At 32.0% G+C, this 72089-nt stretch overlaps 3 protein-coding genes across 6 annotated transcripts; 1 reads left to right on the plus strand and 2 right to left on the minus strand.

The window, feature by feature from the left end:
- The first annotated feature begins 2107 nt into the window (after positions 1–2107).
- Positions 2108–9533, plus strand: LOC120075022 (short-chain dehydrogenase TIC 32, chloroplastic-like). The gene is made up of 8 exons (XM_039028163.1): positions 2108–2557; positions 6485–6716; positions 7153–7232; positions 7380–7533; positions 7628–7706; positions 8281–8365; positions 8967–9013; positions 9113–9533. Exons 1-8 carry the CDS (start codon positions 2452–2454, stop codon positions 9275–9277), a joined length of 948 nt encoding a protein of 315 aa, XP_038884091.1. The 5' UTR covers positions 2108–2451; the 3' UTR covers positions 9278–9533.
- An 868-nt stretch (positions 9534–10401) lies between these two features.
- Positions 10402–13055, minus strand: LOC120075005. Of its 2 annotated transcripts, none has more exons than XM_039028144.1 (2): positions 12749–13055; positions 10402–12028 (listed from the first exon to the last, which is right to left on the minus strand). In XM_039028144.1, the coding sequence occupies exons 1-2, from the start codon at positions 12847–12849 to the stop codon at positions 10720–10722; spliced, it is 1410 nt and encodes a 469-aa protein (XP_038884072.1). In that variant the 5' UTR covers positions 12850–13055; the 3' UTR covers positions 10402–10719. The 2 variants fall into 2 exon arrangements, with proteins under 2 accessions (XP_038884072.1, XP_038884079.1); XM_039028151.1 differs by having other exon boundaries at positions 10402–11994; positions 12749–13054.
- Positions 13056–60412: 47357 nt separating this feature from the next.
- LOC120090999 (B3 domain-containing transcription factor NGA1-like) lies at positions 60413–65442 on the minus strand. 3 transcript variants are annotated; one of them, XM_039048787.1, is made up of 5 exons: positions 64392–65442; positions 63828–64259; positions 63581–63624; positions 63341–63434; positions 60413–60677 (listed from the first exon to the last, which is right to left on the minus strand). In XM_039048787.1, the coding sequence occupies exons 1-2, from the start codon at positions 65109–65111 to the stop codon at positions 63900–63902; spliced, it is 1080 nt and encodes a 359-aa protein (XP_038904715.1). In that variant the 5' UTR covers positions 65112–65442; the 3' UTR covers positions 60413–60677; positions 63341–63434; positions 63581–63624; positions 63828–63899. The 3 variants fall into 3 exon arrangements, with proteins under 3 accessions (XP_038904715.1, XP_038904696.1, XP_038904706.1); XM_039048768.1 differs by having other exon boundaries at positions 63828–65440; XM_039048778.1 differs by lacking the exon at positions 63581–63624 and having other exon boundaries at positions 63828–65440.
- Positions 65443–72089: the final 6647 nt, after the last annotated feature.

Raw genomic sequence — 72089 nt, forward strand, 5'->3', positions numbered from 1 at the left:
CAAAGGCCAAATCTTGAAGCTACTTTTTACCATAATCTTTAAATTCTAAGAGGTTGTTTGGAGGCTCAATATGAGATAGTATATCCCCATATTCTATATCATCTCAATGTTTGGAGACTCATTATCCTATTTCATCGATTTTAATTGTTTGTGGACCTATTTTCGGAACGTGTTTCATATCTCACCTCACCGTTATTTTCCTTCCATGTAACATATATCATCTCAGTGCTTGAACATACTCGATCATACTCGATCAGAACTCTCCAAATATCAAAACTTCCCACATCCTCTAAAACTTATGTTTTGCATTTTAAAGCAACGATATAATTATTGTTCTCCTAATTATACGTATATGTTTCTTAGAAACAATAATTTAATACTAATACATGTCCCCATGAACATGATTTATGTTTTTTCTCCTAATTATACGTATATGTTTCTTAGAAACAATAATTTAATACTAATACATGTCCACATGAACATGATTTATGTTTTTTTTCTTTCATTTGTTTCGCGAGAGGTGTATTGTTCTTATTTTCAATAGATTCTTTTACGATCGAGGAAAATATTTTAGTATTATAGTATTATGGTAGTATCTACTATTAATAATTTGACACACTATTAAATGATATATTAATTTATTTTGTGGATCTTATATTATTTTTAAATGATGTTGTCATAGCAAATAATGAATAAAAGCAATATAAAGAATTCTCAATGCTATTATCATGGACACGTAGAGAGAGATCTCTTTTATGTATTTAACGAAATTGTCCAAAAACTCTATTTGCTTTTGTCATTCTAGGAGTCTTTCATTTAACATTTAAGCCATGTTTACAAAATCGTAATGAAAATTGGTGTATCAGAATGAGATTTCTTTAGATGGATGAATCATAATAGGACTTAATCGCAAACACAATTAGATTGCTTTTGATCGCATTTACCTTCAATTACGAATTTGTCACATTTTACTATTATCGTTACTGCTTGACTCTAACGGTAGTAGTAACGGTAATAGTGATAATAAATATAACGATAAATGTAACAATAAACGTGACGAATTCATAATTTTCATACTCGGCAATAATATTTGTAACGACAATGATGACAGTAATAGTAATAATAATGGTAACAATAAATGTAATGGACCCTACATAACTTTTAACCGTAATCAGATTGAACTAAAGATATCCACGGTGTAGGACGAGGCTGATGATGTCATTCTGCGTCTCCATCCCTATTCCCTATTTCATTCCTCCCATGAAATTCCCCACAGGATTGGGACGAGGATTCTCCGTTTAGTTTTTTTTAAAAAAAAATCAATTAATTTAAATCATTAATTTGGACAAATTTTAAATAAATAATTAACTCTATCACTAAGTTGTTTATTATGGTTAGTTTTACCTAACAATTTGAATTTAAACTCAAATTTTAGCCTAAAAAACTAATCAACTTTTTTAAGTAGAAGAAAATAAATATAAATCAAATTATTCACATATATAATCCAAATTTAAATATCTAATTTAAATATATTCATTATCTTGACCAATAAACTATCAAACTTGAAATTTAAATGTAATATTTATATAATAATAATAATAGCACAACATTAACTTATTATACTAAATAAATGAATAGAGGCTAACCGGGGAGTCGAAAATTGGCAGGACTGGGGGCGGGACGAGGAATGGTCCCCGTTTATCTCACGAATTTTTTTTTGCCCTACTCCTCTCTCTTTCCCTACTTTAATCAGAAAATTCTCGCTCCGATTGGGGCAGGACTCCGTGGGAAAATTGGACATCTCTAAATTGAATACTTTTTATTCTTCAATCAGATTATACGATTTGATTATAAATTTCAAAATAGACATGCATCTCATTACGAGGAAAGTAGGTAAATAATAATAAAATAATCAATTAGACCTACTTTTTACGCAATTACTTTTCAAATAATGTAAACGTGGCTTTGGTATCGCCACTCTATTAGGCCTAATTTCAAACTAAATTTGAAAGCTAGATTTCAATAGAGACAACTCTACTAGTTAATGCTTTGCTTTGAATAGACATGACTTGAACCGGATGAATTTGAAATCATGATAACAGGGACAGAAATAAACCTAGTGCTGGTCGCTTTCTTCTTTTTATTATTCTCAATTTCTCCACTCTCCCATGGACCTCCAGCAGTTGAATTCTATAAAGAAACTAGATGATCGAGGTCAATTGCATCATCTCTCCATATACAAAAAAGATGATGGAAGTCATTTCTTTCTAAAAGGAAGTATTTTCATTTTATATATGCATTTTCATTTATTGATGGAGTTCTTAAAATAATATTTTCCCTACACGTTCGTAAACATTCGTTTGAATCAAGCCAAAAAAAACCCCAAATGATCTGAAAGATCATCCCTAACCGACCCAATTCACATTACTGAAAGCCAAAGAAATCTCGAATATGTGGATTTTTGGATGGAAAGGACCATCTGGGTTCTCAGCCCGTTCTACAGCAGAAGAAGTCACTGAAGGAATTGATGGCAATGGGCTCACTGCTATTGTTACAGGTTTCATTTCATCTTTTTCCCTTTTTCTGTTCCTTCCCCTCTATTTTGATCCTTTTTTTATATGGGTTTTGTTATTTGTTACATTTTCTTGTCTCGTGACTCTCAATAGTCGATGGTGAAATAGTGAATATAGCAAACTTGATACCTTGTCGTTTGAATGGATTTTGGTTGTTTAGTTGTTGATTCACAACTCGGTTGCTATTTGTTCTTGATCTAATGCGAATTTCTATGCCATGTTTAGTTGTAACATTAGACATCTTCAGATTTTCTTGGCTATGATATTAATACTATGTTTATTGAGGCTGTTCTGTACCTGTTCTTTGATTGTTCAGTCTCAATCGGGTGTCGCGGTTTTTATCCTTTTTTATTTTTTTTTATAATCTAGTCTTCTTTTATATTTACTACGCAGAAATCTATGGAGTAATGGAAATTTCTTTGTGAAGATTTATATATATATTGAGCTTTAACTGTTAGGTTACTATACATAGCACAATAATAGTGAGTTTAGAAACTGAAGCCGAGGGAATTTGAATGATCATTTGCAAGAATGTTGGAAGGTTTGATGTTTTGTGCAAGTATCATTCAAAACATTGCCCAGTTTGGATGGATTTCTAAAATGACATGGAATTTGAAGCTTGTTTTCTTTTACATTTTGCTTCAAAAGAGACCACATGGATGATGTATTTGTTACCATTCATACTGAATTTCTGTACATCACAAAGAAATCTAACAAATGAGAGAGAGAATTAATGTTTTCAGGTAAAACTTCTAAACAAGCCAATGATAGTCAAGTTATTGTAGAATCCCTTCTGAAGTTAGTGCTTCCATTGAAAAAATGAGCTTCATTTGGGAATGGGCTAATAAGGAAGGAGCAGCCATTGACAATCGAGGCTTACTTCGATTTGGTTGGAAAAAAGTTATGCTGCCCAAACTTACGGAGGTTTTGGCATGGGAGATCTGAGAATAAGAAACTCAGATTTGCTTTCAAAATGGCTCTGGAGATTTTCTCAAAACGATTTGACCTTTTGGAAAAAGATTATAAAAAGAAAATTTGGGCAATCAGTAGCAGCTGGCATTCAAAATTTCATAAAGAAGAAATCTAATCTCAGTCCTTGGTATCACATCATTGAAGGAAACATCAATTTCAAATTAGTAAAAGCGGAAAAAAAATCAGATTTTGGGAATACAGTTGGGACACGGTGAGGCTTTCAATCTGTAATTGTGGCCTGTGGGTCTGCCTTAAGATGAGTTTTGAACTTAAATCTCAGAAGAGGTTCTTGACAGAGAAATGGATGAATGGGACAACCTCATCATAATTCTAGAAGGATAAGGCCAAATGGAGAGGAAGATCAAGTGTATTGGCTTCCAGAGACTTCACTTCAGGGGTATTTTCCAGCCAATCAGCCTCTAAATGAATTTGTGGAAATCAAACTCTTTCCAAGCTGATTTGAGAAGGAAACTGTCCAAAGAAAGTGAAATTCTTCATTGGGTCCCAAGCGCATGGCAGTCCAAACGTTATGGTCAAAATCCAAAGAAGACATCCAAATTTGGATCTCTCTCCCAACTATTGCTAACTTTGCAAAAGAAACTCAGAAAGTAGCTACCACCTTTTCCTTCACTGTCAATTTGCATATAAGGATTGGATGTTCCTTATTAACCTTTTTGATATGGCTTGGTACCTTCCTAAAAGAACTGAAGATGGCCTTTTCAAACTGCAGTCTGGCTGGTGGTTTAAAAAGAAAGAAAATATTTTCTGCAGCAACCCTGTAGAGCTTTCCTTTGGTTGATTTGCCCATTTGTCATTCCAGGGTTTCTCTGAATTTGAAAATTATCACTTAGTAAGCAGATTATTCTCAAATAATGATTTGGGTTAATGTATCGTTTACAGTTGACTTGGAGTGTAACGACCCAACTTTCAAATATGTTTCTAGGACGCTACTTTATGCATGCATAGGCTTGGCAATACATTTTTTTTGCAAAGAATAATAAAATAAAATAGATAAAATTTTTATTTAATTTAAATAATGCTCAAATAAGTAAAGGTGAGAAAACATAATAAAAAAAAAATACCGTTCGGGTACCCCTAACCCAACTTTAAAATGAATAACAATTAAATAATCAAATAATAAAATCAATGTATTTCATAAGAGTCTAAAATGCCTAACTCCTAAACCAGACTCCAATACATGATACCTAAGTGCGAAGTAGTAAATCGTCCAAATGGCCAGGTCACAGATCTCTTTTGTCATGCGCCGGTCTATCGTTACCCTTACCTGGAAAACATGAAATGAAAAGGGTGAGTATAAAGATATACTCAGTAAGTGGCCCACTACTAGGCCCACTCAGTGATCTGTTAGTCTTTCCATTGGACCAAAGTGTACAAGGGCATCATAGGCGTAGACGTAGGCATAGGCATAAGGGGCGAACCCGAAGGCACGCTTTCGTAAGTAGTGACCCTAAAAGTCACAAGCACAAACATAAGTGGTGGTCCCAAAAAGGACACCGTACATAAGCATAGGGTGTGGGCCCGAAGGCTCACAACATGCGATGTGCATAGCCCAATGGCAACACTAACAGTCGCTAAAATCTCAAACAGACATAAGCATGCAAACAAGGTCATAAATCACGTCAAGATCATCCAACAGTTCACAATTTATCCATCCATCAAACTTTGCAACGACATACAACATTGACATACGGTGACATAAGCGTAAGCTTTCAAAATTTTCATCTGACCAGCAGGCTTATCAAAATATTTTATTCCAACCTAGGAATCAATATGTAACACATGCTTGGGATTGAGGGCAAACCGGTAGTAAACCACTTTTAAGTCTTTCTTAACCGTACTTTCATGTCCTCAGGATTCTTCTCATTCGGATGTGATATCGGTTCATTCATGTACCCTTCCTAAACTCGGGTCGTTACATACCCACCAGCTTCGGCGTGGTTCGTCCCCGGACTACATCTTACTAGGAGAGGTTCCGCTCTGATACCATCTGCAATGCTCCAGGCCCAGGATTCAGAATCCGAATTTGGCCCTTGATGGCCTCGATGTTCCCCTGCGACCTAGCTACGTCATCCTCACTTGCCTTGAATGCTTCTAAAAGTGAAAGTTGTCCCTACAAACCAACATGGGTCCTTTCAACATGCTTTACCCTCACTCACATACATCCTAGGAAAATTTCCAGGAGTTCACCCAACATAGGATTGCTCCAAGCTAAGCACGCTTAACTTTGGAGTTTTTATGATTGAGCCACCAAAAAGGAAGGTGCACCTTGTTAGTATAGGTAGTAACTTTCACTTCTTTTAAGCCTTTCCTAACCATACTTTCATGTCCTCAGGATCCCTCTCATTCGATGTGATATCGGTTCATTCTTGTACCCCTCCTAAACTCGGGTTGTTACATGGAGTGCTTTACACAATTCCTTTTGCAATACGCAACGTCATTTAGATTGATGGTTTTTCTTGTCAACTCTCTGAATTAGGCTTAGGGACCCTTCAATCCTAAGTCCTATGGGCTGTGTTCTTTTCTTTCGACGAATATATTTTGTCATGTTTTCCATTGAAAAAAAAAAGAAAAAAAAGAAAAAAGAAAAAAGAAAAGAAGCGTCAAGCTATTGTGAAGCCTCTGGTTTATAATCAGGAAGCTTTCATTCACAATTGTAGTTGGTTAGCCAAAGTTCAACGTTGCCAGTGGAAATTTTAGATATATTGGTTCTTCTGATAGTCCTTTACCATGTTTTTTTACTTAAAAGAATGTTCACCTTTCCTGGTCTCATATTGAATTTCTAGATTTAGTTCTCATATGTTTGGGCATGAAGTTTCTGGTATCATTCTGATCTTTAGAAGATCTTGATCCAATGAATTGTTGAAGTTTTTCAATTTCAGGTTATGAGTTCATTTTCCTTTTCTTCCTCATGATTTCAGGAGCTTCAAGTGGTCTTGGCGAAGAGACTACACGTGTTCTTGCATTACGTGGAGTCTATGTCATTATGGCTGTAAGGAATGTTGAAGCAGGAAGAAAAGTAAAAGAAGCAGTACTGAAGGAATCCCCCTCTGCTAAAATTGATATCATGGAGTTAGATCTTTCTTCAATGGAATCTGTAAGGAAATTTGCTGCAGATTATATTGCATCAGGCCGTGCACTGAATATTCTCATGTAAGAACTGATTTGGAGCTGGTAGAGTAGAATTCTTTGTCTAGGATTCTCTCAGTTGAACCTGTCTGATGCTATGCACAAGTTTTATGACTTATTAGAATGAAAGTTCTTGTGCTTCTATTTCATTAGTCGTCTTGACAATGACACTTTATTGGATAACTGGCTGAAAAGTTAACAATTGCCCCAAAAAGAGGGAATTTAGATCCAACTCAGCTAAAATAGCCATTGATGAATTACATATCTGTTGGAGTATATTCAAACAGATTATTTTGTTATTATTTTATTATTTTCGGGGGGTAGGCTTTGTTAAGTTGCCCTTCAGTCTTATTGGACCTGGAACCTTGTTGTTAACCTGTTATGTGGGCTTATTTGAAGGGCTTGTTGTGTGTATATTTCATGACTTTGGATAATAATACTTCTCTTCTTTTGATTGAAGGAACAATGCTGGCGTTATGGCTACTCCTTTTATGCTTTCCCATGATGGCATAGAATTGCAGTTTGCAACAAATCATTTAGGTATGTTTCAATAAAAACTTTGTAACGAGAGTACAATTCTTTTTATTGAGCTTCGCTTGATGCTTAAATATATTCATTTAATGCTTTACAATTCTTATAATGCCTGCCCATGATCAAGTTGTAACACAAATTCATATTCTTTTGTAGGACATTTTCTTCTGACAAACCTTCTAATGGAAACCATGAAAAAAACTGTGCTTGAAAGCAAAAAGGAGGGAAGGATTGTCAACCTGTCATCAGAGGGTCACCGATTGACATACAGTGAAGGAATTCGTTTTGATAAAATCAACGATGAATCAGAGTAACAATCTAAGTTGCTTATTTGTTGATGATGACTTCTTCAAAAGTTTCCTTGAATGTGATTTAGTAATCCTCTGTATCATGTAAAATTTCAGGTACAGAACTATCTTAGCTTATGGACAATCAAAGCTGTCCAACATATTGCATGCAAAAGAGCTTGCCAGGCGGTTAAAGGTGCTTATTGGTTTATTTATGAAATTTACAACTGGAGCTTTAGAACTTGAATCTTAAAACGACGCATGGATTTTTTTTGTACAATAATTGGGCTAGGAGGAGGTTGAATAATCAAGTGAACCTAGAAACTTCCATCCTTTCATAGATTAGGCATTTCATTGCTTTCAGAATACTTAGTAGTGAACTAGGTGAAATTCCCACATCCCTTTACCCAAGACTTTTATCCAAATATGTGTTCAAAATCCATATTTTTTTAGCACAATAACGTTCCTTGTGCGCTTAACAGCCATTTTTGAATGATTCAGCATCTTCTTTTTTTATTTATTTATTTAATTTTTTTAATGAATTTATCAAATGACTTGGTCACGTGAGTAAATTTTTTACTAACAAATGGCATGTTAACTGATAAACTTTTTCCACAGTTTTATAGAAAGATATCATATATTTGGTAGTCTCTGATGGAGTTTCGCTAACTGGTTTTTGTGCAGTTTCTTTTGTTCGTTATTATTGTTCCAAGTTATCTTGTCAAGTCAAATTTGATGAACGATTATCGTTTCTCTACTTGTTTCAATAGGCAGAAGGGGTAGAAATAACAGCCAACGCCCTTCATCCGGGAGCAATTGCTACCAATCTACTACGCTTCCATGGTTTCATTAATGGTAACTTTCTTGCCTATTACATTTATAAGGCAAATGTGCTTTAGTAAATGAAAAATATAAGGCTTGCCTTTTAACTTCAACTGGGCATGAATCTGTCAATCAGATGTTCTTTTTACATCAATCAGATGCTTGTATAGATTGTAGTATGTAGGGCACTTTAATTTGCATTTGGACTGAAGGCGATGGTTTATGCTTGGTCTGAGTATGTTCCTTTCCAAAGAAGGGTGCTAGGCACTGGACCTAGATATCTTTTTCTCAACTCAAAATAGTAAAAGTTGCTGAAAACAATTCAAAAGGTTCCTGTATTTTATTCTGAACTATGGTGTAGGCCTATTTAGGGAGGACTGGAACCTCTGACCTCTTAGTCGAAGGCATATGTTTTGATTTTTTTTCTTTTGCCTTAACCAGTTGAGCTGTGTTTAGGTTGGCTTAGACATATTTAGTTTGACAAAATGCTTTCCGAACAAATATAAACATCTGCCATGTTACTAATTATGCTTTCACACGTTTGTTTACCTTTTTCTTATTTCCTGCTTATTTTTTGTCCTTGAGTTTCTGTCATGTGTTGGTGTCTGTTTATAACTTGTTTCTTTTGTTACAGCTGTTACTAATTCGGTTGCTAAGTTTGTGCTTAAAAATGTCCAGCAGGTATGTTAATGATTTGATTTCACCAGATTTTCTTGAACACTATTTATTTTGTTTCTCTTAGGTGGTGTTTTTATGTGATTAAGTTTTCATTTGATGTAGGGAGCGGCAACTCAGTGTTATGTAGCACTGAATCCCCAAGTTAAAGGGGTTAGTGGAGAGTATTTTGTTGATAGTAATATAGCCAACCCAACCAATCATGCTAAAGATATGGAATTGGCCAAGAAACTGTGGGATTTCAGTGTGGATCTAACCAGCCCAAAATAATTGAATCTTAAGAGAAACCTTTCTTACTCTTAACTTCTTATCTCAGGCTTCATGTAATACATGGACACTTTAAATGGTGAAGTTAGACAAATCAGTATTTGTAGTTTTTAATGCCCCTTTGCCTTGAAACATAAACAGAATGTGGCCTGTGGGAACAAATATGAGTGCACGATTGTAATACTTTTGTTTGAAAACGAGTACAATTGTGTTTCCTATTGATTTCATAATTCGATGTTTTAGGGTTTGTAGTGCTCAACATCGCCTTTTAAGCACTTACAATTAGAAAGGGAAATTTATTTGTTTTATAGACAAGTTTTGGTTACTGGATGCCTATTCTATTTCTTTCTCAGATAAGATATCCAAATGGACCATTTTCTTCTTTTTGGCTTTGAAATGAAAGAGAATGTTCAAATATTAAAAAAGTATAAACAACTATGGACATGAGCTTAGCTGAATTGATATCTGAATGTGGTAAAACTAAAAACATTGAATCTGGAGTGTATCTCTTACTACTAGGAAAAAGTAGTTTAAAATAGAAAAAGAAAGTGGTAAAATTAATAACAAAATTAAAAAAAAGGTAAAATCAAGAACAGAAATTTAAGGAAAAAAGAGAGGTAAAACTAAAAACAGAAATTTTAAAAAAAGGGTGACGAAAGCTAACAGGAAATATAATAATAATAAAAATTGGTGAGAGAAGCACTCTGTAAAGATGAAAAAATTAACATGCCTTTTCTAATTTTTCAAGGAACAACCAATATCTTCCGATTTATTTTTAGAAGTGCATTTTTTATCTCATTAATTCGAGAAACAAGTGACTCAAACCTCTCAAGGTAAGGAGAATAAGAGAAGAAGTTTGCTCTCCCAAACGTCTTAAATATCAAAGAATGAATAAAAAATTATTCAAATGTTAAAAGAAACATCATTCAACTCATGCTTATGAGAGACTTGAATGAAAAAAGACTTCAGAACCATTGCAAATCGTATCTCTTGTTCTATTTGCAACTCATTCATTTCATAGAATGAAACATTTCTAATTACAAAAAGATTCTGCAATTTTTGGGTATACCAAATCAATATGTTCTCAACTTTTTATGTTTTCTACTAATTCAAATCAATAAACGAAATATTATGAAGATAAAAAAAAAACACTTTTTTATTACCATATTTATACACTTCCAATTTCTATCAGACCACTAATATCTATTACAATTCAAGTGACGAGCCACAATCGTTTGTCAATAAGGCCCTATCGAATCTACAAATTTCTCTATCATTCTAATAATATCTGGCTTTGTTTGTCTTAGGTCATATTGTTGAAAAAAACAGGCTTCCAGTTTGGCTCTTTCAAGATTTGACGTCTTGTATTTGTCTTGCCTATCAATTTGCAACTGCAAAAGATGATGGCATGAGGAGATTCTAGAAGATAAGTAAGCACCAGTCAGTTATCTTTGCTGCGTCATTGGAAAGAATGACCAGGCCCCGTTGGTCGTGCCTTCTGTGTCAACATCCTTTGCATTAGTCCACCATTCTGAATTTAGATTTGCCTTATGTGTATCACTTCCATTGCCATTATCAAAATTGAATTCCTTCACAGACCCAAGAGTAATGGAATGATGTTCTTGATGCTGATGTGCTTCTTCAACCTCTGCTTTTGTCTTTCCTTCTGTAACATTTGAAGTATGGTCATCATCAACAGGAGAATTTTCTTTAGCCGTTTCAAATGGTTCATGTATTGGAGACGATGCAACTGCAACTTCATTTGAATCCAGTGGCTTACTTCCTACGCTTTGTAATAAAGCATCTCCATCAGATAACTCGAATGAGAATCTATGGTTAGTAGCACCTGGCACCTCCTCCTCCTTTTGGTTTCCATCAATGAGAATTTGGATATTTTGAGATTCATTCGTTGCGTGGTGATCCGACATAGATTCTGAAGTTTGGGGATTCAAAACAAAGTCATTACTCGATTTTAATTCTATAGAATCTTGAGTGCAAGAATCGGTACTTTGTCGTTGTCGCCAGTTATGAATGGACTGTTTGTCAAGGTTCAACAAGGTAGGTGGAACTTCTAATGGGAAATTCAAAAATTGAGAACCAAAGGAGGCAAAATCATAGTCAGGCAAAGGCGACGAAGCCCCAGAACGAGAAATAACTGATCGTGGTGATATGAGATGACTGACCGGACTACCTGGATAGAATTGGTAAGATTGGAAGTCATCATTAGGAAATGGATATTGATGATCAGATTCAGATTTCTGGAGTGTAGGTTGAAGAAACTGAGCAAAAGGAACTTCAGGGGAAGAAGGTGTAGTCAAGTGGATAGACTCGGGAGGAGTGAAGGGAGCAGTTGATGGTTCAGTAGTGAGAGTAGAGAAATTCAGAGGTGGAGACACTAGTTGGGTTTCATGAGCAAATGGGCCAATGGCAAAAATGGAGGAAGGCCCATCAGGAGAATACATGTTAGCAGTAAGAGAGGTGAAAGAGATTAAAGCAGTAGGTGATTGTGTAGCAGAAGGTGGCTCAGATTGAAGGAAGGACACAGGGGAAGAGGGAGGTGCAGCAAAAGGAAGCACAATATCTGGTGATTGCAATGAATTTTCATGAGACTCGGAAGAAGGACTTGATTCCGGTACCAAAACAGCATGCCCAATTCTTTTCCTCTGTTTGAGAGATCCAAAGCACCAATAAATACTCCAACAACTACCCCATCTTCTTTTCTGTGAGTAACCAAACAAAGAGAAAAAGAGGAAACTGATAATGACATCAGTACAAAACAGTGGGAAGAGTTTGGACAAATGAGAGCCCTATTTGTTGGAATCTTTATATAAAAAGCAATACTTTTCTATATAGAATGCATTTTAAAAGCTAACCTCTCTCTCTCTCTCTCTCTCTCTCTCTCTCTCTTGAAAAAGATAAAGAATGGAGAGATGCCTTTCTGGTTATAAAGGACAGTGTTATTACATAAAGACAAATAACATTGGGCTCAGAACAACAGCACATTGCTTCCTGACACAGTCATCCAACCCAATAAACACCAATCTTGGTACTTTCTAATCCTTAAAAATCTAATAATCATGCGAGAAGAAAAGCCAAAAGCAGAAAAAGCAGAAAAAGCAGAAACGAAGCTCAGCTCGTGATTCCCTTTTTTTCATGTTTCCATGTGACGATTCACAGTTTCTAAGCAAACAAACAGAAGGAGCGAGCAGGAAAAAGAAAAGGGGAAATTAAAAGCCTTATATAGAATTCGACAATCGACAATCCACAATCCAACAACACAGATTCCATTCCGGTATAATATAATCCCATCCTTCGAAAAAAAACTACATCTTAATACCTAACGGAATTAAGAATGAACACAGTAATTTCCATATAAACAAGGTCAGTATTCACGATCCATAAGTAACCAACACTAAAATCTAAAAATTCCAAATGATTGAATTAGAAGGTGAACTGATGTGAAGAATACAATACCTGGACGGCAGTAGCCCGAGGAAAACGATGATCGACGGTGGCGATCGCATCAGCGGCGGCAGTAATGGTTTGGAAAGTATTGTTAACAGGCCTCGAATCATCAGTATCCGTACGTCGTCTCATCGCTATCGCTGTTCGTAATCAGAGAATCGCCGATCAGTTTCATAGAAAGAATCGTAGTTGCTCATACACAAGAAAGGGATCGTGAAATTCTTAGGCAAAATCAAAATAGGAGATTTTGCAGTAAGAAAGTAAAGAGAAGGTTCGTTAGCGAGAGAGAAGGAAGAAGACGGAAATGAAATTAAATAATAATAATACTAATAATACTAATAATACTAACATAATAAATAAAATTATTTAAAATGACAAATCTATTTAAAATATGTATGAATAATAACTTCAATAATCTGTGATAGACTACGATAGATTATTATTTGTGCCTGTTATGATATATATTGATATAGATACTATAATAGACACTAAAATTTTATTATATTTATAAATATTTTGGTTAATCTTTTTTTATTAAAAAATAATCCTAATAAAAAGATTATTATGTAAGTATAAATAAATAAACGGAATTAATAACTAATAAGTGAAAGTGAAAGTAGTTACTACATTTTTTTTTTGAATTATTATAATAATAATTATTATAATTATTGGCTTTTACTTTTTGGTTAAGGTTTATTTTTCAAGTCAAACACGACAATGGATTTGCCATTTTTCTCTTTTAGTTTGTCCACCAACCCAAATATTAGGTCAAGTTTTCCTAACAATGCCTATCTTTAAAATCTCTATTTTCATTTATAGATTTATCAATTTTGCCCTTAGTTCACACTTACTTTACCAAGTTTTGTATTAGATCGAATATAGTTCAACTGACATACAAATGTGTTAGTAATCACGAGATTTGTGGTTTCAATATCCCATCCTTAATTGTACTTAGAAAAATAAAAATAAGAAGAAAAAAAAAACTTACCAAATTCTGTGTGACTATTTAGTCTATTTGAAGAAGTCTATACACGTTTAAAAATTAATGCATGAATGATTTTCAAAAGTAATCATAATGAAAGATCTAAATTGATTGACTTATGAAAATTTAGGAGTCTAATGTCAATTATAAGTTTCACACAATATTAGTCAAATGACATATAGAGGATGTTGTAAATAAGGTTTAAACTGATATAAATTCCAAAATTTAGGGTATAAATTGACATTTGCCCAAAATTTTAAGGCTTGATTGATCTAATTGATAAAAAAAATTTAAATTTTAGGTATAAATACACCTTAAACTTTTAATTTTGTGACTAATATGTCCGTGAATTTAAAAAAACAAATGTTGAATATATTTGTCTTATTTATTACAAAATTAAAAATTAAGGGCATATTTAAAAGTTTAAGGACCCATAAAATAAAAATAAAAAATTAGGAACTTATTAAATACTTGTTAAAATTTGATGATAAAATATAAACAAAGTTAGAAAGTTTAGGGATAAAAATGGTAAGTTAGGTAGTTATGAATTGCAATTATATGTTATTTAATGCATAAAATCAAAGATATAAATAGAAAAGGAAATGGAATAGAAGATTATTGGCGCACGTGTGCACAATTAGTAGTGTGATTGGTATGAGTGGGGTTTCGTAAGAAACAGCAACACTTGCTAAAACGTGTACAAGTTTGTCTGATATTTAAATTTAATAGACTCCTGTGTTGTTGGAATTTTTCAAATTTTTCTTCTCTAATATTCAATAATGTAATCCCCACTTTCAAATCAACGACTTATTCCTTTGATTATTTCTCTCTCTTTCCCACGTGTGACTAATGAAGGAGAGAATAATCTCTCATGTAAATAACGTTTTTTTTTTTGAAAAAAACCTATGACGTAAATTATGGTTTATGTTTATGAATTGTAATTTACCTAATTAATATATTTCTTTTTTTAAATTTTCTTTTGTTGGTTTCTTGGTGTAAGTTTATTCCCCTTTGTGAAAATATACTGAATTATCCTGATTATTCAATAAAATATACGAAATTAACATGATATCAAAGCCATGTTAGGATTTTTAGTGTAGTTATATCCCAGCCGCTGCCTACCATTGTAGATCTTTTGATCTACCAATGCACTTTCCCATCATCGTCACTGTTGTCGTCGCGCACTACGAATGTTGGTGTCGTGCATACTCCTTCTAAAAAATCGTCTACTCTGCCTCAAATCTGCTCACTGTCGATCGACGAACTCCCACATATCAGTGTTTTTTAGATTCGCTACACTTACTCCTGGATTCGGTAATCCATGCCACCGTAGGTATCTCTGTCACTCGTGAACTCAGATCCACCGCAACCATGGACCACCTATAATGCTTCTTTTGCGTCATCCTCCTTGCCTAGATCCTTTCGTGCACCTACTCCCAGATTTGTCCAATTCATGTCGTTCACAATCTGTCTAGTTTCTTTCTGTTCAAATTTCGTCAGTGCCATTTAAATAAGCTAAAGTTCACGCCTTTGCTGAAATCTCACGTCATGGGTTCGTCTCCGCCTAGATCTGTCTCTGTTTCGCCACGCGCTACACCTTTGAGTTTGTCCAGATCAGACCAACCCGTTTGTGCTTCCACATCTGATCTGTTTGTCTTAGATCCGTTCGTGCATCTGGATCTCTATCATGCACCTCCCAGATCCGTGCCGTTTGACAACATCATAAAAGTGCTATTTTACCTAGCTTAATTCAGGATCGTTCATGGATTTTTCATGTTTATTATGATATTTTGTAGATATTGAGCAACTGAGAGGAAAAATGGACCTCTATAGTCGAAATAGCATGAAAACGAACCAAAACAGAGCTCCCTAGCATCACCCGTGAAGAAAGGATGAAAAATGACCAAAATGCCCTTGGGAGCGTCGCAACCTTGCATCTTCCATTTTGCGTTACGCCTGAAGTTTGATGGACACGGGAAAGGCGCATGCCAAGGAGCATAGTGAAGGAAATTTTCAGAAAAAATCTTTTAAGCGGAAGCAAAGATTGTTCCAAATTCTATTTTTATTGAACATAAAGTTTTACAATAAAACAACAAATATATATGCATTCAAAATTAAATTACAGCATGCTTTAAAAACAAATATAAAGGGTTTCAGAAACTCTTATCTTTAAAGAACTCTTTCTTCAAGAAATCCCTTGTACAAGCCAGGAATGGAACTCCTTCCTCGCAGATCTCCTTCTTCATGCACGAACACCACCACTCGAGAACCCTATGTATTCTCCTTAGGATTAAAGGATTCAAGCAGGAGTTGTGGGCTTTACTTGAATCCTTGTAAAAGGGAAGGAGATGGAGAGGATGAAAAGGATGTTTCTACAGAGAACTTTTCTTTTGGAGAGAACACTTATTCTCTGTGTGAGAATTGAGAAAGAAGATCATCTTCCACAACTAATTTGAATCTCACGTAAGTATCATTGAGAGAATAGAGGGAGGGAGTTATAACTCATTTCCTATTATTAATTTCAATTAAATTAATAAAATAGAATATATATAATAACTACTTTATCATATATATACATTATATGTTATATCAAATATAACATATAGCCTATAGTTTTATATTGCATCAAATACAACATAAACTATAGATTTTATTCTCTCTTAACTATACATGGCATTTAATATAAATCACATTTATATTAAATCTATTTATATGAATTTCATCCATATAAATGATATTTGGATCATATCCAAATATTTTATTCCTCTCAATATAAATCATATTTATATTTAATTGCATGAATCTCATTCATATAATTGGCATTTGAATCATATTCAAATTCCTCTCATATATAATGTATCAAATACATTATAATTAATTATACCATATATAATTAATTCCCTCAATTAATTTGAACACTTCAAATTAATCTAAAGATTAAATCTCTGTTGAGCTATAGTGGGGACCTTATGAACCTATAGATTGAAGTTCCAATGGTATTCAGATAATTAATTGAACTCTTTAATTAAATTACCCAACATCCGTTAACTCTCGGTCACTCCACTAAAGAACGACAATTGCACTATTCGCACTACAAATAAATTTTTGTGTCCATTGGATATAACCAATCAACAGCGCGATGATCCTTCACAAATTGCTCGTAAGTACAACTGGGCCAAAATACCGTTTTGCCCCTGTAGTTACATCTAACTCCTTAAGTACCACTGATTCTTCTAATGAACAATAAGTCATAGTCCCACTATGACCAAGTCCCTCTCGGGTCAGGAGAGGGTGTGACCACTATGTTCAAGACTCGAAATCAGCCCTTAAAGGAGCAATTTATCTACTTGCCCCTACATGGAGGAAACAGTGAATTTCGTCTTGTGTAACCATGTTCCCAGCTCCCTAGTCAGATGAATCCTCAAAATGGTAGGCTTGTTGAGTTGAAAATCTGGCCACTCTCACCCGTACATATCAAAGGACCACCTTCATGAGTAGGAGTTTACAACTCACTCAGGATTCAGGTCATGTCACCTATGATCATCCTAGTAAAATGTAAGTCTCTATTATTAATGACGTTATATAAAGAGACTAATCATTTCGTGGTTTGGTCTTATACAAACTTTTTGTATAGGATACTCGCGCTCGCATGTCTCCACATGAATGATCAGGATCAGATCATTTGTAGCACTTCACAACAATTGTAACACCTACAAAACGGGCCGTAGCCGTAGTGTCACCAGGATAAGGTATCTAACCTTATCCATCTACTACAGACCATTTAGGTTATTATTTAAACAAGATCCACTTGTATGTCTCTACATACTTGTTTAAATTACATGAAATAACCTCGAATCTTAATTTATTGGATTGAGTATATACTAATAAAATAACACTTATTTTATTAACAATAATATGTTTATATAAAGTTTAGAAACTACGAGATTACAAGGAGATTTAGGACACTATTCCCAACACATAGGACATGGGCGTTGCAATGTTGAGGCTTTATGTTGCGACAAGTAAAAGCTAGTATTGTTACATTGCCCTTAGCATTGCAATGCTTTGCACTTTATATAAGTTAAATTTTGCCCAATTTAGTCATTCTATGCTTGGTCATCCAAAATCTAGCTTCCATTCTCTCTGCACTTTCTTTCTAACATTAAATTCTTTGTATTTTTCATTTAATTTGGAGATTGTAACTCATTTTGCCACATTATGAATGACAAAGGTATGTTATTTCTAGCTTAGGATATGATTGAAACTCATTGATTCTTGGTTGCGAGATTTAATTTAAATTCTAATTGTTGCTAAATTTTGTTTGTTCTTGATTAATTCTAACTTATATGCTTAGGAAACATTGATGGTTTGATCACCCATTGTGATTTTCTTCGATTGCTAGAAAGGAACGCATTGTTGTATATGAATCTCATTAGGGCATATGGTGTTGCATGTTTGAGGCTAATTTTCATGTTGTTTAGGGGAATTCTTATTTGTTAATTGCATAACTCATTGAATCATGAATTAAATCAGTATGTTCAATTGTCTTGGCTAGATACTTAAGCTTAGTTGAATTAATATGGATGCTTGAACCCAGTTAGTTGAACATATAGGATAATTGAGAAATCAATTAATGCATTAAGGCGTTTAGCTTTGGACTTCCAAGTAAACGAGCCAAGAACAAAGTTAAGTAAGCAATGAATTTTTAGTATTCAATGAACAACCAAGTAGATGAGTGGATTTCGAGTTTCCTAAGTTAGATTTCATTGATTGAACTAAACTCTCTTTTAAATTATGCTTTTACATTCATGCAATTTATTTTTCCTTGCAATCAAGAGTTCTAAAATCCCTTATGTGATCGATCAAATTCAATGATTAGCTAAAATTTAAAGATTCCCTGAGGAGACGACCTAACCTTGCTACATATATTATGAAGTAGTGTAGGTAGCTTAGATTAAAGTTACTTAGGTAAATGAGCATAAATAATATATTATGAACGATTGAGCGTAACTCATTATAGTCCGAACCATGTCCAACAAGGCTCGATTTCTCCTTTCTGATACACCATTCTACTAAGGTGTACTAGGTGCTGAGAGTTGGGGTACTATTCTATGTTCTATCAAATAGTCCTATAAGATCCATATACACTCCACCTCGATCAGTTCGAAGTGTCTTAATTATTTTATCTAATGCATTTTCAACTTTAACCTTGTACTCCTTGAACATTTCAAGGGCTTCAGACTTATGATGCATTCGGTAAATATACCCATAACTTAAATAATCATCTATAAAAGAGATGAAATATTCAAACCCTCCTCTTGCCTTAACATTCATAGGACCATAAAGGTCTGAATGTATAAGTTCTAAGGGCTTTTTGGCTCTATGACCCTTTCTAGTAAAAGGCCTTTTAGTCATTTTTCCTTCAAGACATGTGTCACATACTGGTAAAGAATTTTCTTCTAACTCGCTTAGAAGTCCATTCTGAAGGAACTCGTTTTAAAGAGATCCTTGAGCGGAAGTGGATCGTTCAAATTCCATTTAGATTGAAAAACTAAATTTACAACAAATATACAAGATATGCATTCTAAATAAATTACAACATGCATTTTGTAAAGAAATAAAGTTCCCTTTGAAGAACTATTCTTCGTGTAAATCCCTCGAACTATCACAAACCTCGAACTCAGTAAACCTTGAAGACTTTCTTCAAGAATTTCATGAACCAAGAAGAGACACAACCACTAGGAGAAGCCTTTGGTATTCTCAGGGTGAGAGTCCAGGAGTGGTAGGCTCTGACTATTTTGGTTTGGAGGGAGTGTTTGAGTTTGGAGGAAGAAGATTGAGGAAGAACACAGAACGATTCTGTGATACTCTATCGTATAGTAAATGGCCTTCAATCGTATATCCACCGTCTGGAAGAAGAGAAAACAATTTTCTTTTATTCTTTCAAAACCCAATAACCACCCACTAAGGTGGTTGGAGAGAAAATAGGATTTATTATCCAAAATAATAAAAATAAATATGATAACTAACTTATCAATCTTATTTATATTAAACTATAACATATAGTTTTAATATTGTATTATATACAATATAAACTATAGTTCATTTTCTCTATTTTATGACATTTAATATAAATCATATTTATATTAAATTTAAAAACTATGAATCACATTCATAGAAATATATTTGAATCTCATTCAAATATTTATTTCCTCCAATTAAACAATAATATATCAAATACATTATGACAATTATATCATATATAATTGAATCAATTTAATTATAATTCCCTCTTATTAATTTGAATAATTCAAATTAACCCAAAAACTAATTCTCAACTAAATTCTTTTGAGCTACCAAGGGGACCTTAGGACCTGTAGCTTGAAACTCCAACGGTACGTGAATATTTAATTAAACTCTTTAATTACATTATCCACCATTCATTAATTGTCGGGCACTCCAATAAAGATCGATAGTTGCACTCTTCTCACTACAAATATATTTTTGTGTCCATTGGATATAACCAATTAACAGTACGATGACCCTTCATAAATTGCTCGTAAGTACAACTGGACCAAATTACCATTTTGCCCCTATAGTTACATCTAACTCCTTAAGTACCACTGATCCCTTTAATGAATAATAGATCATAGTCCCACTATGACTAAACCCCTCTCAGACCAGGAGAGGGTGAAGCGCCACATTGTTCAAGATTTGGAATCGGCCCTTAAGGGAGCAATTTATCTACTTATCCCTGCTTCGGAAAAATAGTGAATTCCATCTTGTGTAGCTGTGTTCTTAGCTCCCTAATAAGACGAATCCCCAAAATGGTAGGCTTGTTGAGTTGGCGATCTGGCTACTCTCACCCATACAAATCAAAGGACCGCCCTTATAGCCAGGAGTTCACAACTTACTTAGGATTAAGGTGATGTTACCTATGGTCATCCTGGTGAAATGAAAGTCTCTATTATGAATGGTATTATATAATGAGAACAATAATTTCGTGGTCCGGTCTTATACAAACTCCTTTGTATAGAATATTCCCACTTACATGTCTAATACATGAATGATCAGGATTAGATCATTTGTAGCACTTTACAACATTTGTAACACCTACAAAGTGGGCCATACTCGTAGTGTCACCAAGATAAGGTACCCAGTCTTATCCATATACTACAGACCATTTAGGTTATCACTTAAACATGATCCACCTATATGTCTCCACATACATGTTTAAGTTACAACAGTAACATTGGATGTTAGTTTTTTGGTTGGTTAATGCAACTAAAATATCACATATTTTATAGATAAAGTGAATAAAAATATCAAATATTATTAATCACATAAAAGTTTGTTCATACAATATTTACAAACTATAGGACCCTACAAGATTTAAGGCATCAATCCCAACATATTCTTAATTAATCTCTCAATCCTATTGAGATTTATGTGACCTAATCTTAAATGCCAAAGTTGGGCATTTTCTTTAGGAGAAACTTTTTGTTTTTTATTTTGAGGTACTACAGCTCTGAACATTTCAGTATTTAGAAGGGCCTTTGATGCTAGCGACCTTAGCATATAAAGGTTACTTTAGAGATTTGCATAACAAACTTGAACACCATGCCTTTCTTTATTCACAATAAAATTTAAGGTATAATTTTGTTATAACAAACATTTTACAGAAATCAAGTTCCTCTTCAAATCAAGAACTATATACACATTATCTAATAATAAGTAAGATTTCTGTAAAATCAACCGAAGCCCTTCCACTGCCATAGCCTAGACGACATACCCAGTTCCAACACGCATCGCCATCTCCTCAGCCGCTAGTTACCGCCAGGAACTAATTCCCTGAAAGGAAGAACAAACATGAATAGTGGTACCTGAATTTATTATCTAGATAGAATCATCATTCTCCACTAAACAAGTTTCCAGAACGAGTAAATCATACTTAGCTTGTTTGGCTTTCTTCTTTTCTACCAAATATTTGGGCAGTTTCGTTTTCAGTGTTCACGTTAGTTGTAGTGGAAATAAATTTTCTTAGCAACATTAGCTTTCTTGCCCTTTTGGGCAGCAACGAGGTTAGCTTTCCTCTAACCTCTCTTATTCTTCTTCTCTTATTCTTTTTCCACTTTTTGTGCTGGAAGAAAAATATGCAGATTTCGTTCTAAAGGTTGAACCTCTGTAGAACTTTTTTGGAGGACGAGGTAACATTTGCCTCACCTTTCTACTCCTTGACTTTTATCAAGTATTGGTATGTTTGCAGCTCGTTAAAAAGGGTGATCAAGTTGTAGTAAAGCTTGTTCATAATAGCGCATTGCTACGGAACTGGAGGAAACTCTTAGGTAGAGTTTCCAAGATGAAGCTAACCTGACTGGCTTCGTCGATGACAGACCCGTTCATCTCCGCCACGTTAAAGTGGATCATCATGTTCAAAACGTGTTCACGAAGAGAGACACCTTCTTTCATACGGGCATTAAAGATATACTTAAGAGCATCATGGCGAAGTTGTATGAACGGTTGTCCAAACATCTCCCTCAATGAATCCATGATCCCACGAGCTGTTACCATGGGTTTGTGCTTTTTGGCCAAGATTTTAGATAAACTGGCTAAGATGTACGCTCGGGCCTTCTCATTTGCCTTGACCGATCTTTCATATGCCTCCCAAAAGCTGCATTTGCAGTAGGGACTTGAGTCGAATCTCAAGTCATCTATAATTAGCACAGTGTTAATAGTATTCTTCCAACTTGTGTAATTATCACCGTTCAGTTTATCCGTAGAAACCAAGTTTAAAGTAGTGCTCGTCATAATGGTAGTTGCTGAAACCATACAGTTTATTTAGATTAGTTATTCCTGTAATGATTAGTCATCATTTTTTGTTCTAGAAATCGTTAATTTAACAATTTCTTGTAAGTTTAACCTTTCATTTTAGATTCTAGAGTTCCCCTCAATGAGCCAACCATAAGGAAAAACTGATTGGGGCAAAAACTAAAACAATTATATCCATTTATGGAGTTTGAGTAAAAATTCATACAAACACCATCTGTAGAGGGACACAAGCAAAGGCGCCTCGAGGTCGAGCATGAAAGTTTACTACAAAGTAATGAAGGAGACCATGAGATGTGTTGATACACGTCCCTCTCCCACTTACTACAAACACTCTCTCTATCCACCTTGTTATTGACCTATGTAAACATCGTCTATAGGGAGACACAAATAAAGGTGCCTCAAGCCTGAGCATAGATTTTACGGTATGAACTTTTAGGGAGAAACGTGAAAGGAAATGGAAGTATCATATACATAATTTTCCTTTCACTGAGTATTTTACGTAGGGTTGATTAACTTAGAAAAAATTGGCTAATAATTTTTACTAAGTGATTATTAACTTTGCCCAATGTAACAATTATGTTGGATAGTTTAACAATGTTGATTAATGTTTATTAAATGCTTTAACAAACTTTAATCACTCATTGCATGCTTATAATGAATTTATCTAATTCATTTTCCAAGTCGGTTCCTAGGTAGAGGTGTTTCATTTCTGTCAACTTAAAAACCCCAACTTAGATAGAACTTTCCTTAGACAAAGGTCCCATATAGATAAATTTGTTATACATTTAATTTTTTATTCGAATCCAATTTAATCCTATTAAACAAAAATAAAAGATTAAACCTATTTATAATCATATTAGAAACATTGTGAACATAGGCCTAAAGTGAAATCAATTTTAAACTATTTAAAACCAATTCAATCTACGTTTGTATGCAACTTTTTATTATAGATTTTAATTTTAATTTCATTATTATAACTATTATAAAGTTTAACGAGACAAATAAAACCTACACATGTACCTAATAACATACTTTAAAAATTATAACAATTATAATTTTACTAAAGTGGTATTCTACTTCATGCATTCCATTTTCATTACAACATACATAACATTTATATAAAGAAGTAATGAAAATTAATAATAACATCCATTCATACCATATATTATAACACATATAATATAAAAATGATGCATGGACATATATTATTAATGATGCAATCATATAATATTACAATTATATTTAATATGCTTAATTAAATCATGGATTGAGAGAGATTAAAGGGGGAGAGAGGGGGAATTATAAAAAATAACTCCCTCTCACTAATTTTGAAATTCAAAATTTCAAAATAAAAAACTAACCAACTTTAATATATATAATACTATTAAACCAACTTTAATACAATTAAAATATACTATGTTATATCTCATATAACATATAAACTATGATTTATTATATCATATAGTCTTTAATTTATTAATCTCTCAAATAACCTATAGAATTAATATAAATCACATTCTATAATTTTAATATGAATCATATTCATATATTAAGACTTGAATTATATTCAAATATTTATTTCTCTCATTAAAACTTTATATTATAATGTATCATATACATTATATTAATTATATCTTATATAATTAATTTCCTTTATTAATTTAAACAATTTAAATTAATCCAAAATTATAATTTTGCCCTTGTAGATTGAAGTTCCATTGAGCTAACAAGGAGACCTTATAGACCTATAGATTGAAGTTCCAATGGTAATTGATTAATTAATTAAACTCTTTAATTAAATTAATCAACTTCCATTAACTGCTGGTAACTCGACTAATGACTAACAGCTGCACTCTTCGAACTATAGATATATTTCTGTGTCCATTAGATATAACCAATCAACACTCGTCCATGATGATTAGGTAGGATATGGTTGAGCAACCGACCTTAAAAATTTGTGCTTCCTAGAGGCAACCAGACTTTAAATTTATTGCTTTCCTTTATTTTTAGTTTTTAATGTACGTTATTGGTTTTTCTCTTTCTAGCTTATTTGAAAAGATTTTATTTGTAGAGCATCTATTTGAGGCTGCATCTTAAAGCAAGCTTATCCTTCCTTTCAACATGCTCCAAATTTAGGGGAGTTTCTCTATACCACTTTTAATTTGTCCCCTGTTTATTGCTTTTATCTTGATACATTGAGGACAATGTATGTTCTGAATATTGGGGATGGTTTGGGTATTGCTTGTTTTGTGTTGATACATATTTGGCAGTCCTTGAGCATTTGAACTCTAACTTATGTGATTTGCTTTCTTGTTTGCTTTGTTGCTTGTGCTGTTATTATGACCGTTGATGATACACTCATTGGGATCTTGTATGTCTGAGATAATGTAGGAAGAAAACAAGCATAATTTTTTAGCCTTTAAAAAAATTTTCTTCCATTTTTTCATGCAAACTTGAGTTCTTTGACTACCTATTCTATGTCTTGCATCTTAAAGTAGCTTTATGAGGCCTATATTTTTGTTGTCACCCCGAAAGACTTAGGAATAGGAGTAGGCTCGCTTAAACTTCAACTTAGTAATACTTACACAAGAAAATAAACTAACCAATTTTTCCACTTATTCAAAGAAAAGAGAGAAGAAAAAACAAGAGAAAAAAAAAAAAGAGGAAACAATAAAAAAAACTTAAAAAGAAGATGAGAGTTAATAAAGAGAGGTTTAATTTTCTTTCTTAGGAGCATGATTAACCTGAGGTGGCTATGACACCCGTAGTTTCTCTCTGAGTTACAATGTTCTCGAGAAATGAGTAGTTTATGCATATCTAAAGGAACTCGACCCGTAGTTGGATTTCTTTTCGTAACTCGTATAGAGAAGTCAAAATGAAAATAGTTTATTTGGAAAAAAGTTTCCCCTCCATTAGCTTAGAAAAGAATAAAATGGATAACAAGAAATGAGGTCGTTTTCCCGTTTTTCATGTCATTGCCACTTTGGAGTCTAAGAAGTTTAATTTTTGACATTGCTAGCCAGAGTACAGGGAAAAAGAATTGAGGCCCTTAAAAATCTATTACGAGTTTTGCTTAGACTTAGGTAGAAGGACTTTGAACTCACTTATGCATGAATAGATTTTAAGAAGCTTTCTTTAAATTGCCTCATTTGATTATTTGTTTATGGATTATATTGTTAATTGTATGTGTGATCTTATTAGACTATTAAAATGAGAGTAATGAGCCTAGTAATTAAGCAAACATATTTTTGTGCATGATTGTATGTTTTTGCCTTGCTGGGGACGAGCAAAAATTAAGTTGGAGGTGTTTGATAGCACCATAAAGTACTATTTTCTCTAGCTTAATTCATGCTCGTTCGTAGATTTTACATCTTTATTATGCTATTTTTTAGATATTGAGCAAAACTAAGAGGTAGAACAGACATCCAAAGTCAAAACGGAACAAAAATGAACCAAAATGAAGCTTCGTAGTATCAATAGTGAAGAAATGATGAAAAATGACCAAAATGACCAAAATGCCCTTGGAGCATCGCAACTCTGCATCTTACACTCTACCTTACGCTTGAAGGCAATAGCTGATTATTCATACAGCATTGCAACAGTCCAAAGTTTGACAGACACGGGCGAGGCACGTGGGTGAAGGAGCATAGGACATGGACATTGTAATGCTAGGGCTTTACGTTGCGGTACGTAAAAGCCAGCGTTGCTACGCTGTCCTTCACATTGCAATACTCTGCACATTATATATATTTAATTTTTCCTGATTTAGGGCATTCTATGCTCGATCTCCCAGACTCCAGCCTCTATTCTCTCTGCATTTTCTTCCCAGTATTAAGTTCTTTGTATTTTTCATTTAGTTGAAAGATTATAACTCATATTGCCACATTATGAGTGTGTAAGGTACATTATTTCTAGCTTAGAATAGGATTGAAACTTATCGATTATTGGTTGTGAGACTTCAAATTCTAGTTGTTGCTAAATTTTATTTGTTCTTGATTAATTCTAACTTCTATGCTTAAGAAACATTGATGATTTGGTCACCCATTGAAATTTTCTTTGATTACTAGAGAGGAATGCATCGTTATGTATGAATCTCATTAGGTAGGGTGTTGCATGTTTGAGGTTTATTTTCAAGTTGTTTAGGGCAACTCTTATTTGTTAATTGCATGATTCACTGAAATCAAGAATTAAACCAATTGGTAATATGGCTTTCTAATTGCCAATTATCTTGACTAAATACCTAGGCTTAATGTGTATGTTGAATTACTATGGATGCTTGAACCCAGTTAGTTGAGCATATAAGATAATTGAGAAATAAATTAATGTATTAGAGCATTTAGCTTTGGACTTCAAAGTAGACTACCTAAGAATAAAGTTAAGAAAGTAATGATTTTTTAGTGTTCAATGAACAACCAAGTAGATAAGTGGATTCTGAGTATCCTAAGTTAGGTTTCATTTAAATTCTCTTTTAAATTACGTTTTTACATTCATGCAATTTATTTTTCCTTGCAATCAAACTCTCAAAACCCCTGTGACCGATCAAATTCATTGATTAGCTAAAATTTAAAAATTTTCTGAGGAGATGGCCTGGTCTTGGCACTTATATTATGTACTAGTGTAGGTATCTTAGATTAGAGTTGAAAATTTATTTGATAAGTAAGGATTTAAGGCATTGACAAATTTCTGACTATCATCGCTTGAAACTACATGTGCGTACAAACGCCCAGATCCGTTTTGTTCAAATCCCCGTCTATCGTCGTCTAGACCTACTCGCGCACACAGACCCTTACACCTCCCTTGTTTTCTTCTCACATCAGCCCGTTTCAAGACCAGTTCAGTTTCAGTCAGACCGATTCAATCAGGCCAGTTTGGCGAGTTAGGTCGATTTGGTAAATTTAGAGAGACCGGTTTGGTTCGGTTTAATTCACCTACTTAATTGATTCTACTATTTAGTCAATGTTTTTCATTCATGAGTTTCAATCTCTATTTTTGCATTTGTGGGTCTTTATTCCATTTTAAAATCCTCTAAGATTTCTGTTCCATCTTTAGATTCATCGCTTGTGGGTCTTTATTTCTAGCCCATAAGTTCCTTGTGTTTCCATTCTTTGTGGGTCTTTGTTTTCTGTCCAAAAGTTCCTTTATTTACGTTCTTCATGGGTTTTTGTTTTCAGCCCAAACTTGTCGTGATTTGATTCGAAAATTTTCTTCAGTTTTCGTCATCTACCACATTGAATTTCACCCAGCCACTTCACTCTATTGCTCACAAATTCAAGTTGGTCATCACTTTACCACCTTGAGTTTGAGGGAAGATGTTAATGTAAATTACAGTTTATGTTTATGAGATGTAATTTACCTAATTAATATTTTCCTTTTCTAAACTTTCTTTTCCTGTATTTTCCTTTGTTGTTTTTTTGGTGTCTTTTTATTCATCTTTGTAAAGATATGCTGATTATCATGATTATTAATAAAATATACAAAACAACAGCTAGAATCTTTAAATGTCAAAAATTATAAATGTTCGATATTTTTAGATAATCATGTTTGTTTTATAGGAATATTTTTGCAGATATCTCGGATAATTGTGTATGTTTGTAGATTTTTACTTGAAAAAATATTTTAAATTTATATAATGTTTAAAGAATGCCCTTATAGTTATCCATTAATTTATAATAAATTTCTATAATTTAATAATTTAATAAAACATCACTATTTAAATGTTTTAGAATTTAAAATTGTAACTCTCACCTTCTACTACTATAAATAAGAGATTTCTCCATCACTCTTTTTCACCAACCCCTAGAACTTTATTATTTCTTCATTTTTTTCTCTCAACATATTCTTCTAAGAGACTCCAATCTTTAAAGCATCTAAAGATGATGGTATGCATTCATTTATAAAGGATGATGCATGTGTATGCATTCATTTTGTAACAGATGATGTATGTGTCAGCTATATCTTGAATTTCTAATCATGTGATGTTTTTTTTAATTACAATATGGGATGAGAGATTCGGACCACAAACTTTTTAATTACTAATATATACTATTTTTCAGTTAAGCTAAATCACTTTGCCTTAGACATGTGATGTTACGACTTAACTTTCATGAAGTTTAATAAGAGTTTTTGTATACCAATTATTCTCAGAGCAAATTTATTTATAGAAATATGAGTGTATTAGGTTATTTTTTTTTTTTTTTTTTTTTCCTTTTATAATCAATATATTATTTTTTTTATAATACTTTTTGACAAAAAAAAAATTAGTGGTATATCAGAAACTTATGTTCTTCAATGAGAAAATAATTCCATAATTAACCTAATGTCTCACAAATTTTTCATATTTAATTATCAACAACAAATTAAAAATTAATCATCAACGATAATTTGCATGGACTATGAACTAGAACAAAATACTACAAGTTTTTGTCATTTCATTCTTGGATCAGTTAAATATTTTTTCTTTAATTATAGCGGTAAATTAAAAATCAAATTAAGTAAACAAATCTATAGTTATATCTAAAATTTATAGTCTATAATTATATTATAATCTATATCTATATCTATACCTATATTTATACTAAAAGAGGAGGATCTCTAAAACAAAGTATACTTTTTGGTATGTTTTACCTTAATTTTTAATGCATTTCAAATATTTCCTTACCATCTTACGTTTGAAATAGGAGAATTTCATTTAACACTACTAATATATATCATATATATTTTATATAAGTAGTGTTTGAATTTTTTCTTTTTAAATATTTTTAAGAATACACGAAACACATGTGTATTGCAGATAGTAATACCTGGTACATAAAGAAGAGTAAAATGTAAAAAGACGATTGCCTTCAAAATGGGAATCAAGAAACTTTAATATTTCAGAGGACATCCAAAAATTCTAGAGATGCTATCCGTATGGATATTTTAAGATGTTCGAGAATTTTCAGATGTCAGTTATTTTACATTACCACCAAACAAATACGATAATCTAGATGTCCATCCCATGAGAATCTTAGATGCGTGCAAACAACTCCTAACATGTACTTTATATCTTATCGATAGGAGAAAAATGATATTTTTAACATTTAGTGTTCACTTTTAACTTGGGATGCCTAGCAGGTTTATTTTCTATCCATTCTATCATCAAATACACCATATCAATAGGATTAAAAGGGTCATTATCAATGATATTTGACCATTTTTCTTTCTTTCCGGGGTTGTTTTACATGCTCCTTTGGTGTATCCTCAAATATCAAAATATTTTATATTGTAAATTAGTGATAATTACTTAATATTGATAACAAAAAAATTGATAGAAAAAAATAGTATAATAGTGATACATACACATTATTGATACAATTCATATCATGCATACTATTAGCAACCATTTGTCATTGATTTACTTCATATTGGATATATCACTTATGTATCTATATAATTGATATATCTTGCATGAAATATATCAATAAAGCATATATATGAAGAAAAACTATCGAGAATAAAAAAAAGAAAAAAAGAAAAAAGAGAATAAAATAAACAATTAAGCTTTTCACATGTTAGAGAGCGAAGAAGATTAAAAAATCTTAAGTAGAATTCAAAGATCAAATGATAACTAACCCTATACGGATTGAAGATGAACGAAAATTAAAATGCACTACTTTGTAATGTTGAGGATGAATGAAAAGAAGAGGAATCTTGAGAAGGAGATTCAAGAAGAAAAACTACTGCTATGACAAAATCTATACATGCTTGCAAATGGAGAAAAAGAAATATAGGTAGAGATCACATTTTATGTTTGTTAAAATTATAAAACTGGAATACGAAAAAAAATAAAAATAAAGATCTAAATATTTTGCTATATTTGCCAAATAACCTCAAAAAAATGTTTATAAAATACCCAACCTATTTTGCTACCCATTACAATTTTTCTTATAACGATGTGCGACATAATTGTAAAAGAAAACAAATAAATGTTTTCAAGGAAAAAAAAATCTACGAAAAAGATGAAAAAAAAAAAAAGACGAAAGCAAAAAACATGCCCTCCCGTAGAAACGAATTACGGAACCTTCAGTTTACAAGACTAACGCTCTACTACTGAGCTATAAGGGCTTCTTGACCAATAGCTGTTAGATTACGTATTAGACTTTACTTTAGAATTAATAAATTAGGAATATTTATTAGACATAAAAAATAAATTAAGGTACTTTTAGAGTTTAATATATGTTTTAGATAATTGATCTTACAATAAAATAAATAAATAAATAAAAAGAAATAAGAAGTTTTGTCATTTAGGGGTAAGGATTGATATGGCGTGGGCAGTGATTGAGATGAATTAATGCTCATGCGGTCCATTGCTTAATATTTATCTTTTATATTATGGTCCACACACGTACCTGCTGCCCAGGCTTTAGTGCACACTACTTTTTATTTTTATTTTTCCTTGGGGATTGCTAATTTATGGTCGCGGTTGCCCAAAACAATTTCTAAGTAAATTTGGATAGATAAAGTGACCTAACTTCTTTGTGGCAATAACCCTAAACTTGTATTTGAGGGAACAAAGTAACTTACCAATTAGGATGGAAATTGTGGTGTTGACCGTACATAGTTTGATGCTTAAGTCAAGAAGTTCAAAGATAAAATTTGTTATGAAATTTTTAGTGGAGAGTCAACTTACCTTATTTTTTTTCACCTTTCTTGCTTTTTTATAGGGTCGAATATGACCTATTCTTTCTTCGATTAGGTTTTCTTATTGCTCTCCACCTCCTATTTTTTCTAACTAGGCTATATTGTGTGAGAATGCATGATTTGGGGGGTTTCCCAAGATCGACGGGCTAATTGGCTTTGGGCCAAGTCACCCCTCCTCTTTGAATCCATGTTGGGGAGATTCATATGTGAGTTGTATGATATGGTGGCTCGACCTTGGCCTTGCTCGAGGTCAATCGGGCTGATTTGGCTTTGGGTCGAGTCAGCCTTTATCCCTAGGCCCATCCATCCTTTTCTATGTCGATTTCATAGTCCAAAATTATCAATCACATACTATTCATATTCATAATTTAACATATCAATAAAATGATATAATTTATTTCATAAACCTTATATTATTATTAACTTTTACTATCATGACAAGTAATAGATGGAGGTAGTATGAAAAATTCGCCCTATATTACAGTGGTACTTTTTTTTTTTTAGTTCCTCTCTATGACTAGTCTAACTCTGCGTTAAATTTTGTTAGTACACAATAATTACGAGATGAGAAATTGAACCTTTGATCTCAATAAACAAAGTTAATGACAATTAACTACTAGTTAAGTTCACTTTAATTACTTTTCACCAAATTTGAATATGACTCAAGATGTCTATACATATACTCACAGCTAAGAGGTTATAAATTTTTATCACCTCACTCTTAAGTATCTAGGAAATGTAGGGCTTGGAACAAGATGATGTTTGGAACATTTTTAGGTACCTATCTTCGTTTTAGAGTAAATCTTATACAAAATCTTTGAAAAATATTTAGCTCTATTTAATAACAATTTGGTATTTTTGTTTTTAGTTTTTTTTTAAAAAATCATATATGTTTAATTATTGTTTTTGGTTTTCTACTTTTTATAAATAAAAAAGTGATGGTTGGTAACTATTTTTTGTTTTCAATTTTTTAAAAATTGAAGCAAAAAATATATTTGACAATTTCTTTTTCCTTAAAAAAATAAAAATAAGTCTAGGTGAATTTTTTAATTATATATATATTTTTTATAATAATGAAATCAGACTATTTTTTTTATAATAAATTTATCTTTTTATTTTAATTTTTTAAAAAATCCATATTGATAAATGTATGATCAATATTTTATATGCACAAATTAATTATAAATCAAATAAAAGAATTATAAAAAATAAACATATCGATAAAATAAAAAAAATAGTTTTATTATAGAGTATAATGAAACAGTAAAAAAAAATTAATTTGAACCCAACAAATTCACATTGTTTCCTTAAGACAAGATAAATTTGTTCCTTTTATGACGATCAAAATATTATAAACAATTGTCTCCCGCAAGTTCGGACATATTAGTAACATGTGAATGCGACACTTGCACCATAGAAATCAATGAATATTACAGTGTGTGAGTAATAGTATGTAAATGAGATTGAGAATTTGGGAACAATTCACTATATTTTATTAATAAAAATAGAACACTCAATTGGATATCAAACAAATATGTATTTAAAGAATGAAAAACAAAAAACCAATTAGTTATCAGATGTGAGGTATATATATATATATTGATAATAGCAAACATACACAACAATTACAAAGAGGAAAAAATAAGATCTAAACATTCTTCTACAATTACACTAGACAAAAAAGAAGGTCCTTCTTCAATTCAAATTTGATTAGTCCGATGCATGAGAGCATCCTTAGCCAGCAAATGAGAATCACGATTACTTGAGACGAGGAGTAAAGCGAGAAGACCATCAAATTAAAGGAAGTAGGTCACGCTTGAAAGTAGGATTGACAAAATTTCTCGTGGGGCCGGGTCCCCGTAGGGCCTTGTCTCGATCAGGGTGGGGATGGGGAGGGTATCCCCACCTCGTTTCCGACCCCAACCCCAACCCCGCACCGTTTAGATTTTTAATATATTCTTATATATATATTAGATATTTTAACTTTTTACATTTAGCTTAGTTTTTCATTTGGCCCAATTTAAGCCCAACAAAAGTATCCAAGCCCAAACCAAAGATAATTTAGGAAAAAAAAAAGTCTCCATGTTGAAACAAAAGGGAAAACGGGGAATAGGCCCCGTGGGGACCCATTTCCGCGACGGGGATTCCCCGCCCCCGTCTTCACCTTCAAATGGGGGGATGGGGGCAGGGATGGGGGTAAATTTCCCTATCGGGGATGGGGACGAGGAACTCCTCCCTGCCCTGACCTGACCTCATTGCCAACCTTACTTGATGAAATAAATCAGACCACCCATTTCAGATAACACCTAAGCCACCTGTGATCAATCTGACTCAATCACCAAAGGTCGTATGCCAACATCAATAGGCAGGGATATCCCAACTTTCATCGCCATACCCTCAGCCAACTCAACAAAAGAAATTGGGCCGAAATTGGGCTAATGTAATATGATGCCAATAACATAACTCGACCATCAAAATTGCGGATAATGGCGCCAACCAATGTTAAAAAGGATTATGGCAGAAAACTAGCATCCACTTTGAGTTTAAACCACAAGTCAGACGATAGGTTCCAACTAATCGACCTTTGATGGGGCAATTATTCAATGCTTCGCTGCCTTTTGGCATTGGCCAGAGGATAAACACACAAAAGTTTCCTTGCCCAATCACTAACAGAAACAAACGTCTAATCGGTCTTGAATAATCGAGTATTTTGATGATTCTAACACCCCCAAAGGAAAGCAACCATTTCTCAAAAGCTAACCATCCAAGCTGGACTTGCATATCCATAAGTAAGGTGCACATTGATAAACTCGACATAAAATTCCATAGATGAGCAAAATGTGACAAATTCCATTCAACACGAGAGAATGTTTACACGTCCAAAAAATATGTATAACATCCTCTCCTGATTGACCACAAGCCATACAGATTGACAAGATGTCAATCCCGCAACGAGATAAAATAATGTCAAAGGAAGTAAATCAAGATATAAAGAGGAAGATGATGAATTTGACGAGATGTTTTAGCAAACAACTGCAAAGGCCACTCAGTAACCACTTTTCACAGAGAAAGTTTTTCTTATTTCAGCATGCCAAATGTGTCAGTTAGGAGAAAGAGAACCCTCAGTTGGAAAAGATTGAATTAGATGGCCTTTATTAGGGTGAAAATAAAGGGAAAGCAATGAGGTATCCCAAGTACCTGCATAAAAAAAATCAAAGACACCATAGTAGAAGTAGAGGGGAAGGGAAATAGATGATAGAACCTAAAAATCAAAATCTCGTGGAAGCCAATTAATGCTATAAATTCTAATGACCCAATTAGTCTTAACCCGACACCTCAGACCCTTCTTTTGTAGATCATGGCCCCAAAGAAGACTTCACCATATAAACGAAGGGCGCCAACCTAGAGAAGCTGATAAGAAGACCTCATCATGAAAATCTAGCTTTCATAACAAAACTTAATAAGGAAAATGGATGATTAAGTAAACGACAACCTTGTTTAGCTAAGAGGGATTGATTAAAGCGAAGAAATGGATTTCCCCGTGGAAGCGTGTGAACGGTGTATAATTTGAATTTAGTTCGTGTATAGAAAAATTGAGAAGAAAACGTGCATAAAAAATAGGATAAATATTCAACACCTAAGCATGCTTTCTACAGATAATTAAGAGAGAAAGAAACTCACCCTTGACGAACCACAAAACTTCATGAGAATCCCCTTCGAGATCACAAACAATGTTACTTTGGAATCACAGAAACACTTCCTCCAAGTTGGACACCACCAAGCAGAGATCTTGTTATTATCAAGGAACAAGGAAGATAAAAGTGTGGGCTCCAAAAGAGTTCTTGGTAGAGGGAATTTTCAAAGAGATCGAGAGAGTGAGAAAATTATGAGAGCTTTTCTTAATTCATTTGTTATGTATTTTTCTCAATAACACAGACAAGGAAAGAGGGAGGGAGAGGGAGTTATGTTAATATTATATTAAAACAAAAATGATTAATATAATATTTATATTATGGTTAACTAACCATTAATAAACCATATTATATGCTTTTATATTCATATTATAATGCAACTTTCTCTTATAACCTATAGTTTTAATATGAATCAAATAAGTAGCATATTTATGATTAACATATTATATATATAAATCCTATTTATATATATAATATTTGAATCTCAGTCAAATATTTTTCTCTCACATATTATATAGCTTTAATTATAAATCATATTTATAATTAACTATATATTATAATATATAAATATACATTATATTAATCATATTAATATAATTAATTACTCAAATTCCCATAAATAATTTGAACAATTCAAATTATTCCAAAAATAATTATTCCTTATTTTTATCCTTAACGAGCTAACAAATTTCCATAAATAATTTGAACAATTCAAACTATTCCAAAAACAATTATTCTTTGTTTTTATCCTTAGCGAGCTAACAAGAGGACCTATATATTAGAAGGTTCAATGATACGAGATTAATCAACTAAACTCTTTAATTAGTTAATCAACACTCATTAATTGTCGGTTACTCCACTAAAGACCGACAACTGCACTCTTTGTACTGTAGATATATTTCTGTGTCCATTGGATATAACCAATCAACAATGAGTTGACCCTTCACAAACTGCTCGTAACTACAGGTGGACCAAAATTACTATTTTACCCCTATAGTTATATCTAATTCCTTAAATGCTACTGATTCCTCTAATGAACAAATAGCTTATAATCTAACTATAAACTAACCCCTCCCAGGCCGACGAGAGGACGAGGCTTCATTACTTAAGTTTCAGAATTAGTTATTAAAGGAGCAATTTATCTACTTTCCTTAATAACGGGAATGAGTGAATTCCAAGGACTATTAGGAGTGAATTCCCTAAGTCCCTGAAAACAGTCCTTATTAACTGTCTACTAATGCCATATTCTTTACATAAATCAACAAATTTCTGGTTCAAGTATTCAAGACCAATATCAGTTCTCAGAGTTTTTAATTATTTGAATTGATTTTATTGAAAATTTAAAAATTAAGAAAATTCATTTGATTTTTTTTTTTAAATCCAAATTTTCTAACTAACCCTAACACCTCAAATCCCACTTGAATAGTGCTCAATTTGGTATCACTTTGAGACTTATTTTAATTTTCATGAATTCTTCTACAAGTAAAAGAATTATTTGCTGAAAAAACTTCATGCATTTTTGAAATTTAAGAGACAATAGTTCTCTCTAACTCCTTGATACCAATACTCTCTCGAACCTCAAATTTCCGTTCAATTACATCACAAATTGGATCCTACAATCCATTTTAAGACTGGATAATGGTAGAGAAGACTCTAGCTGTGGTCCATAAATTGTTCGTGATCCGAGACGAGCTAGAAATTACATCAATTTGAAGTTCTACAAAGGTTGTATTCTAAAACCCTATTTTCTTCCTTCGAACATGCATGCTTTAATCCTAAAATTACTGTAGTTAGAGTACTTAGAGCCCCGATTGCTTTCACATGTGTGTTGTATACTCTTACAATTGGTATCAGAGCATGTATTAAGCACTCAGTTTGCATTAATTTTAGTTTGGTGGGTGTTAATTCATGTGATGAATGCAATGGTTGATGAAGTGGATATATTATAGCTTTGACATAAAAATTTACCTTAAATTCAGTTGTAATTGTTGTAGTTGGCCCCTTGTTTATGGGCTTTTATAATGTGAAGAAGGGTCTGTAAATTTTCTAGAGTTATTAGAGTTGAAATTATGTTGTAATTGGAAGAATTCAGAGTGAGGCGCAATAAGAAAAGTAGCAGGTTGCTACTTTTGTCAAGTTGCACCACGACGCTCCTTCAACATCATCGCAACGCTATTCTTCAGCAAGCCCAAAAACGCACGCGCATGAGGCAAGCGGTCCAGTTGGACCAGTTTGACTCGATTTGGCCTGGTTTGGTGCATTGGAGGTCTGGTTCAATGGTTTTTCAGTTGGTTCGGGCTGGTTCGAAGTGTTCGAGAGTGGTTCAGAGCAGTTGTTAATTTATTATTGTAATAATTTAGCTATTTTCTTGCTTAGGATGCCAAAACTGGTCCACTTTAGTGTGTGTTTAATTAATTATGCATTATGAATGTATGTTTTAATTAAATTAAATCTTGTTTGTGCATAAAGTATGCCATGTAGATTTAAAATCCCACCATAGGAAAGCATGTTGCATGCATTGAAAGTATATTATAAGTGTTATGGTATATAGTATGCATGTGTAGGTTTTCATGAGATTTAAAATAAGTTGTTATATCAAATTGTGAAATGTATGATGTTTGTTATGGAGAATGGCTAAGTTATAAGTGTTATAAAATGAATTAGACATTTAAAATCTATAACAAAGATAAATGCATGCTCACCTAGGATTAACAAATGAAAACATGTTTTAATAGTTAAAATAGGTCGTCATCTTGTAAAACTTCGGTTACAAACTCACCCGACAATATCCTGTCTAAGGCTGGAGATACTTAAGTTAAAGGTTTACAGAACACTTGTTACCTGGGGATCGAGCCGGTTCTTGAGTTTTGTTAACCTGGTTTTATGAGCATGCACGAACGATGTGAAGTAATAAATGGTTTTTCACTTAGACATTGTAGGTTAAATCCATTATAAAAGTTATACTAGGATAAACACCTAGACTTAAGTTGTATTTAATTAGTCGGAATATACCTAAGTAAAATTTTACCCAAACCATCTAGAACACTTCAGTGGGAGATTAATGATGTATATGATATATTATTTTTAACTCTCACGTCTATAAGAGTTCACACTGTGAGATTCATGCTCGACTTCGTGTCATTTTTAGTTGACCACTCCATTTGGGAAGTGTTTGCATGGTTCAATAGCAAGATGAATAGAAAAAGTTGTTCATAGTAAGTGGGAGAAGGAAGTGTGTAAATACATTCTACGTTCTTCTCCATTAGGTTGCACCGTGAGATTCCTATGTTTTGCCTACGTGTCATTTTTAGGCGACCACCCATTTGAATGGTTGATTCATAGGGATTGGAACAATGCAAACTTCATAAATAGATAGAGTCTCTTAGGTATGTCTTCAACATGGTCTACCCCTCGGTAGCTTGTTGATACTAATCTCTAGGATCTAAAAATGGCGGGTTACACTTACAAGAATTACTAAATGTTAGTAAGTTCTTGACCAAAAAGCAATAACTTCATGCTATAGGAATAAGAGCTATTTTGGTATTAGTATTTAGTCAAGAATGTCTTCATTCAGTGAAGAAATAATTGACTGTCCCTTGGTAGCGGTTGTTTGACTCATTGAAGTATCGTTGCAAATTAATTATGAGTTATGACTATATTATTACTTTTGCTAAAACTTGATTGGATTTAATAAGCTTTTGACTAATAGTTTTTGTTTATATTTTCAACGTGTCAAACTCAATAATTCAACTACTCGCTTTAGATAAGTTTAATAGAGATAATTACTCAACATGGAAATAAAATATAAACACAATACTAGTAATTGATGATTTGAGGTTTGTTTTAACGGAGGAATGTCCTCCAGTTCTTAGCTCGTCAACAAACCGATTTTTTGTAAAGATAGATTCATTTTACTTGAAAGTGTATTTTATGTCCATGATATGAGAAGGAATTTAATATCTATCTCTTGTTTTTTGGAACAATTGTATAAAGCATCTTTTGATATTAATAAAGTGTTCACTAGCTCAAGAGGTGTTCAAATATATTTTGCAAAACTTGAAAACAACTTATATGTGTTAAAACCAACTAAGGAAAAAGTTATTTTGAATGCTAAGATGTTTAAAATAGCCGAGACTCAAAATAAAAGGCAAAAAGTTTCTCTTAATGCCTATCTTTGGCACTTAAGACTTGGACACATTAATCTCAATAGGATTAGAAGATTGGTCAAGAGTGGACTCGTAAGTTAGTTAAAAGATAACTCTTTACCTCCGTGTGAATCTTGTCTTGAGGGTAAAATGATAAAAAAGTCTTTTACAGGAAAAGGTCTTAGAGCCAAAGAACCCTTATAACTTGTGCATTCAGAACTCTGTGGTCCATTGAATGTCAAAGCAAGGGGAGGGTTCGAAACTCTTGAAAAGTTCAAAGAATATAAGGTTGAGGTTGAAAACCTGTTAGGTAAAACAATTAAAACACTTCGATAAGATCTAGGTGGTGAGTATATGGACTTGAATTTTAAAGGCCATTTGATAGAACATGAAATCCAATCCTAGCTCACAACACCCGGTACACCTCAGCAGAATGGTGTATCGAAAAGGAGAAATAGAACCCTGTTAGACATGGTTCATTCAATGATGAGCTATACTCAGTTACCTAATTCATTTTGGGGATATGCAGTATAGACTGCGGTATACATATTGAACATGGTTCCTTCAAAAATTGTTTCTAAAACACCTTATGAATTATGGAGAGGGCATAAAGGTAGTTTACGTCACTTCAAAATTTGGGGATGCCTGACACACATGTTGGTGAAAAACTCGAAGAAGTTAGAACTGTTCAAAACTATGCCTATTTGTAGGATACCTCAAGGAAATGAAAGGTGGTATGTTTTATGGTTCTCGAGATGACAAAGCGTTTGTATTGACAAACGCCACATTCTTAAAGGAAGACCACATGAGAGATCATCAACCTTAAAGTAAACTAGTATTGAATGAAATTTCTAAAGAAGCTACAGATAAACCAACAAGAGTTGTTGATCAGATCGATCCTTCAACAAGAGTTGTTGATGAAGATAGTACTTCTGGTTAATCACATCCTTCTCAAGAGTTAAGAATGCCTCGAAATAGTGGGAAGGTTGTTTAACAGCCTGACCATTACATGGGTTTAACATAAACTCAAGTTGTCATACTTGATGATGACATTGAAGATTCATTGACCTTTAACCAGGCAATGAATGATGTAGACTGAGACTAGTGGATCAAAGCCATAGACCTTGAAATGGACTCTATGTACTTCAATTTGGTCTGAAAACTTGTAGATCAGCTGGTTGGGATAAAATCTATTGGTTGTAAATGGATCTACAGAAGGAGAGACCAAGCCAGTAAGGTACAAGCCTTTAAGGCTTGATTGGTGGCAAAAGGTAATACCCAAACAAAGAGGGTAGATTATGAAGAAATCTTCTTTTTTGTTGGCATCCTAAAGTCGATTAGAATACTCTTGTTTGTAGCTGCCTTTTATGGTTATGAGATTTGACAAATAGATGTCAAGAAAGCCTTTTTGAATGACAATCTTGAAGAGAGTATCTATATGGCTCAATTAGAGGGGTTCATTGAACATGGTTAGGAGTAAAAGGTTTATAAGCTAAAACGATCCATTTATAGGTTCAAACAAGCTTATAGATCCTGGAATATAAGATTTGACACTGTGATCAAATCTTATGGTTTTGAACAGAATGTTGACGAACCTTGTGTTTACAAGAAGACTGTCAACAAAACTGTAGCTTTCCTAGTATTATATGTTGATGACATCCTACTCATTGGGATTGATGTAGGATACCTGACTAATGTTAAGTAGTGGCTAGTAACAAAATTCTAAGTGAAAGATTTAGGAGAAGTTCAGTTTGTTCTTAGAATGGATACTGTTTGGAATCGGGAGAATAAAATGTTAGCCATGTCCCAAGCATCTTATATCTATACAAGATGTTGTCTAGATATAAGATGCAGAATTTCAAGAGGCGTATGTTACCTTTTAGGCATGGAATTCCTCTATCGAAGGAGCAGTATCCTAAGACACTTTAAGAAGTTGAGGACATGAAACGTATTTCCTATGCATCAACAGTTGGTAGTCTGATGTATGCCATGTTGTGTACACGACCGGAGATATGCTATGCAGTAGGAATCGTCAGTAGTTTTCAGCCCAATCCTGGATATGATCATTGGACTACCGTTAAAAATATCTTAAGTATCCTTGGAGAACAAACGACTATATGCTTGTGTATGGTGTTAAGGATCTGATCCTTACAGAATACACTAACTTTTATTTTTAAACCAATATAGATTCGGAGAAATAAATTTCGAGATTAGTGTACACTCTAAATGGAGAAGCTATAGTCTGGAGGAGTATAAAGCAAAGTTGTATTTCTGACTCCACTATGGAAACAGAGTACGTAGCTGTATGCGAAGCAGCAAAGGAGGCAGTATGGCTTAGAAAGTTCTTAATCGATTTGGAAAAGGTTCCAAATATGCATCTGCCTATCACCCTCTATTATGATAACAGTGTAGTAATTGAAAATTCCAAAAACTGAGAAGCCATAAGCATAAAAAGCACATTGAGCACAAATACCATCTCATCATGGGGATAGTGCATCGAGGAGACGTGATTGTCAAGCAGATAGCCTCAGAAGACAACATTACTGATCCGTAATTAAGACCCTTATGGCTAAAGTGTTTGAGGGTCACTTAATAAGTCTAGGACTACCGGTTATATAAATCTAGGGAAAGTGGAAGAAGTCATGGGTATGTGATGCCCTAGTTTATTGTATTTATGTTTTTCTCTCACATTCAACATTGTATGTATGAAACCCCCACTAGTGTTTTAGTCCAAGTTGGAGTTTATTGGGTTGTATGTCCTAAAATTCGTGGTTTGTAAACATTAAACATATTATGTTTTACAATAAAATTGTTATTGAGGTTATTTTGTAAAAATATTATTGAATATGTGAATTGTACCTTTTTACTCTAAATCCAATAAATTATAGAACCCTTGGTTATAGTATGAATACTTGAACTTTACGTGGAGACATAAAAGTGGATTAAGTTTGAGTATATAGCCAAAACGATCTATAGTACATGGATAAGGCTGAATCGTTTATAGTATATGATACAGACGATGTGATCCTGAATCGTTCATGTGGAGATATGCGAGTGGGGGCATCGTATGCAATGAGTTTGCATAAGACCAGATCACGAAATAATCACTTTTACTTTATAATATCGTTTACTGATAAGACTGATTATTTCAATTCGATGACCTAGGTAACTTGATCTTAATCTTGAGCTAACTATGAACTTCTATTTATTTGGGATTATCCTTTAATTTGTATGAGTGAGAGTGGCTCAATATCACCGACTCAATAAGCCTTCCATTTTAAGGGTAAGACCGGGTAGATAGTTGGGGACGTAGTTTTGAAAGATGGAATTCTCTCCTACCTAATCCTAGGGATAGTAGATAGTTTTTTTCTCTCAAGTGATGACTCTGGGACTTGAAACAAAAGCCCTACCCTCTCAATGGCCCGAGAGGGACTCAGTTTAATGGTTGGACCACAAACCAATTGTTCATAAGAGGATTAGTGGGACTTTAGGAGCAAGATGTAATTACAAGGGTAAAATAGTAATTTTGACCCAACAATATTATGAACGACCTGTGAATGACCAAATTACTAAATATGGTTAAATCAAGTGGACATAAATATATCTACGTGAGGAGAGTGCAACTACTGGGCTTTAGTGGAGTGTCCCGATAGTTAACGAATGTTGATTAATTAGGTTAAAGAGTAGCCGGTTAATCTTGGATCGTTGGAGCTCATGATCTGTAGGTCTATTAGGTCCCCTTACTAGCTCATATCGAACTAAACCTTAGGATAGTGTAATGAGAGAATTTAAAATGTTCAAATTCGACTTAAGGAATTATAGTTGATTATATGCGATATAATTAACGCAAATTACATAGTTCAATTGTTGAATTAAACGAAATTGGAGAGTTGTAAATATCATGAATAATGATTCATGTTCGGGATTGGTGTTTTAATTAATTTAATATTTGATAGTAAATTAATTTGATTAATTAAATTGTTTAATTAATCATTTAAAATTAATTTTATTTAAAATTAATTATTAGAATTAATTTTTGTTAAGAATTGGTTTTAAAGAAATTAGTTTTATTTAAAATTAATTATTTGAATTAATTTTATTTAAAATTAAGTTCCGAATTTTGAAAATTCAAAAATTAAGAAGATTCATTTGAAAAAGAATTTTTTGAAAATTCAATTTTTAAATAAAATAAAAGGGTTAGTGAAAAAATTCAAAATTTCTCACTAAACCTAACATCTCAAATCTCAATTGAATAGTGCTCAATTTGGTATCATCTTGAGGTTTATTTTGTTTTGCATGAATTCTTCTATAAATAGAAGAAATATTTGCTGAAAAAACTTCATGCATCTTTTAAATTTAAGAGAGAATAGTTCTATCTAACTCTTTGACACCAATATTCTCTCATACCTCAAGATTCCCTTCAATTACATCACAAATTGGATCCCACAATCTGTTCTTAGGCTAAAAAATAGTGGGGAACTCTAGTATTAGTCCAAAAACCGTTCGTGATTAGAAACGAGCTAGGAATTTCATCAATTTGAAGTTCTACAAAGGTTGTATTCTGAAACCCTATTTTCTTCCTTTGAACATGCATGATTTAATCCTAAAATTAATGTAGTTAGAGTGCTTAAAGTCCTGATTTCTTTCGCATGTGCGTTGTATACTCTTACACCTGGGTCTTTCTTCTTAATAAGTAAGTTACCTGTGATAACCACCTCTTGCTTGACCATCTCTTATTTCTTTTCCTCTTTCTCAGGAACTTCAACTTTGCTTTCCTTGGGAATCTCAACGCAAACCTTCTTGCCCTTTGCATTAAGGTATTTTCCATCAGAAGATTGTACAGATTCGACCACCTCCTTAAGTGATCCTCTCTAAGCAATAGTCATATATTCCGGACATATATTGTAGGGACGCTTCCTCTTTCCTGCTTTACTTTTTTTTTTTTTTTCTTTATGTATACCATGCGTTTGTTTCTAATTCCTGCTTGGATTCTTGTTTAGTATTGAAATTTTAAGTTTGTGTCATGTTTGTTTCCTTTGCATGCTTTTGAATGACTATTTGAAAACCAACCTAGTGGATTAAAAAGATTTGGGGTACTGAATTAAGGCATTAGAATTAGGTCAATGCATATCTATCCGTTGGAAGAGGAAAAGGTGTTATGGGGAGTTGAACCACTTGAGTGTTTGGGTGACCCAAGGCGCCTCTATTGAGATTCACATTTAATGCATAGCCTACACATCACCCATATACGAAACTGTCAACTCTATCCCACACTTTCTCTCTCCCTTGCGTTTCCTTATAAAAGGTATTTATAACCTACTTCACTTTCTTTTTTCTTCTTTCTTCTTTCGACTCTCAAACCCTAGCCTTTCAGAATTCCCAGGTTCTCTCGCTGCTCGACCGCCCTCACCAAGCATCCTTCTAAGCTTTTGAGCCCTTTTCAATGGAGCACAATTTCAGGCGCTTCAGACAGTCAAAATGCGTCCCTGAACGTCACTAGAGACTTACCGGTAAGCTCTTTTTCCTCCTCCTTTATTTGTCCTTCACTCTCATCCTCGCTGTCCCCTTCATCGAAGCCCACTGCTTTATCCAAACATTCAACTGCTTCGTCTTCTTCTCGAAAAACCACCATCTGGTCCAAATCCACCACCCAACCTAGGCCATCCATCCAACCAACTCTCGTGAAGCTAGCCCAACGACCGTCCATCTCCTCTATTAACCTCCAAACCCCCAACCTTCCGTCTCTTCATCTGCCAGAATTCCTAAGTCCACAGCTTCTTCTAAACAAACGTGGCAACCTACATCCGAAGGCCCTGCCAAATTCTTTGCCACCAAGCCTTATAAGAAACCAACCCCTCCACCAACCATCCAAATTATCACACCAAACATTCTGATGCATCTTCGAACCACTCCATCACTTGTCGTGCATCCGAAAATTCCCCTAGCCATTGAACCACTGGCCACTATCTTCCCCATCGAAATGGCATAGCCTTACCTTGTCTCCTCACCAGACTCCCCACATACACCCACCAACACCCGACCTGTTACACTACCTCAACCATCTGGTGATCCTCCAAGTTCCAGCTGTCCTACATTAGAACTTACCCCACAATCCACTGACCCTAATGAGCTGACTTGTAGAGATGAGAAAGAGGTCTTTGGACCAATTCTAGCTAGCCTTGATCAAAGGCAAGTTTCTCAGATAGATCAGATGATGCATTGAGACAACATTGACACATTGGTTGAAGAAGAACCTAAACATCAGAGGGTCATAAGTGCCTCAAATCCAGTGGACGAGGAGATGGACGATGCTGACAGATATGTTATAATGCTGGAAGAAGAAAATGAAGAAAGAATGTGAGGAGTTGGCCCCAACGCATTAGAAGGGCCATTAGAACAAATGTCACGAAGAAAGAGGCATCTTATAATTGAAGAAGATGATGAAGAAGAAGAAAATCAAGTTGGAATTGGACCTGTGGTTGCAGCGCAGGAAAGCAGCTCTTCGAATTCGAGTGAGCTGGAATTCACGTAGGAAGAACACAAACCTGCGCGTCAAGGACAAAGGAATAGTGCTCTTAAAAGAGAGCTTGAGGAAGAAGTAAGGACGTTGGCCCATGAGGCAAGGAGATATAAGGAAGGTGACAAAGGAAAGAAGGTGGCAGCTGCATCAACAAAACAAATCAGATGAAGAAAACGATAATTCTATGACATTTTCGTCAAGAAGGGCTTCTTTATGGATGCAACACATTGCCAGAGTACATCATTGACACGGTCGATGTAATGGGTTGGCGTCAATTATGCGTAAGACCAACAAATATTTGGCCCCATCTAGTCTACACCTTCTACGAAAGTGAGTTTGATGAAAAGAGAGACGCGACATTGGTGGAGAACGTAGTCATTCACTTTTCTTCCAAAATTATCAACGAATCACTAAGTTGTTGAGATTTTCCTATAAAAGAAGATACCACCTTCAGAATCATAGTTAGACACCTTAGAGCCCAGACAGTTAAAAACTTTCTTCAGCACCAGTAGATAAACTCTGTTGTTGGCAAGCAAAAAGTTGGAGGGAAGACACCATTTCACCGTTGATCAAGAGGTGCTGTTGGAGAGAAGCTTGAGAGAGATATCTTCTTTAACTCTCTACCACGTTGGTTGTAGCAAGCATTAAAAATAAGTCAAAGAGGACAAGAGATTGAACTCTGCGACTTAACTTCTTCTTTTTACACTTCATTTCCATTCACCATTTCACTTCATTAAGCTGAGGTGGTTTGTATAAACACTTATTATCTTTAATTCAATCTTATCTTTGGCCATTTATCACTTCTCCATCTGTTTACCTTCAAAATTGTCTATTTGTGAATTTCCTGACTTAATGAGAGCATGAAATATGTAGCTTAAATATCCCTTATTATTTGATTAAATTGATTAAGTAATTAAGTCACTCGAGAGAGCGATTTAACTATTGAATGCATTAAGTCAGGGTGTAAAGTAAGTCTGGATAGAGTTACTCACATCTTTCACCTATTCTTTATGACTAACACATGCACCCTAGAGATAAGATTACATGTGGCTTTCGCATCGAGAGATGCTGAACTTAACATGAGCTAAAGAATAGAATTTTCAATGCATAACACATACATTTAAATTGTAAATAAGCATCTGTATCATCTTCATCTCATCTTCATTGTGCTCACATACGCTTGCTAAACTCGCTAGGAAATCAACCCATACCACTTGCACTTAGAACCATTATCCATAAATCCATTTCTCCCTCTGAACTTCTATTTCTTCTTGCATGCATGCCATTAGCTTAGCGTAAATAACAAAAAATTCTCAAGCTAATTAGGAAACATCTGTATTAGATCAAAAAATAAGGTCTGCGTTAAAACATTCTAGAGTCCCTGGGTTCGCCCTTGGACTTACCAGGAAACTTAAGTTAGATTTATACTTGGGTCTAACTTGAGAGAACTTGTATGCATTTACAAGGTGTGAACGCATCCACTACCAATGGATCACCTGATCTTCTTACCAAAAGAGATCACTCCATCATCCATCTCTATTCATCATAGTCATACATCACCATTCTCTCTAAGTACTTCAGGTGTTTGTGCGGATCCTCAGTATGTTCAGAAAAGAAGGTTGTAAGTGAATGAGACAAGTTTTGAATTCAAAATTACCTATGGTTTTAGGATAAGTGTTGTAGAGGGGCTACTAAGTAAAGTCAAGTGCTAAAAGCTCCTTCAGGATGAGCTCGACATATTGCGCCATCGTCTTTTGTTCAAGCTCTTATTCAAAATGTTCTTCTTCATTTGTGCCTTCTAAATGGATCTATTTCCTAAAGCTCTTCGTTCTCTAGCTTCTGTTCTTCGTTTCCTTTCCTCCCTACCAAGCTTTCCAAAATACAGTAAAGAATTTCAATCCTAGGAGGATCGGGTCATACAAAGAAGGAAAAACTCAAGAATGAACAAAGAACCAAAAACCTTTAAAAACAATCCTTGGCTCCCGAGAAACAACGCCAATTTGGTCATAGTGGATTTTGTTGCCAAATCCGGACGAAATAATTATCCGTATCACCACAACAAACTGCTAATCTTAGTGGCAAAACCGGGTCGAACATAAGGAGTGCTATAATTTCTTTATTTGTGTTTTCAGCCCAAGTATAACTGAAGGGGGTTTGTAAAATTGTTTTGTTGCCAATTAAATTAAAATGCATGAAAATAAAATTAAATGCTGAAATTCAATTTGAGAAAGCCTAGCTTGGGTTCTGATGGAATACACCTATTCAATATATTTGATCATAGAATTCTCCTTACTAGAGACATACAATTAATTTTACCTAACCGAATTAATTGGAACAACTAGTTAATCTGTCCTAATTAACTAATTAGACCAATTTAAATCGATGAACAACATGTAAATTCAAATTGACCTAATTGCATTAAGATCTAAGGCAAAGCTAGGTTGAATATTCAACAATGAACAACCTTAATTAAATATTCAGTTGATTCGATCTTAGGTCGGTTAAAATAATGCTCATCTAGGTGATTTGCAAGCTACCCTAATCTATTGCTTCTAATTGATTAATAAAAGATTAAATGTCACATATCAAAAGCTAATAAAAAGAAACAATCATAACATTCCCAAGTGTCAAATCTTATAATCATGAACATTCAAGATTGAATCAAATTCGAAATTACAAAAAAAAAAAAAAAAAGTTAGTTCAAAATCTCACAAACAATCAAATAGGTGAAAATTCCTAAAGACCCAAGTTAGATCGAGTACCTTAGCCCATAATAGTCATGGAAAATGCCAAGGTGTCTTGATACATTCTCAAACTAAAATAGAAGAAAAGTGGAGAGAAATTAAAGTAGGAGACGACGAGAACCATTAAAAATCAAGACTCTCTGACCTAAGCGATTGAAAAAATAATTTATAGTCATAGTCGCAACATTGCAACGTTGGTAGGAGCGTTACAATGCTCTTACCGAAAATCATACCTCAAGCGTACGACAATCGTTGCGACGCTGCCCTAAATCCGTGTGTTCTACCTTCTAGTATAGTGATAAGGTTGCGACGTTGCGACATAGGGACATTTTGGTCATTTTTTCTCCTTTGAAGCCAGGATACTCAAATTACCTCAAATTTGCTTCAGATTAATCTTGTTTAACTCCAAATGCTCGATTCTAATTCTTAAGTGCTTGATACCGACAAAATTGCAAAACAAACACATAAAATCCTAGGACAATCCCGAATTAAGCGGATCCATATAGCACATTTTCAGTGCTATCAATGATATATGCAACAATATTCACAACTTCCACCCAAAGAAACTTTTGGAAGGCTAGCATAAGATAACATGCATCTAACATTCTCCAAAATTGTTTTGTTATATTTTTTAGCTAGGCCATTTTGTTGAGGTATTCCAAGGACTGTTAAGTGTCTATTAATGCCAAAGTATGTATTGGTATAAATGCTAAAGAATAATGATAATATCAACTCTTCTACTTATATTGTTGAATTGTGTGGTGTTTGGCATTCTAGACTGGGGCATATCAATTATCATTGTTTAAATAGAATGTTAAGTTTAAGATTATTTCCAAATTTTAACATTGATGATACATAAATGTGAAGTTTTTGTTGAATCAAAGTTTACTAGAAAGCCATTTTCATTTGTGGAAAGAAGTAATGAATTACTTGATTTAGTCTACAGTGACGTATGTGACATGAAAAATACTCCCACATGAGGTGGTAAGAGATTCTTTGTCTCATTCATTGATGATTATAGTAAATATTGCTATCTATATTTATTACATAGTAAAGGTGAAACATTTAGTGTTTTTAAAACATATAAGACAGAAGTTAAAAATCAACTTGAGAAGAAAGTAAAGGTGCTTAGATCATATAGAGTGGTGAATATGAATAATCATCTCTTTATGAATTCTGTGAAGTTAATGGTATAATCCATCAAACTACAACATCTTATACACTACAACAAAAATGTTGTAGTTGATGGAAAGAAAGGAACTTTACAACACATGATTAATTGCATGTTTAATAGTTCAGGTTTACCTCACAATTTTTGGGGGAAAACTTTGCTGGGAGCAAGTTTTATACTAAATAGAATTCCATATAAGAAGACTAATAAGTCGCCTTATTGAAAGAGTAGATGATACTTCGTGCGAAAAGGATCAGTATCTTAATTTTATTTTACAGAATGTTAAAATTGTTAGAGTTAAACAACATGCAGCGGAAGTATCAAGGATCCATAAGCATTCTAATTCACTAATTTTGGCAAAAACTAAAGCATGCTCTTCATAAAAATGGGTTTTCAGAACATACCTTTGATGAACTCTTCAAGAAAATGTCCGTTCAGCTGCTGTCTTCACTTGATATCAACGTGAACCACCTCAAAGCCTTTTCTACTATGCTCTTGGAGCTTTAGGTAGAGTTGTGGGACTCAAGAACAACTTGTAGATATGGAGAAACAAGAATAGCTCACAGCAGCAAGTTGAAGAAAACAACTTCTTCTTCACCGATATTCTTCTCTCAAAATTCTGTATATCTTCCTTTTCTTCTTTTTCTCGAACAACTCCAATCTTCTTTATATATTAAGATGAACATGCAAAGAGATGGAGTGCATGACTTGCAGCTCATGCTTGGAGAATCAAAGTAGAGAAGAAAATGCTTTGTGTGTGAGCATAAAGATGATGATAATGGAGAAAAACCTTTTTCCACTTTGTGCAATCCATGCAAACTAATTTCCATTTTATTTTTAAAACAAAAAACGTTTTAGATCATTTTAATTTAAAAATTGATTTTCTTAAATTAATTTCATAAATTAATTAATTTAATATTAAATATTAATTTTTACACAATAATCATCTTTATATATTTAAATCATATTTAAATATTTATTCTCTTGTTCCGTTTAATTTGAACGTTTCAAATTAATTTCTCAAGCTATCCTAAAGCGTACCCATTTACGAGCTAGTAAGGGGACCTCACGGACCTACAGGATCATGGGCTCCAACGATCCGAAGAATTAATCAGCTAAACTCATTAGACGATCTAACCCCCATTCGTTAACTAATGGGTTGATTCTACTAAAGCCCATAGCTGAACTCCTCTCACTGTGAATATAATATGTCCACTCGATATAACCATGATTAGTAAATTAACCCTTCACAGGTTGCTTGTAATAACAGCTGGGTCGAATCTATGTTTTACCCTCGTAATTACCTCTTATTCCTTAAGTTCCACTGATCCCCAAATGAACAATTTATTTGTGATCCAATCAACAAATTGAATCCTCTCAGGCCAAAATGAGAGGGTGATGCCTCTGTTTCAAAGACCCAGAATCACACTTGAAGGGAACAACCTCTCTACTTACCCTAATCGGGTAGGAGTGAATTCCCTCTTGCACCCTATGTTCCAAGCTATTCTACTGGTCTTATCCCAAAATGGTAAGCTATTGAGCAGAGGAAATTGGTCTATCTCTCCACCGTTTGCAGATCAAAGATAATCTCGAACAAAACAGGATTCATAGTTAGCTTAGGATTAAGGTTAAGTTTACCTAAGTCATCAGCATATCGAAATAGTCAGTCTTAAATAATAAATAACGTTAATAAGTAAGAAGTGACAGGTTTCGTGGTCCGATCTTGCACAAAACTCATTTGCATAGGACACCCCCACTTCTCATGTCTCAACATGCACGAATTAGGATCACTTCGTATGTAGCACTTTACAACTCTTTGCAACAACTACAGAATAGGCCGCATCCAATAGTGTTACCAGAATAAGGTACCCAACCTTTATTCATATACTATAGATCATTTTGACTATTTACTCGAACCTGATCCACTTGTATGTCTCCACATAAAGTTCAAGTAGTCATATAATAGTCAAGGGACTTAGGTTTATTGGATTTCTAAAGAAAACAATATATTCAACAATAACTTTATTGAATTCTCAGAATAAGTTCTAATGTTTACAAACCACGAGTTTTAGGACATAAAACCCAACAAACTCCCACTTGGATTAAAACTCCAGTGGTAACTTATATATATGATATATAAGACTGAGTTTCTAAGTTCTATAGAGAAATACAATAAACTAGAACATCCCATACCCATATTTTTTGTCATTTGATATCTCGTACCTGATATTTCTCTCACTTGCCCTAGGTTATTAACCGTTGGTATTTCTAGTCTTACTAGATGATTCTTAAACACTTTAGCCGAGAGAATCATTGTAAACATATTAGTATACAAATAGGTTTCTTATAGGGAATTCATCTATTTCTTAATAATGACTAGGAAACACATTTTCCTTTCACTATATTGAGGTACTTTCAACTCTTTGATTAAGATGGTCTGACCTACTTTAATAACTCTTGTTAACAGTCAGAGCTAGAAATTTTAATTTCATTATACTTTGATCTTAGCCATTTAAATATCTGAATATTTGCTGATGGCTATTAACAATTTGATTCTTAACAGAAGTTGCTATGAGATAGAACAAACATATTTCTTGGAAAAACATTTCATTTATAACAAAAAATATGTACAAAAGGTTAATTAAAAGATTTAACAAAAACAAGTAATTTACATCTTCATCAGCAACTTCTCTTACTGGATGAGCTGAGCAAACGGTCTCCAGGGACAAGTTAGCCTGGCTACCTTTTTCTACTCTCTTCTGAACAAGATACTGAGGGTAGTGTCTCCTCCAATGCCCTTCATCGTTGTAATGGAAACATTTTTCTTTGCAGCGCTATCCTTGCCTTTCAATCCAGTAGGCTTCTTCTTCCCTTTCCCTTTGCCTTTCTTCACAAGAATACTCTTACTCTTTGAAGAGAAAGCAACTTCCGACTTAGAGAACATTCCTCTCTTCTCAGCAGAAGTAACATTTCCTTCTGACACCAGATCCTTTGTTTTCAACATTGTTCGGTAAGCCTGTAGCTCATTTAGTAGAGTAGTCAAATTTTATTCGATTTTATACATCAAGACATTGGTACAAAATTGCAGAAAACTCTTTGGAAGAGATTCTAGGATAAAGCTAACTTGACTTCTCTCGTCCATCATAGTATCGTTCACTTCAACCACATTAAATGGACTATCATGTCCAGGACATGTTCACGAACATTGGTCCCTTCTTTCATGCGACTATTGTAAACGTATTTGATAGCATCATGCCTCAGGGTGAAGGACGACTGTCCAAACATCCCTCTTAGAAATTCCATAATCTCCTTGGCAGTATTCATACCCTCGTGTTTTTTCTCCAAAACGTCAGACAGGCTGGCAAGAATATAAGCACGGGCTTTATCATTAGCCTGATCCATTTATCAAACGCTTCCCGAACAGTTCGGTTGGTATTTGAGCTAGGAATGGGAGGACATTCCTCCGTTAAGACAAATCTCAAATCGTCTATTGTGAGTATTGTATTCAAATTTGATTTTCATTTTACATAATTGTCCCCAATCAGTTTGTCCAAAGCCAACAATTGTATAATAGAAGTCGTCATTTTGAAATTATAAACAAATTTTATAAGTGAATTGCTTTTAAATCCAATCAAGTTTTAGCAAAGTGATAATGTATCCATAATCATTATTTTTTGCAAGGATACTTAAGTGATTTAGAACAAATGCTACCATGGGGCAGTCAAGAATTCCTTCACAAAAGTAAGACAGTTTTTGACCAAATACTATCTCCAGAATAACTCATATTTCGATAGTCATTTAGTTATTGTTTTCGATCAAGATCATTACTAACACTTAGTAGTTATCGTTTTCGGTCAAGACCAAATACTATCTCCACTGGAGGTAGCCGTTCCAATAATACTAATCTTAAAATTTTACCATTATCCTTGAAAATCTCCTTTATTAATCATTAGGCCACTGCCCTCCTTTATTTTTAGGAGCACTATTCTAAATTAATCCAATAACATCAATAAAAATAAAAACTGATTTAATTACTTGCAAACTAAGTTTATACTAATTTTTAACAAACTTATGTGCCAATTTCTAACATAAACCTTTAATTTTATCAAATTACTTATTAAAAACTTTGAAATACTGTAATATTACTTTAAAATGGAATTAATGTCGCAATTTTCACGTTTTCTATAGAACTGTTAGGAAAAAAAATTAATGTGCAGTATGTAAAGTATATTTTCATGTGCATTTGACTGAGGATGAAGAAAAAATTTAAAAAACAAGTTTTTCTCCCCTAAAAAAAAAAAAAAGAATTTTAATATAAAATAAAGTTATATTCATATTTTTAATAAAATTAGAAAATTTTCACGATAGATTCCGAATACAATTCACTATAAGCCCAAATAAATAAAAACTGATCTAATTTTGAATGAATACGATACCAAACAGAAATATATGTGGTGGGATTTAATTAAAATAAAAAAATATATTTTCTTTCCCTAACTTTTAGGGGTAGTTTTTATTTAATTTCTAAATTTTAAGATATTATACTTTTATTCATGAATATGAATTGATTACTATTTAGTCCATAAGTTTTAGAGTGTTGTATTTTATACTATTTAATTTTGAATTTTGAATCATGGAAACTCGCTTTTGTTGTACTATTTTTTCAATTTGGTCCTAGAACTTCAAGATTTATATTTTTAACCATGATTTTTCATTTGATTTTAATGTATGTTAATTATTTTTTTTAAAAAAAATTAATTATAATTAAATTAATTTTCACTAATTTTGCAATTACTATTAAATTTAATAAAAAAAATTCACACTATATTATTTTAAATTAACTAACTGAAAAAATTAACATCATAAATTCTAAAGTAGGTATTAATAAAAGCAAAATATTGAAATCTAGGACCAAATGAACATGAAACTCAAAAAAGATAAAAATAAAATTAAACTCAAAACTCAAGAATATAAAAGCATCACACATTTTTTAATTAAATTTCAAATAGAAATTAGACTCAAAATTTCAAAACCAAAATAATATATATATATTTTTTCCATAAGAATAGCTCCTACGCTCTAATGAAAGAGCAAGAGCGAGTATTGACAAACACCACCTAGTTATGATATCTTGGAGTGCCTAGTGATTCATTTCTCCGCTCGTTTCTTGATAAAAAAAAAATAAATAAAGAGCAAGAGCGAGCATTGGACAAACATCACAACACAATTTCAAACACACACAACTCAATTTGTTTACCATACAAAACACTAATTATCATAATTGAAGTGCCAATGCCACATCTTATAAAGTAAACCTTGTCTAAAAACATCTCTTTAAATTTGTTTAGATTGTAGATATTATTTTATGGGTATAAATATTGAATATCTAAAATTTAAATATCTAGATTAATTAATATTTGTATTTGTATAGGCATGTATGATAATTAATATCTTGAAGTTAAATATCTATGTATGATTTACAATTTTGTTTATAAAAATTAAATTAAATAATTACTTTATATTAAATGTAGAAGAAGAATAATTAATGAAGTCATAAATTAAATTTAGAATTATTTAACATATTGTTATATTAATAATCAATAATATAATTCTATATTAAATAGGTTTTTAGAAACAATATATTAAATGGTTAAAGATAAGATAAAATATTAATTATAAATATATTGATTGAAATTTATTAAGTCTAAACAATATATTTATATATTATAATTAATTAATTCAATAATTAGACTATATATTTACTTTTCACCTCATCTATGTCAGATGAATTTAAATTTCCATGAATAATAATATCCTGAATTTAAAAAAAGAAATTATATGTAACAAATAAAAGTATTATTATCAGATTGGAATTTCATGACAAAACTTATAAAACATAAAGGGAATCAACAAGAAGATCGTACCCAAAATATCATAGATAACGATTAAGAAAGTCGTTTTGTTTAAATTGACTTTCTTTTAAAATATTTGTAAAATTTAGCCATATATTTGAAAATAGATGTCCACAAACGAAGAGAAGAGATTAAATTTATCGTAACCTATCATACTAATATCGAAATATAGTTGGATTGATGTAATGAATAGGATGTTGATTACTTTTTGATTGAAGTTTGGTTGGGTGTAATTAAGTAAAGAGAGATTATTATTATGTATAGAGAATTGTGGTTAGGTTTTAGGGAGAGGCAGTGAGGGGGCATTGCATTGGCATATGATATACCAAACAAAAGGAGGCATCGCTATCCTTGCAGAGTCCCCCATCCCGCCGGCCCTAAACATTTTTATGATATTTATAAATATTATACATTCAAACATTATATTATATTTTATAATATAGTTGGTGTGTGTGTGTATTGGTGATAATTTTATGGGATCGGCTGCCCACTGTCACTCTTAATAATGCTATTATTTATTTAAACCCCCACATGTCTTTATGCTATCCTATGTTCCTATGCTATACTACACCGCTATCCCATAGCCCCTCTCTCCCCCACACCCTTCTTTGCTGGTTTTGTGCTTATAAAATCACTTCAATCTTCTAGTCTCTTCTTGTGATGATTTTTCTTTTGAAATCATCGAGAAGACTTTGTATCAATGATGATTCTCTTCACTTATATTATATACAATCACTTTCTTCTATAACTACTTTGTTTCTTCTTTTAACAATTCAACTCTAAGAAGAGTTCATTTTAGAAAAAGAATGGAGGTGTTTTGACTACGTGGAATTGTTAAGTCTGAGGAGTTGTTTAGTCGTGGAGTACTTCATAATGTAAGAAGTTAATAAGAGAAACGTAATAAATTAATGATAATCTTAAAAGTAGGCCCATTTGATTACGTTGGGTGTTGTTTACTTGTGTTTCGTACTCGTACTGATATCTGGGGTATCCACTTCCAAATATGCAATAGAAAATTGATTGATGAGCGAATGGTGTTCAATCTCGTACTAAAATTTGGAAATTACGTCGATACGGTTACGATTACTGTTATTGTTACTATTGCAATATAAAAATTATGACTTTGTCACCTTCATTGTTACCGTTATCGTTTGACCTTAAATGATAATGGTAACAGTAAATGTGACAGATTCATAATTTTAAATAAACGTGATATATATAAAAAAAAAATACGTTTGCAGTGATTGTTATTCGTTACGATTGATCTATCAATGAAATCTCATTATTATTATACCAATTTTCATTACGTGGTCTTAAAACTTTTAGTCGTGGGCCTTACAAATTCTTTGGTGGAGTGGTCCTAAGTGATGGGTGGTGTATATCAATACTTACTAATTACTCAACCCTGAAAAAGTGTTTGATCATCTATATTTATGTGATTTCAGATTGATCTGTGAAATTTGCTATACTTCACTATAAGAATTTTAGACTATTGATGGTTATTTCACTCAACACAACAAAATACGTCGACTAGATTCAACTTTTGCCCACACGAAAGAGCGTCCACATAGCCACTACCGACGCTTTTTGTAAGATTTTTCTTCTTTCTTTTTCTCGTTTAACAAATTCAGCATGGATCATCTATATCTGTCCACACTCTTTTATCTAAAATCAAGATCAAGTAGCTTATTATCTAATTCGAGGCTTTTCATTTTCAGCTTTTATACTTGTTATAATTATTTATTTCTTATTTGTTTCACCATCATGCTTTCAAAACTTTCTACTTGTTATAATCAAAAGTAAAATTGTGAGAACTTATATCTAAAATAAACAATATCAGAAATAATCTTGTTCATAAGAAGAATATATATGGTCTAGAATGGGGAAGACATGTAATTTTCCCCAATTCTATCTGTATTTTGAAATTCTTTCCTCTAGTCTCTCATTTGATTACCTTTTATATTTCTGCCAATTAATAAAGCTCCTGTGTCTTTTTCACAAAATTAAAATAGTAATATTAAAATAATTACCATATATCAAAGTAAGAATTCTTATATAAGTTAAATCCTCTTTTCTCAAACAAACTTGATATGAACCACATCAAATTATTATTTATATTTTGATTTGATTTAATTAAATAGGGACACTTTTGCAACTTTGATATGATTGATGATGAGGCTTTAGGATTCATAGGAAGGTTAATCCAAAGAATTGTCATTAGGTTGTTTTAGGGATAAATAACGTTGAATTGAATTTTGACCTTTGTGCTTCTTTCAAGTTTAATTAAAGAGAACTTCTTGAGTTTTGTAATTCATGAATTGAGTAGCATGCCAAAAACATTCAAGTGGGGTTGATCATCATATCTTGTGTAGTGTTCCAGTCTTGGGCCAAAAAACTTATTGATCTTTGTCTCAAAAGCCTCGACCATAAATCATCCGTGTCTAACTCAATCGATAAGGTTGAAATGAAATCAATTTGGAAATTTTAGTGTTTGGGAATGATAGATTCATAGATTGAAAGAGTCTCGTTAGGGTTTTTGTATCACAATGAGCCACCACAAGAGGCATTGATGGCATTACAAAGAAAAGGAGAGGAAGAATAAGGGAAAAGAATTAGAGGGTATAAGGAGTAAAGCATATGAAAACAGAAAAAAAGGGAGGGGGGAACATGCAAATATCCAAAGGAGTGGGAAAGAAAGAAAGAAAGAAAGAAAGAAAGAAAGAAAGAAAAGAGAGATGAAAGGGACAGAGTATAGTCAGAGAGAAAGGTGTGTTTGGTTTGAGAACAAACAATTAATGAGGAAGGATATGAGTTGAAATAAGAGATATCCCATTTAGTTAGAAGAAAAATAAAATAAAAAGCTACAAAATTTGGCCAAAAAAGAAGAAGAAGAAGCTTTGTGTTGGGCATCAGTGGTACATATATAAAAGAAAGAGGGGCAGCCCTACCTACCCTTTCTGCTACTATTCACTGCATGGCCTTTGTTTTAGCTGCTGCTGCTGCTTCCCCCCTACTGCATGCCCTCCACTCAAACTCAACACTCATTTAAACACTAATCAATGAATTATGTGAGAATATCTAATGAATTTTACATTATTGCTACACATCATTATTATCCTATACTTTTACCCTATATTTCCCTACCCTATATATATATATATATCTATACTCTACACACATATCAACAATATGAAATATGCCATTTTTCAACTCTCCAATTCCCTTAACCCTTTTAATATTATTTCACCCTCCTCCAATTGCAAAACTTCCATTTCCATGGATATATGTTTCAAAAATAACTTTTTTTTCTTTGGGTTTCTACGGTTTTGAATTGGTTTCTAGTTTTCAAAACGTTATGGTTTTAGTCATTGAGTTTTGAGTTTGATTTCAGTTTAGTTAGTCATTGAGTTTTAAGTTTCGTTTTAATTTAGTCACTAGATTTCTAAATATTTTAATTTTACTCTTGAGATTTGAATTTTGTTCCAATTTATGATCTTTAAGTTTTAAGATTTATACTTTTGACATCATTTTTTCACTTAATATTTGCTTTCTATCTCTAACGTTGATGTCCTATTAATCAATTTAAAAAGAATTATAAGAATTATAATTAATTAATTTTACTAATTTCATCATTGTTATTAAAATTAAATTTAAAATTTTACTTCATAATTATTTTAAATTAATTAATAGACATTAATACCAAAAATTAAAAGTAAATATTTAGTGAAAAAATGAGGTTAAAAGTATAGATTTTGAAATCTGAGAACCAAATTAAAACAAAATTCAAATTTCAAGAGTAAAATTGTCTTAACATTTAATTTTGAAACATAGGGACTAGAATGAAATCAAACTCAAAACTTAAGGACTAAAAATGTAACATTTTGAAACTTAGAGACTAACAAAAGAAATTAAGCCCAAATCTTATGGACCAAAGATGTATTTTTTTCAAAATATTATTGCACAAATGTAAAGATTATTTTGAGGTCATTTTTTGGATCATCAACATATCCTTCAGGATGGTACCTCTTTGAATTCACCATTTTCTTGAATCAAATTTATTGAACTGTTATGGATCGAATGTTTGTTAGTGAAATATACGAGATTTCATCTCAAAATTAATAAACATTAAGTTGAGTATCTCATGTATTTTATAAAGATATGTAATATCTATCTATTTTTTCAATCCGGAATCCTCAACAAAAGGATGTTGTACCAACTCTTTTTTACCATTCTACAACTCAAACATGGGTCTTAATTAGTTCATTTGAAGTTAGTTTAATGGATTATTTGTTAGTTAACTTTCTTTTTTCATCCAATATATTTTGATTTTTCTTTTAAAAATATTTTTAAAAATGTTTCTTGTATCTTTAATCCTACCTCTCACTCTCAATCAAGTAGAGATTAGATAATGGAACCAAAAATAAAGGATATATGTAGTCTATTGTTTAACTTTGGGAGTGTTATTCTTCTTAGAATATGTTGACTAGTTTATAATTTGAGTCTTCTATATATCAAAATGAACTCATATTTTGATACACTTTATGCTTTTATTCAATTTGATATAAAAGTATTATTCATTTATTTCTTAATTATTAGATCAATATATAAGAAGGGGTAGATAGGAAAACAAGTTGTATTTTTTAAATTATAAATTAAATTATTAGACCTTGTAAATAAACATGGTCTCCCTCAAAAGAAAGAAAAAAAAAATATCCCTTTTCACTTTTCCAATCTCTATCTAAAATTATCCCCTTCTTTTTAACAAAATACTAGATGATATAGAATCGTTACCGGCACATTCAGATATCTCAATTAGATTAGACACATTCTTAGTATCCTCATCATATTCAAACTTAAAAAAGATGCAAAAAAGACTTTAGTACCCTCATCATGTCCCAAATCCAAAAGATGATGAAAATTGACCATGTATTCAGGAAGAATAATATCTAGCACCAATATAAGACTGACAATATATATATATATATATATATAATTCCCATGGAAATAATAGATCAGGTAGTGGTAAATATTTTTTTAAAAAAAATATTGCTAAAGCATGTTAGATTGTTTTACACAATAGAGAGAAACTAGAAAATTTAACATTGTCAAAACTAGATACACACCTTGGAAAGTTCTCAAAACCTATAATATTCTCCACCAAACTGGCTTCTTGTGAGTGTGATTGTCAACAAAATGAAGCAACTAATCAGAAGGAAAATGAAGTAATTTGCTTCCACTGTCATATATATATATATCTTCAAAAACTGCACAACACCAAAAAAAAAAAAAAAATGAGATGAACAATATATAAGAACAAGAATTGGATAGATGATTAAGTACAAGTTATTTATATTCAAATCAATATTCCTTCTCAAGAAAAGAAAAAAAAAGTTGTCTTTTTATAGTAATTGTATGTATTTATTGTATCTTACAAGGGAAAAAAGGTCTCTAAGATAAAATTGAGTGAGTTTTGTTGATTCCTATCTAGTAAAACAAATAGGTGCTAGATTTCTGTTTTTTTTTTCTTTTTTTTTTGGCAGAATTTAATTATCAAAATTAATTTGTACTTTATAGAAATAATTATAGTGTCAGGCAAAGCATGCTGCTTGATCCCAGATTTCAATTGAGCAATAACATTAATATTTGTCTTCCCATTTTGTCTGTTATGGTTTAACTGCTATGTTTTTTGGTCCAAACAATGCTTTAACATTTTGACCAATAACCCTAAATTCTAGCTAGAGAATTACAATTACTATTTTTTTTTAGGGACAAGGGCATAAAGGAAAGTGGGAGAATTCAAATTACAAATAATCTAACAACCTAGTGCAAATCCTATATATGCCATCAAATATATTTATATATAAAGAGAATCTTAACTCACTATAAGCCAATAATTATATTTTTCAATTTTTGGATTCAAACACTCACAAAAGATACCTATATCTTTATTTTTATTCCCTCCTTAATGCAATATTCAGAGAAAAGTATGGAAAAGGAAAAATTAATACTAACTATTATATGCATGTGTTATAAAATTTCTAATATCACCGGATATAAATTTAAGATACTTTCTTAGTTTTTCTCTTGTGCATCTAACAATGTAAATCATATGTAAAGTTGTAAAATACGACGAATGATAAAGATTTTCCAAATGTTTCAAGTGATTTCTATTGTACTAGTACTCATCATCCTAAATGTTTTTTCCTCATCATCATATATAATATATCAGTAATCAATAGAAAATTTCTTATACAAAAACATTATTATATAATCACTACATTGTCAAAGCAAGAAAAATATACAAAGAACTAAAAAGCTAGTTGTTCATATCTCAGAATTTCAAGGTTTAAGTGTTTTAATTCATGTCAAAACAAAGAATGGTATGAAAAAGTATAACCAAAATATCTGAGAAAACAAAAATAGACAATCTGTTGTGGGAGTACTAGTAGTATAATTTTATGAACCACGTTCATTTTTTTGAAATATTAACACGACAAGAGGCATCAGAGATGCACCGAAACATCTCAATTAGGTTGATACCTCTCTAGCACCTTCATCATGTTCCAAGACCAAAAGAGATTCATAAACATTGGAAAGATACAAAAGCAGGCTAGAGGAAAGCTCTTAAAAAACAATAAACCAGAAACAAGACTGTTTTTTTCTTTTCTTTTTGAAAATTTTATGAACAACATTCATGTTTATGTTTCACGAACGTTGTCAAACGGAACTTAGGTATTTCATTAAACTACTAACCTGAGCATATATTCTATACTAATTAAGACATATCTTTAATAAAAAAAAGAGTTATATTGTTGTAATAAAAAAATCATATCATTAAGTTTCTATATCTAGCCATTCAAGTTACATAAAAAACACAGAATAATAGAAAAGAAAGTACTTGCCCCATTAAGAGCATAAATGCTAAATATTTGATACACAATAAATACTTAAATTAAGTTCTCTTTTTGAAATTGAGAAATGGTATATATGTGTTTTTGTGTGTAACTGTGTAATTAATGACCTGAAAAAAGTGGATTTTGGTGATACATAAACTTGGCTAACTAGTCATTGGTTCACTCTATTAATTTTTTATTTTCATTTGCATCCTTCAATTATTGTTAATTGATTTGCACCAGTCCCACCAAAAGTATTAAAAAATATGTCAGATATAATACTGCATGTTTAAGAACTATCATTTTAAAAAATTATTACACCAATATTCATCATCATTCAATGTTGATTTTCATAACTTGAATCACATTTTTTAAGGTTTTACTATTAGCATATACATCTAAAACAAGAGAAATAGAATAGAAAGAACAATAATATTGCTAATGATACTCACATCAAGACTTTTTTTTTCCTTTTTTTTTTAAAAAAAATAGAATATGAACAAAAAAAACAGTGAAATGACACAATTGCTACAAAATTGGCAATAGTGAGAAATTAGATGGAAAAAAAGAACAAACAAATTTTTACTATTCAACAAAAATACACAAATCTACCTTTCATTATCATTATTACCAGCTAAAGTGTGGAGAGTGGGAGAAAAGAAAATTTATCAAAAAAGATCATCCGATTTTGTATAACCATTGAATTTATAAGAAGAGAAAGATAAAAGTATCTCGAATTTATATCTAATGGTCATTAGCAAACTCAATGTAGATTCTTGAAGGCAAATCTTACTAAAGGGCAAGTACATTGAATAATTCTTTTGTTTTTTTTAAGAGGTCATGTTTATTGTAATGAATCGATTTTTTTTTTTTTTTAACAATGTGGGGTATGGGAGAATCGAATCTCCAATTTTGAAATTGATTGTATAAATTCATGTTAGTTGAGCTATGCTTATGTTGACAATAAACTAATAAAATGTGAAGATGAGAATGTGCATATTAATTTAATTTAAATTCTATGACATTAAACTAACCTTTTAAAAGGCCATCTCTCAGAAACACTTTTATCTGTCAAAACCTGCATGGGCTTTGCCATTTTTCCAAGGAATTAGAGACAGCAATCACCACCTATAAGAACATAAGAAACAAAATTTAATTCCAAATGTTAAAGAGAAACATGGAATATATTGGATTGAGATGATCTTGAATTAATTTTTTTTGACAGAACATAAAATTAACATCATTTCTTTATGTTCTCCATTAATTAAGCTTACATGCTCTATGGACTCTTGTTGCTGAAGTTTAATCCAAAAAGACCCTACAAAAAAACTTGAGATTACAAAACCAAAAAAAAGAAAAGAAAGAAAGAACGACTATGCAGCTAAAACTAAAAATTAAAACTATAACTCAACATTTTACACATCGATTTTCCTTGTTCATATGTGTTTGATGTAAAATTGAGTGGCTAATGATTCAAGGAGCCATAAAAATTAAAGGGAAAGAAAAAAGAAAACAACTCACCGTTTGATTTTCATCTGCATTTGTCCAAGAAGCTTTGTTTTTTTTTTTCTTTGGAGATGTGGATTCAGTTTGTCAAGTTCCAAAATCAAAAGACGACGACATCGGCGACTTCCCTTTCTCGAAAAACTCCATGGTTGTTGATATGTTGTTATTGTTTGTTGGCATCTGCATCGACATGGGCATCAGCATCGGCATTGGCATTCCATTATAAACATGGAATTGAGATGACGACGGCGACATTATCGTCATGGAAGTTGTTGCTATGTCACATTCATCATCACCACACTGATCTTCAGATACGGCACATTCCATATTAACACCAAAAAGCCTCAATGTCGTCTTAGCTGCAGCCGTTTTCCCAATTTCACGACGACCACCACTGCCATCACCATCACCACCATTTCCATCCCCTATAACTGGTACCGCCTCTATCTGCAGTGGTGCGGTAGGGGATCTCAAATGGTAAAAAACCGACGATCCATCATATGGACCGTCAAGAATGGGATGGCGATTATGATGATGATGATAATGATGATGATTATAAGTATTATGAAATAAACTCACATTATTATTATTGTGCGGCAAGTGGAGGACGTGGTCCCTATGTAAAGATAAGGGTGTGGCCACTGGATTATTATTCCACTGGCCGTGAAGCTGAAAATGGTGATGATGAGGAGGAAATTGGCCACCACCTCCGCTGCTGCCGCTACCGCCGCCGCCACAGTGGAAATATAAAGGTGTGTCGACCGTCGGATGCGGCGGGCGGCGTCGCCAATCGATAAAAAAACGATCTTTATTATGATGAAGGGGTCTTTGAAAAGAGACAATATCACCAGCATCGAGTCTTTTGTCTTTGACAAAGCGGCTCCAGCCTTTGGTCATCACATAGCTTTGGCTGCTAGTCCAGTAAGAGTAACGGAACCGCCATAGCTTACCACCGCGATCTTCAAAGTTTAAAAGAAGACCTTTTTCGTTGGATGAAGAATCAAGTGGGAAGTACTTTTCAGCATGTTGTTTTGGGATAACTAAACGGTTTAATTTTCCCACATCGCTTGGAGTTACAACCTTGTCAAACATGTGCTCTTTCTCTACAAAAACAGAACAATTGTTATTATTGTTGTTGTTGTTACAAGAGTCTTCCATTTCTTGATCTTGTTGTTGTTGTTGTTCCTCATCATCAAAATCTCTGCTTCTTCTTCTTCTATTGTTGTTGTTGCTGCTGCTGCTTTGAAAGTTGTAGTACTCATGATGATGAAATCTAGAAGATGAACCAAAATCATCCATGAATTTGAAAGAAAGTAATTTAATTTTTATGAAGAAATTGGATCTCAAACAACACACCAAGTAGAAAAGTAGTAGTAGTAGTAGTAGTTAGGGTATATATATATAAATATCTATAGTAAAATTACATATAAGAAAAAAAAGGTAAAGATCCACAAAAGAAAAACAAAAAAATTTGAAGAGAAACAAGAATGAAGCACAAAACCCAGATGGAAAAATTGAAGCTTTTTTTGAAAGGGAGGGTTTTTTTTCTTAGAGGGTATAGAATTAAGGGAACCCAGAAAGGGATATAATAGAGAGAAGGGGGTATGGTAAGGTATTGAATAAATAATAATAACAATAATAATAATTTCTGGTTTTTATTTAATTTCTTTCTTTTGTTTTGGGATTTTAGAGAGAGAGAGTTATGGTAATGAAAGAAGAAGAGGGTCCCCTTGTATTGACCTGGTTGGGCTCATGTGAGGCTGTCTGTGTCAACATCCCTGTAGCCTGGTTTATATATACACTAAGGTTTTTTTCTTTTCTTTTCTTTTTTCTTTTTTCTTTTTTTAATTTAAATTTAAATTTTAAAATGTAATAATATTGAAAATTTAATTAATAATCACAACACCATAGGGAAGTGGCTCAAAAAAAAAAATGACAGCTGTTTTAGAGAGACCATGAGGTTATTATTGGAATATACAATTCCTCAACCGGGCAAAACACTACACAACCCCACATAATTAAGGACCATTTTTATTATTATTATTTTTTTTTAACATTGAATTATGTATGGGCATATGGTCCCTCGATTTACCTTTGAGAGTTGTGTTTTATACGTCTTTGAACTATAAAATGACGTTTGATATATGAGTCCTTCCAACTTTATTAGGCTGTGTCTCGTAGCTAACGTTCCTTTTTAATATTATCAACTTAAGCATAATTTGACTACTGAAAGATACAAGTTTTTGTTTGAACGATCGATATATTTATTGTTGAAATTAAAAAAAAAATTATAAAGTGCTTCTTAATTAATAGATTCTAAACTTTTGATGTCTTGTCCACCTCTAGGTTTTTTAACTTTAAAAATAGGTTAATAAACTTTCAATGATATCTGTGAAAGATAGATTTTCAAACTTTAATAAATATTCAAAAGTTTACATCTAATTAATAGATTCTATTAGCTTCCATAAATTTTTGTATTTAATAATACTTTGAACTTTTTAGTATTGTCTCATAGATTTCTAACTTATAGACACTACCTTTAAATTTGAGTAATAAAAGATGTTTGAATACGTCTATTGATCCTTCGAACTCTAGTATTCCTTTAGAGAAACTTCAACGATAAAAAGTATAAACCTCAGCATACAAAATTTAAGATATGTAGCATTTTCTAAAGTTTTAGAGAACCTATTATTATAATTTTTTAAAAAAATTCAAGCTCTCAAGTGTTTTTCACTTTTTTTTTTTCATCTTTTTCTTTTCAAATTATTACACAATTCCCACACAGCTCCATAGGCTAGGGTTTGACCACCTCACACCCTACTTACTATATATATAAAAATATATATAAAATCAAGATCAAGATCAGCAACTCTTATTTACTTTGTTTTATAATCAACAAAGAGAGAGATGAATGACAAGTAGTTTTCATTAAAGAAATTAAATTAGCAAAATAAGAAGGAGACTTCATTTTCAAGCAGCCACCACAACTTTTCTTTAGTTTAGGGAAACCTTTTTGAGCCAAGGACTCTCACTACCTAAAACCTCTTCCCTTTAGTCTTTTTCTAATACCCCTACCTTTTTTAAATATATATATATATATAGTCAAAATTCAATTTTGACTTTTTTAAAAAAATTTAATTATTGTCTTGTTTGGAAAATATCTTGAAATTCTTTTAGTACAATACAATAGAAATAAAAAATTCGAATCACAGACAAATATTTATATATCAGTTAAGTTATACAACATTCATTTTAGTTTTTGTTTTTATTTTAGGTACAATATATATTTTTTTTTTAAAATTCAACTTTTTCTAAAGTTTTGATTTAAGTTTTCAACCAAAACTTACACAAAATTATTCAAACATTTGCATCTTTGAGTTTTCAGCTTTTATAGCACACAAAGTTCACTTATGGGCGCTTATTTTCCATGAATAATGAAATATTGTAAAATAAAATGTAGTTGTCTTGTAATGTATATAATAATTTTTTTTTTTTTTTGCTGTTTAGGGCCTATCTAATTTGGATTAATTTTCTAGGTATTCAAAAAAATGGCACTTAAAAATGCCTTTTTTTTTAAGTTCTAGAAAATACTGTCAATTCAAACGGACCTTTAATTATTATATTTTAATTTTAATTTGACCTCTCCAAGACTACTTTGATTTTAAAAGTATCAAGTCGTAGTTATTGAATGTGGAAAAAAGATCAAGGGATATAACAAATAGAGTTAAAATATTATCAAATATAACACAATCTAAAAGAATTTGTAGATATAACAAGATTTAGGTCTAGTTTTCGTGGTTTATCAGTGATAGACTATATTTCTTTTCTAAATAAATACTACTATATATTTGATTATTATACTTCTTTCTAATTACATTAATCATTATATTTAAAGAAATTCTTATAAACAAAAATTTCTCCATTAAAGATCTTAAAACGAATTTTTAATGGTGGTGTAAATTGATTTATTTATTTTAAATTTAAATTAATATAATTATACAGATTTAAAATTTTAATTGATACCAACTAAAATTTAGAGATCTAAATCGATTTTATTTTATTTTCAATCAAAGATGGTTACTAAAAATATTAATAAAAAAAAAAGTAGATAGTTACTAAATCAAGCTAAAAGAATATGGCTTGAGTTCGGATATTTTGTTTATTTGAAACCCATGATATTGCTCTCACTTCCGAATTTCGTCCTTAGTTAACTAATTTTTATTAATAGTTTAAAAATCAAGTAAAAATTAAAAAATTAAATAAAATAGTTTTTAAAAACCTATTTTTGTTTTTAAAATTTGGCTAAGAATTTAACTATTGTATTTGATAAAGATAAATCATTGAAAAAATGGAGAGGAAATAGATTTAATTTTTAAAAACTAAAAATAAAAAATAAAATGGTTACTAACAAAGTTTAAAAGACAAGTTTTTTTTTTTTTTTTTTAAGAAAAAATTGATCATAGACTAACTCATCAACCCTATTTATAATATGTGAAAAAAAATGATGTTACATATAATTTCTTTTAAGAAAACTATTAAATATGCAATAGAAAAAACGTTTTAAGAGATTAAATAGATCATTAATTAAAAGCAATAGAATCTAAAATAAAAATCAAGCTCAAACTGTATGATTAAAATGAATTCATAATCCTAATTTGTCCTATGCATATATAAAGTAAACAAACAACAAAGTGAATTAGCTTTTCATATATGTAAAGATAATGTTTGTTGAAAACAACTTGAAGATACAACGTGACAAACCCTTTCCATATTAAATCCCCGCCCGTGAATAAAAAAAATTGGTAAACAACTTTAACTTGTAGTTGGAATTAAAAATTTAAAAGAAAAAAAATCTCTTTCTTATGATTATATATTTATGTTACATTATAAAGTTCCAACACATAAAGCTTTAGTAACTATTTTATTTTTTGTTTTTGTTTTTAAAAATTATAGACACTATTTTTACTTCTAAATTTCTTTCTTTCATGTCTACTTTTTATCAATGGCTTAAAAAATCAAGCCAAATTTTGAAAACTAAAAAATAGCATTGTAGTTAAGAAAGATGCAAATCATTGTCAGAAATGGACCCGAAATAAGCCTAATTTTCAAAACAAAAATAAAAAAATGAAATTGTTACTAAACAGGACCTAAACTTTTAGTTCTATACAGTTTCTAAACTTCTAAAATTTTTAATAGGCTCTTAAATTTATATTATTGTGTTAATAAGTCGTTGAACTTCTAAAATGTCTAATAGATCCATGACATATTAGAAATTAATTTATCTAACATGACTTTAAACTTTCAATTTTGCAGCTAATATATGAGCTCTAAAAAAATATCAAATAGGCCAAGAATTTACTGGACACAAAATTGATAGTTTTAGGACCCTTTTAGACAATTTTTAAAATTTCATATGGAACAACCGTATTTTCAACAATCAGAACAAGCCCTCGGCCCATCTGTGGGAAGATATTATCTAGTATCTACTTAACTACTTTGTGGTGTACCAAACCATTTCTCTTTTGTAATTGTGATCCATCTTCTATTTCACTTAACCGGAAGACATTTCTATAGCCTGTCCTCTTATGTATTTATCAACTTTTGAGCCTCTCTCTAGCTCCTTCTTGTACATTTTTGTGATAAATACATTGTTTTTGGTGTCGAAGCATGATGAGGGTGCTAAGAATTGTGTCAATCTAGTTGAGATATTAGACACAAAATCGAAACTTCAAAGATACTATCAAACGTTTTGTTAAAGTCCAGTGATCAAATAGACACCAATCAATTAAAAGCCCAAATGAGGGATGGGATTCAGTGACTTGGAGAAAAGAAAAAGTCACATTATTATATATATTGACATTCAAAATATGAACATAATTTATTCCCACCCATAATTATAAAATATATATGCTGGCAATTTCAGTTTTAAATTACTCTAAATACTATCATCACATGAACGTTATGGACAGTATTAGTTTAGTAAGTTAGGAACAAGTTAATTGTAATTAATGTTCTAATCTCTTGCTGGTTGTGGATTATCTCTTATCCAATGCTTTATTTAATGGTTAATTAAGGGTACATGTGTTTTAGCATAAAGACAAGTGACTTTTCAGGCAGTGGAATGCCTAGTATTGAAAACAATACTTTAATTAATAGAAAGGGCTTCAGATTTAAATAATTTTTATTGCTACTTGGGGTCTTGTTTTAGAATATTTAATTAATTTAGGCCTCTTGGTTTTTTAATCAAGTAACTAATTATTGTGTATAAAGAAGGAAAGTACAGGTTGAAGAAATGGTTTCTATGTTTTAAATAATATGTCAATCAAAAGGAAATTAATTAGAAGGGGAGATTCAATTGTTGAACCCATGATAATGGAATAATCGAATGTCTAATTATTATTTGGAGATTATTTAATTAATTTAGATTAATTATTGTGTATAATCAAATGTCTAATTATATGACTATTTTTAAATATAAAAAAATAACTAAAATATTTATAAATATAATAAAATGTCACTGTCTATCAATAATAGACATGGATAGACTATGACATTTTGTTATATTTGAAAATATTTTCAATAGTTTGACATTTAAAATAATTTTTTAAAATATTAATTTTAAAAATATTTTTTGTTCGAAACTTTTGAATTTATTTATGTGAATAAATCTAAACACACGTATAAAAAAATAAAAATAATGACACATGATAGATATGTGAATTGTATATACTCATAGCATATCTACCTTCCTTTCAATTTTATGCTCCTAATTTATCGTTCTTTCATCAATGAATTTTTTTTTTCATCATCTTAACTCCTAAATTTACTTTACAGATTGAATTTGTTCACTTTAGGAACATACAGATAAGAAACTAACATACACAATTTTTTTTTTATTCTTAAATCTAATCGCAAAAGGTTTAAAGAGTTTTGTTTTGAAAAAGAACAAATTTAAACTTCAGACATTAAAATTAAAATGTCAAAAGTTAATGGGTGTAATTGAAACTTTACCTCATAATTTTAAAATATTTTTGGTAATTTAACTTATTTAAAATATTAATTTTGTCTCTATCGTTTTGCTAGCTCACAACATATTTTTATCATCTGATTTTAAAAGTTTCAATTTTTTTAAAAATAAAGATACTAAAGGTCAATTTGGATTTCATTTTAATTAATTGGATTTCTTTTTAATTTTGTTCCTATTAATGATGTAAAATAATTTTAAACTCTTGGTTTAGCACTCCACTCCTTTCTCTGCATGCTTAAGCATACTATATCCTAATGTATACATAGTCAACTAAATATAGACTCATTACTGCATAATTTTTTTTTTAATGTCACAGATTAAATATGCATTGGTAAGGCTTATAAAATGATAGTGACAATTTATTATATATTGAACTGAGTCATGAATTAAAACTTTTAAAGTTGTATTGACCAAATTGAAATTTCAAAAATCATATATAAACCAAAGTTGAAATCGAAACTAGTCCCAATCATATATAGAAAATATTTAAAATTTAAAAATCTAGATTTTTTTTCTTTAAGGTCGATTTTAACCTAATTCCTACCTTTAATTTGGGAGATACACATAATGTCTTAATCAAGTAAGTTTATACTCAAGTTAAATTGAAACTAAATGGTAATCATATAACCTCAATTGATAATTTAGAAGTTGTTCGGTGATTTTTTCTTTTTGACCTATATATCATTTCTATTCTCTTAAGAGTTATTTGTTTCGTGGGAATCTAAGATTCTCGTGGAGTAGACATCTGGTTTACTGCATTTACTTTGTGGTAATATAAATTCTCGATCATCTCGAGAGTTTTGGATGCCTTCTTGAAACATTGGGTTTCTAGATTCCTATGTTGATCAGGGCATCATGATCAGGACATCATTGTTTTTTTACTCTTTTAACTCTTATATATATATCGTAATTGTTTTTATTTTTTAGAAAGATATTCAAATTCAAATTTAGATTTAAATCAATATTTATTTTGTACAAAATCTTAAATTAATATATATTATTTTATTGAGAAAAATATCCAATATAATAATAAAACTATGTTAATTTTAAAAGAAATCTAAATTAACAAAAATAAAGTTCAAATTATATTAAGTTAATTGTAAATGAATGAATAGTCGAAAGGACATTCTTGAAATAATATGTAAATTTAAGACATTCAAAACTATATATCATACAAAGACAAACGTAATTATCTAAGTATTCTCAGATATCTTCAAAAATATTCTTAAAAGAAAAAAACATGATTATCT

Source organism: Benincasa hispida, chromosome 1 (assembly GCF_009727055.1).
Source record: "Benincasa hispida cultivar B227 chromosome 1, ASM972705v1, whole genome shotgun sequence".
Taxonomy (NCBI): domain Eukaryota; kingdom Viridiplantae; phylum Streptophyta; class Magnoliopsida; order Cucurbitales; family Cucurbitaceae; genus Benincasa; species Benincasa hispida.

What these genes read in the sequence shown, in the direction of transcription:
- LOC120075022 (XM_039028163.1), top strand. Translation starts at nt 2,452, where the DNA reads ATGTGGATTTTTGGATGGAAAGGACCATCTGGGTTCTCAGCCCGTTCT. An exon ending in GCTCACTGCTATTGTTACAG is followed by an intron (nt 2,558 to 6,484) that starts GTTTCATTTCAT and finishes TCATGATTTCAG; the next exon opens with GAGCTTCAAGTGGTCTTGGC. An exon ending in CGTGCACTGAATATTCTCAT is followed by an intron (nt 6,717 to 7,152) that starts GTAAGAACTGAT and finishes TTTTGATTGAAG; the next exon opens with GAACAATGCTGGCGTTATGG.
- LOC120075005 (XM_039028144.1), bottom strand. Translation starts at nt 12,849, where the DNA reads ATGATTCGAGGCCTGTTAACAATACTTTCCAAACCATTACTGCCGCCG. An exon ending in CTCGGGCTACTGCCGTCCAG is followed by an intron (nt 12,029 to 12,748) that starts GTATTGTATTCT and finishes TGTCATTATCAG; the next exon opens with TTTCCTCTTTTTCTCTTTGT.
- LOC120090999 (XM_039048778.1), bottom strand. Translation starts at nt 65,111, where the DNA reads ATGGATGATTTTGGTTCATCTTCTAGATTTCATCATCATGAGTACTAC.